Source organism: Phasianus colchicus, chromosome 2 (assembly GCF_987193195.1).
Source record: "Phasianus colchicus chromosome 2, bPhaCol1.hap1.1, whole genome shotgun sequence".
Lineage (NCBI taxonomy): Eukaryota > Metazoa > Chordata > Aves > Galliformes > Phasianidae > Phasianus > Phasianus colchicus.
The window spans coordinates 68,493,395-68,546,032 of record NC_143437.1 but is presented as its reverse complement, the minus strand read 5'-3'; the positions used below and the strand labels follow the sequence as shown (position 1 = coordinate 68,546,032).

The following is a 52,638-nucleotide window of genomic DNA, read 5'->3' as shown; positions in this document are numbered from 1 at the left end:
CTCAAGGGGCTGAGGTGGGAGGCACGACCTGCACAGCGCTCCTCAAGTTCTGCTCAGGAGCTCCATTTTCTCCTGGCACTGATTAACGTAGAGCAAGACAAAAGAAACGAGCGTGGCACAGAGGGAAGAAGAGGAAGGAAAACCATTATTTGTACATTGGGCACTCCAGGCTTCCCAGTTATTTGCTTGTTAATCTATGAGGTCTATTCCAGTAGCGTAAAGCGGGCAGAACTTAGATAAAATTACATCAGGATGAGGACTCCCTGTATCTCCCTGCTGAGTAAAACCATTCCCAATTTCTCTCCTGCCCTCCCAGCTGACAAGAGACGCAGCCAGAGAGGCAGCCACCCTTGCTGGCATTCAGCACAGAAGCACTTGTTCCCTGCCTGTGACAGGTCCTCAGGTTTCAATCCAGGAACAGGCAGGACTTTGTGATATTTTCACCAGGGTCAAAACATTTATGTGATGTTTTTTACTCTGCCACTAAAAATCACAGCAGCATCCTTCTTCAAACTGGTGTGTTTTATCCTCTGGAATGGGATATTTATCTGGAGTGGGAACATCCCTCCTAATGCTGAGCTCAGAACCGTCCCCTGGAGCAAAGCACATCCCTACCAACCCATGCATCTCTCACCATTTTGTAACTGCCTCAGATTTTTGATCAATTTTGTGATCAACAGCTTTTGTAAAACCTGCAAGTAAATACAGAATTGTTTTATTTATTAAGCCTGGTTGTGCTGTAATCTAAAAGGAACGTGTTTTAGACATATGATCCAGGTTCCTGTAACAGCACTTGTTGTTTAGTCCCCATCACTTACAGTTCCCTCTCATTTGGAAGCTGACCATGCTTTGGGCAGCATGGACCATCCAGGATGCTGGATCAGAGGACCTACAGCCTGATTACAATCACGGAGTCATTAAGGTTGGAAAAGACCTTTAAGATCACCTAGTCCAACCACCAGCCCACCCCCCACCATGCCCACTAATCACATCCCTCAGTGCCACATCTACGTGGCTCCTGAACACCTCCAAGGACAGTGACTCCACCACCTCCCTGGGCAGCCAGAACGAGGATACATATTTCTCCCTTAGCATGCATTTTATTGCATCGAGAATATTTGATGTTCCTTTCTACTATATTCAGTTGTCTACAGTATCATAGTCATAGTATTTAAGAGTAGTCAGAGTATTTAAGACATAACATTTTCACATAGAGTTACGTTCTAGTCACTGACCTTGTTTTACCCCAGCAGGCTCCCTGCTGACTCCATCTATCACCCTGGTTTTTCAGTGCAGTGGCTTTGGAAGCTATTTCAGCTCTCACTTACCTACAAATGATGCGTAATGGCTGCAAGAGGACTTTGTGCTTCCTAAACAGGGACTTCCATAGCATAGGTTTCGATGACAAGCAACAACTTCCAGCTGAAGCCAAGGTGCTCTCTTTCACACACAACATGTGGTGTAAAGATATCCCACACCTATCAACACAAAGTTGTAACCATGGCTCTCCTCAAAGAGACATTTAATAATCAAAACTGAGCAAGCCAAAGATATACCAGTGTATTATTAACCACAGGATTGAAATTCACAGAAACAGGAACACTACCAATGCAGGTCACACTTCTGATAACTTAGGTGCACATTTTGGTATTTTTTGAGCTTTTGAATAGGGAACAAATGGTTCACATACCTCACGTGCAGGGTGGTTCAAGGCTTTGCCAGGACACAATTTAGAACTAAAATGAATGACAGAGCAGAAACAGCCTCTAATGCCTTATATTTATGCTTGAGAACTCACGCTGAGTTTCTGTGACTGTACCTAGTAGAGTTTTGTGCAATGCAATAAATGGAATCCTATCTACGTTCTGTTTAGTTAAAACACACTGTTTGAAATTTCAGGAATTGGCAAAGCACAGACTGATAGCTACTATCTATGCATCTCCACAACCCAGACAGAGCTGCTACAAGTGCCCAAAAAATCCCAATGCCTCTCATTATAGGATTCATTTTAACAGTTTGACCTGAATTTCCTGCATCAGCTCCACGTCACATATTGCTGTGTGCAAAGATTAAGCCAGAATAAATCAATCATCCCATGGACAAGCCTAAGTAAAAGTGTATTGTTTTGCTCATCTTAAGAAAGTAAATCAAGAGACGATAGTGGGCATCCTTCCCTCAAGAGGCACTGGAAACACCACAGCCTTGTAAAGAGATGTATATTTGGCACCAATGTGTTGCACAGCTTGGATGCAATTTCATTAGACTTTGACCTTCTCTTGTGAAGAAAACAAAACAAAACAAAACAAAACAACAACCAAGGCCTCAGTATTAATATACTTACTTACTTACTACTAGAAGTAGTTAAGGTTTGAGGCAACATTACATTTTCAGAAAACACATCCATGATTCAGTGAGCACTGTGGTGATGGGTTGACAGTAGGACCAGATGATCTTAGTGGTCTTCTCCAAACTTAATGATTCTATACATTCAAATATTTTGACAAAATAATAAAAAAGTCATTATTACAACTGTGGAGTCAAGCTGTCAGGTTAGGAAGTGCTAGAAGCAAATACCTGCCAATGTACACAAAATAGTAGGTACTGTTTCACAGGAGACTTACAACAACAGCAGTACCTAAAAGAAACCACAACACCATAACTTTAGAAACATAGTTTAAAAATCTCCCGCTGAAAAACATTAAGGTGCTAAAAACCTAGGGAAATGAAACTTGAGATACTTCATCTCTACACTCATCAGGCCAGTGAGCCACTGGACTCTAAATGTACGACATCAAGAGCTGGAATAAAAACAAAACAAATATCCACATCCAGAGAATAGAAACAAAACCCACACAGGTATGTTTATTTCTTTATTTAGAAGTAAAAGCGTGACATTTCTGTCTAGGAGCCACTGACATATGGTGTGGTAAATTCAAAGACAGAAAGATGTTCTTAGCTTCCAGATTCCTTCCTCTTGCCCTGGAGCTTTGTACAAGCTCTTACACACGAGATGACAGATTCGTTCAAGGCAGCCGCTGCAGCTCCAGCTTTTCAGCTGACGGTGCTTCAAAGACATCATCTTCAACACTTTCTTCTATTGGCTTCATCTTTGCTGAAGTTCTCAGGTAGGGTGATGTCCGGCCTGGGCCTGCCACAGCACCAGAGAAATCAGCAATTAATTTAACAATACATACTTGCTATTCATACCAACACAGAGTACAGACTCTGATGATCCTTTTCTAGTTCTCTCATAAGAAGATTTTATGACTGAAGGTTTCTTTTTTTTTTTTTTTTTTACTTGGCCACAGGCATGAAAAAATCCTAGGTGCAGGACAGCCAAGTTGACATGCACCAGGAACACCTTCAGGGTTCAAACCCTACAGCCACTGCAGGCTTCAGTGCAAATCCTGACTGCATGAGACACACACCTTGCTGTTCTTGAGAACCACTGTTAGACTTGATACAGGCTAGTTTGTTTAGCAATAGGGATCAGTGTATCAGTTTAAGAACCAATATACTTGTTTAGCAAAAGGAATCAATGAGTGCTAGTTCTAAATCTTTCCATTTCAACTTTGCTTGGTGTGTGAACAGCCTTGTTTATCTCAACTTGCACGAATAGCCTTGTTTCTCTCAATGATTCTGCTTCACAAGAAGCACTGGAGCCATAATAGACTAATTTTATCTCTGCATCTACCAGATGCAAGGTCCTCTTCCTCCGATTTCTCATATATTGTTTTGGATTAGAGTGCACTAAGATAGAAAGTTGCTCATTATAGCTTAGCAAGCAAAAAAGGTTTGCCAAATTGGGGAAAAACAGCTACAGGTCAGCCAGAAATCTCTGTGAAGAAGCTGATGATGTAAAAACAGAGAGAAAGTAAGTGGTTGAAGACCACAAGCAGCTGCTACTGCACACTCCCAGAGGGACACAAGCATATATTATTGAGTTCTTGAAAAATCATGAATATGTATGCAAATGTATTGCATATGTATGTTTTAGCTGTTTAAATGTAGAACCTGAGTCTGAGACAGCGAGCTTGTTTTGTCAAGTTGCTCAGTAGATATCATGAGGAATAAAGAAATGCCACTTTCTAACACCACAATGGAGAGAGAGTTTTCTTCCTAGACTTCACATTTTTCTCCTAAAGGACACTAGGACTGGTTGCCTACATATAGAAGTTCCATACATCTGCATACTTGCTCTCGCCATGAAACAACTCTTACATTTGCTGGCTAACCTCAGGTGGGTACATGATACAACCCTAACTGCCCTAAGGTTGTAGGCAGCTGAACAGCTACTAACAACCAAAAATAGGGAAATCTCTGAAACACCATTTCAGAAGAAAAGAGCAAGAGGCAGTGGTCCTGTCTGACTGATCACCTGCATACAATTTACAAATGCAAATTTTCTGGAAAAAAGTACTAATAGCTATCACACAATCATTCAGGGTTGCTCTCACTACATAAAAAAGGGCACATAGCAAAGTGCTCTGCTGAGGAGGCCGAGGAGGAAGGACTTCTTTCTGCAGCGTATTTCACACAAAGAACAAAAAACATTTGGCACAGGCAAGACCAGTGAGTGTTATGGTATCGCATTTTTAAGTCACATTCACACAAATGCTGTTTAGCTTTCTAGAATTTTTATGTTAAACATGTATTAGTAATTTATTCTAGCAATCAAAATGCTATTTTACTGGCATGATAAAGGGTTACTCACACGTTTTTAAGAACTGGAACTGCTGAGCACTGCTTTTTACACAGATGGGCTTTTACAGCCTAAACATGTGACGACCACATCAGTTAGCTGTCTGAATCCGAGGTTTAGCTGTAGCACTGACTTTCCTAGGAGACTAACATTACACTCAAAGGTGAAAGGGTGCCTGAAAATGCTGGATTATAGTTTCAACTTTCTTTTTTCTATTGCTTAGATTAATTGATTGCAATTTTCAAAATGGTTTTGTTTTTAAGTGCTTGCTTCTCCTCAGAAATCAAAAGAAAGAAGCTGTAACTGCCAAGCAGGACTCCAATATCAGATCCAATGCTGTTGTTTGGTTCAATGTCATGCACTTATTTTCCACAACCACAAAACCTTGCCTGTTCACGCCTCCACCCAGTGCTGAACAGAAGTTTGAACCAGACCTCAAATGCAGGCCTTCCATACGCTGCTCCTGCACTTTCCTGAGGCATTAAACTCAAACACATATTAAAATGGTATTTCCTAGGAAACCCTATTTTGCTATAACCCACAACTGGGTCAACATGGCAAGCGCCAGTGAGAAAAGGCCAATAAACATACTATCTAACAACATGCTCCTGCTTAGCTCAGAAATTTACAAATTCAGATTCGTAGATCAGCAACTTTGAGTTGCTGTAAGTGCTACAGGGCTGGAGCACCTCTCCTACGAAGAAAGGTTGAGGGAACTGGGCTTGTTTAGTTTGGAGAAGGCTCTGGGGAGATCTCATTGTGGCTTTCCAGTACTTGAAGGGAACATATAAACAGGAGGGGGAACAGCTGTTTACAAGGGTGAATAGTGACAGGACCAGGGGGAATGGTTTTAAACTGAGACAGGGGAGGTTTACGTTAGATATTAGGAGGAAGTTTTTCACACAGAGGGTGGTGAAGCACTGGAACAGGCTGCCCAAGGAAGCTGTAGATGCCCCGTCCCCAGAGGCATTCAAGACCAGGCTGGATGTGGCTCTGGGCAGCCTGGTCTGGTGGTTGGCAACCCTGCACACAGCAGGGGGTTGAAACGAGATGATCTTTGTGGTCCTTTTCAACCCAGGCCATTCTGTGATTCTATGAAATGATGCTAACTATATCATTAGTAGGTACGACTATCAAGCAGTAGATTTACTGAACAGAACCCAGTACTAAAGTGTTTTTATAGGACAGAAAGCCAGCTGAATCTGTCCTTCTGATTGAGTTTAACTACTTCTGCTCATCTCGTACTTTGGAAAAAGAGATAAATCAATTTCATTTACTAACAAGTTACATACAGATGGATCGTGTATGTCAAGCACATGTACCATAATTCACAAATCTCACATTAATACCTTTTGGAGGACGCTTGCTGAATTAATGTGATGTTATCAACAGAAAGCATCATGCTGCAAACGACTCACTCCGTAAGCATTACAGAACTCGTGCTGGTTATTTCCTTAATATAAAAGCAAACAGTTAGTTGAGTTTCTTAATTAATTACATTTAAAACACAGTTTTGTTAGTAACTGCAGTATGTGGCCAATTACTTAGAATTTTTCAATCTTTCACTGCTAAGCACTTTGAAAATAGCCTTACATCATTTTCTTTATGAAATGAGTCAGTTGGTAATTTTCAGAACAGCTAAAATATAATTGTTTGGATAATACAAAATAATAAGTGTTCACGTTTTCAAGAACATGGAAATTAAGAGAATAAGATCTCTTTTAGTTGTAGTAGTCAAATATCATATCTGGAAAGGGAAGCTTCTGTCCACACACTTGATCATCCAGCAATGACAAGACAGAAACTGTGGAGAACTTCTGTATGCTGCATTTCTCTCATTTGTTGCTTCTTCTTCTAAAAGACAGCCAGCTGTCATTTCCATATGCTCCTCACTGAATATTCTTTTTTGTTGTTGTTGTTTGTTCTTAAGAAGTTAGTGCATGATTGCAGGAGAATTCAGGGGAACACAGCACTGGGGCCTCTGTATGTACCTCATACTGAAAATTAAAAAACACACATGAAAAAAGACTGACTATGTTGTGTGACAGCACTGAAGGTTTTTGAAAACAGAACAGTGGGAAGGTAAATGGCAGCTTTCTTCTTTAGCTTTCCCTGCAATCTGAGAAGAAGTACGTACATGGCCACAGCACGAAGTCAGTACAGATCTTCAGACAGAGCTCACCTTGGTAGCAAACCCATCATTGGGCAGCAGCATTTCACAAGAAAAACAAACTAACAAGTTATTTTGGCAAAAAGAAAAAACAAAGCGTTATGATTTAGTCAGGCAAAACATCTTTTATCAACTGCAGGAGTCAAAATTCCACATTAATCAAAACGCACAAAGAACGAACTGATAGCATTTCCTGAAGTGTACTTTTACACTGCACTATGAGTAACCCCCCCTGCCTCCCCAGACATAAGAGAAACATTGCACTACATAGGTTGCTATCACATCTATTGTTGCCCATGATGTGGTGGCAGTGGCACAGCCAACTGTTGTTTTCAGGACATCTAAGAAATTTCCATCTCTCTCTTGAGGAAAGCACACACCACACACCAGAAAAAATACGATACACAAACCAGGAGACATACAACAGAAAAGTGTTTTTAACAAGTACTTGCTAAGAATGGGTGCATCTCAGGAATTAATGTAATTACAGGTGGAAATGTCAAGCATTTAGATTACTTTTTCCCAAAGCTGAAATACTGGTGTAAGGGTTCTGCTTCTAGGCCTGAAAGAGAATTTTAAATCCAGCTAATTGTACAAATACACATTTACAATTTCTTTCAGGCTTCTGAGAGTTCCAATTTGACTAAGTGCCTTCTAAGCAAAGAACTGGCTTCAGTGCATGGAGCTTTGCCTTGAAACAGGTGAAAAGCCAGCTGAGAGCTTATGGGTAAAGATCAGAGAACAGACCAACACAGGAGACGTCACAGCAGGTATCTGCTTCCTGAACAAGAAGAGCAAGTAGATGGAAGCCTTCTTCAGATAGCTGGATGATGTCTCACAGTTGAAGGCCTGGATACTTGGGAGCTCTGACTACCCATGTCTGGTGGCAGCAGCGCCAGGCACAAGTAGGCCAGGAGGTTTCTGGAGACTGTAGTAGGCAATTTTCTTGCAGGAGCGATCGATGAGCCGACTAGGGGAGGTGCTCTGCTGGACCTGTCACTGGCGAACAAGGAAGAACTCATCAGGGAGGCGAAGGCTGACAGTAACCTTGGTTGCATCTTCCAGAAGCTCGTGGATTTTAAGATACTGAGAGGTGTGCAGACAAATAGGAGAGTTACAGCCCTAGACTTGAGGGCAGGGGACTGCAGCTTAGTCGGGGATCTACTCGGCAGAAACAATGGGGCCACGGTCTGCAAGGGCAAAGGGACCCAACACTGGCTGGCTGATCTTCAAGGACACCTTTCTCAGAACACAAGGACAGTTCATTCCCAAGTGCAGAAAGTCGAGCAAGCGTGGCAGAAGGCTGTCACAGAGGAACAGGAAAGTTGTGACAGAGCTCAGACACACATACAAAGTGAGAGCAAGGACGAGCTCAGGAAGAATACAGAAACATGGCCCACACATGCAGGGATGGAACTGGGAAAGCCAAAGCTCAGCTGGACTTGGATCTAGTGAAAGACAACAAGAGCTTCTCCAAACATATTGGCAACAAAAGGAAGACCAGGGAAACTATGGGCTTGGCTCTGATCAGGCTCAGAGGGGCACAGGATCTAGAGAGAAAGCAGATGGAAAAGGCTGAGACAATCCACATCTTTTTTGGCTCAGTTTTTAACTGGTAAAGTTTGTCCTGAGGCTTCCCAGGTCTGCAAGCGTAGTGGCAGAGGCTGGAAGACTGACAGTTTACTTATACGACTTGGACTGAGTTAGGGACCACTAAAGCCAACAAGCCACACAAGAGACTTTGGAAGTTCCTGTTCTGCATCCATGAGCGCTAAGGGGGCTGAAGGAATTGCGAGACCCCCTCTATCACCTTTGAAAGGTCACAGCAATCAGATAAGAGAAAAAAGGCAAATGTCATGTCCATTTTCAAAAAGGACAAGGAGAAAGATCCATGGAACCACTGTTCTATCAGCCTAGTCTGAGGTTCCCAGAAAGATTCTGGAGCCTATATTCCTGAAAGTTGTATCCAAACATATGAAGGGCAGGAACATTGCTGGGAACAGCCACCATGGATTTACCATGCTCAGATTTTACCCCATCAACCTGACCACCTTCTGTGGTGAAATGACTGGCCCTGTGGATGGAATGTAGTGAATACTGGATCATAGCAAGGCCCCAAGCAGCTTGCCATCAAATCAATCCAGTGAAATTGTTGAGAAACAGACTGGACTACAGCATGGGTGTAAACTGGTAGGATTGCTGGAATCACAGGATAGTGAACAGCAGTACAAAATCCAGCTGGCAGCTGGTTACCAGCAGTGCCCCTCACAAGTCAGTACCAAGGCACATAAACTTCAGCATATCTTTATTAATGACCAGGATGATGAAACAGAGAGTACTCTTGCCAATTCATTCACGACAGCCACATGAAGAGGGAAACCATATCACAGAGGATAGAGCTGCCAGTCAGATGGGGCATTCAGAAGCTGGACAAATGACATGAGCTTCGACAGAGTCAAATTCCTGCACCTGAGACACTACAAGCTAAAACAGCATTACAGGTTGGGCACTAACTGTTTGTAAAGCAACATTTCAGAAACAGACCTGGGGGTCCTGGTGGACACCAAATCAAATACAAGCCAGCAGTGAAGAAGGTCATTCATAAGTTGTGCTGTATAGCAAAAGCACAGCCAACACATCAAAGAAAATAGTTATTCGCCTGGATCTGGAGTGCTTTGTCCAGTTTTGAGCTCTCCTGTACAAGAAAGACATGGACATACTAGAAAGAATATGGTGAAAATAACCAAAGTGGTCAGGCTGGAGCATGTGGCATACATGGAGAAGCTGTGAGAACTGGATGTGCTCAGCCTTACAGAGGATTCACAGAGAATCTTACTGTTGTGTCCATCTACCTATCAGAATAGCAAAAAACATGACAGATTCTTCTCAGAGGCATGCATTAAAGAACAAGGGACAACAACCATAAGCTGCAGTAAGGGAAATTTTTTCACCATGAGAGTGGGAAGGTACTGGAATGGGTTGCTCAGAGAAGGTGTTGGATGTTCAACCTTGAAAATATTTTAAGCTTGACCAAATATGGCCATAGGCAACCTGCTATAGCTGACCTCACTTTGAGCACGGTGCTGGACTTGATTCAAAGGTCCCTTCCAACTCAACTCTACTGTGATTCTAAATGTTCCTTTAGGAAGCTGAGGAGAAATGGAGAAAATAACACTGGAGTTTTCACCAGCCCTTAACAACTATATATAGCACCCTAGACATTCTAGCAGGGTGAAACACTAGCAGAGCTTTTGCTTTCAGACTAAATGTAAGGAGTGAAAACAGGTAGGCCACCCAAGTCTGCAGGAGCTTTTGGGTAAGAGCTGTGAAGAACACAATGGAATGATTACATGGTAAAATACTTCTTTTTTTCCTTAACTTCAGCAGAATTTAGCCACAATAAATAGCTGCCAGTGATTCTTTTCCTCATACATCTAAATTCCAACTACCCAAGAAAAAAATATTCCCTGAATCAAAGTAAATAATACTATGTGACCCTTTATAATTGCTAAACAGCTTATGGCAAAAGAGACAATTGAGCATCTCCTGTTATGCTGTTGTTGCTATTTTTAAAAGCTGCTTTCCGAGTTCAAACTATTGTTCAAGTTTAGATTTGGGAAAATTAAAAGTAAACAAGATCAAAAGCCTAGAAAGAATTGTTTAAAAGGATTCTTTAAAGGAATAAATTCCAAGACTGGAAGCTAAAGGTCAGACACAGCTTCCCTCGCTTGGTCTGTTCTGTACTGATCCCATCATACAAAGCACAAGGAAGCAGAGCTTGGCAGCACATTTGGAGATTTTCCAGGTGGACTCAAAATTAGTTGTGCACCATCCTTCTCCAGATACTGCCAACACAAACTGCCTCAGAGGAAATGCAGAGCACCCCGTTGATGAGGGTAAGCATTTTTTTAATTTCTACAAGCACCAGTCACAGACCAAAGGAGATACTACTGTGACAGGCACTGTGCATTCACACTGTTTTGCTCCACTGCTATAAACATTCCATATGATATCTATACATCCACATTATACTCAAAGAATTACAATACATGTTGCTTTTTCCACTGTCTACATGAAGTAGCTTCAGTTAGCATACTAAGCCTTACGCATTTACAGATTCCCTATTGTCAATTCCCTACACTTGGTTGGTTTACAGCAGCATCTCATAAGCTACATTCAGCTTTCCACTGAAGGCAACAAAAGTTCTACAACCATCTTCAGTGATCAACCAAGCTGTGTTCAAAACTGGCACGAGCTATTTTTGAGCACTCACGAAGAGAAGATGAAGAGGAAGTCCCACGAAGAAACATCTGCAAGCCATCCTCACTGTCACTGGTACTGGCCATACTGTTCCTCATCTGCATCACAGAGAGCTGCGAGCAAAGACTTGGTTGCCGATCAATCTTTTTTGAGGCCTAAAAATAAAAAATTAGAAAAGGGATCAAGTAAATTAAAAATTAAAACAGAAAATAGCTATTTCTTCTGTAGTTGACAATCTGGTCTCAGCTGTGACTTTGAATCAAGAAACAGCGAAAGATTCTATGCAGTGTAAATTGATTTAATGCAGATACAAAATGCCAGTAATACACTGGAATTAGAACATCAACAGCCATGAATTATTCACTTTTAATTCGTTTTTGTACTGACTTCTCAGGTATTTTCCTACAGACAAATTTCTTTTTATTATCTGGCAATTCATCACTAAGGTACGTTCCACAATCATGTAGAGTTTTCATGACATTTTGTTTTATGAACTGGTTCTTGATTCTGATGCACTGTGTGACCATTACTCTCTATGCAAAGGCCTTGGGATTTTCCATTTACTTGGAGTATTCTGAGATACCTTATATCACATTTATATGAAACAGTACATTGTATCTCATTAGGTATTATTAAGAATCAGAAAGGTACAATGTGCATGACAAACACATAATGTATAATTCTACTGAATTTTAACAGTCAAGAGTTACCACTTCATTTCATGTAGAATGATTGTTTTCTGAAGCCTTTGTGATGCATCAGTTAGAATAGTCTTTCATGCAACTACTTTATCCAAAATTAAGGAGTTGCTGCAAACTAAAGTGAAAATATCATTTAATGAAGAAATATACATAAGACTGTGAAGCCAAATATCTGTATATTTGTGTGAGCTCTTCTAAATGACTTGTGAATGAAATATATGCTTAGTATATAAATAACTCAAAGCTGCTGTTAGCCGGAATAAAGTTAAAAGGAACTTCTCTGTTCAGTATGAAGACCTGCATGTTATGAAGCCGTATTTGAACCTATAGGGATAAACATAGACAGGGTACATGAAGAACCTAAAAGTCACTTTCAGCCCTGATCTCACCTAGCTTGATGGGCTGGGGAACTATTTGACTTTCCAGGCTCTGCAGATATAACTGAACATTTTGAATAGTGAGGACTGCCATGAGATGACAGCAATACCTGTGCTTGCAGGTATTTAGTATTAGGATTTAGTATTTGGAAGGTATGATAAGGACCTTTCACTTAAAATCAACCAATTAAAATCTTACAGGTATTCCATGTGGTATTACCAAGAAATACTACTGCTGCAGTTCTGTTGTGCCAGATGTCAGCAACACAAGTGTGTTGTGGATAACTTTGTACATCAGGCACAGTAAAAACATCCTAGTGTACCTGGAGTCATCCACACAATAAAAAGAATAGAAGAGAATGAAAGAAATGGAGCAGATACGTAGAGAGAAAGGCAGAGAGAAAAGAAGAAAATAAATAGGAAATAGAAAAAAGAAAAAAAGATGAGGAAAAAAAATAGAAATAGGAAAAAAAAGAAAATTGATAAGGAATGTGGGAAACAGCAGTCACCTAGGAGATGCTGGCTGAATGCAACCCATAGTGCACAAAGGAAGCATGTTGCTACATGTTTGTTCCAGCTGTCACACTCCAGAAATGACTTATTATCTACACAAGTGTTTTTGTTTTTTAATAGAGTACATCTCTCTCTTTTTCTTGCCATCCTTTCACCATCCCCCTCCAAAAAAAAAGTTAATGTAAATAAGATGTACATTACAGATGGTATATTCCTGCTACATGACTTATCTTATATTGCATTAGTAAGACTTACAACTTCAGATGATCAGTGAAAACAAGGACCTGAAATAGTTTTGTTGATCTAATTGCAAAACAGGGTAACCCTCTGTTTCAGTGACCAGTATAATTCTGTATGTCCTTAACCAGAAGGCAGAACAAGCAGTGCTTTAACAACACTCCTTTATTTTTCTCTTTCTATAGCCTACTGAAACTTCAGAAAACTTTCAGTGTCTAATTAATCACAAATACATTACAAAATATATCAGTAGGCTTCACGTGTAAAGAAGCAGTGGCAGCCACTCCTTTTGGATCTTTTTCCAGTAAATTCATAACTTTGCAGAAATAACTATTTAACATATATTTATATATGGGCAATCTGATAAGGATTTTTGCTTTGAGTTAGTGCAAGTTAATAAATACAGAATATGAAAACACTATATTAACATTTTCCAAGCTTTTCATAAATGATGGTGAAAGTTCTTCAAATAAATTATATATGAGAATCCTACAGCCAGTACATAAATAATAAAAAAACCCACTAGCAGCAGCCGAATGGCAACCCTTGCAAATGTTGAAAAGCCCTGCAACTAAGGAAGGAGACAAAATGAAAGTAAAGTAACATAATCAATATATCCACGACTACAAATAGGCCACTTACCATGACACCTAAAACACACTTCCTCTACGTTCAAAGAAGAATGAGTTACAGTCAGAGTCCTTAGCAAAGGTATTTATACAGATTTCATGTCTTTTCCCAGTGACTATCAACCTGACATTTCCTTTTTTTTCCCCCTTCATATTTACAACCTGCAAACACACTTTAATGTTATTCCTCTTGGCAAGGTGTATTAATGCAGCTGTTTGATTCCAGCAGGGGAGTTCTTTTAAAAATATCCTGAAGCCTCTTTGTACAAAAGGTACCCATTTATTACTAAAAGAAGATATCCAGGAAGAAGCACCTTTTATCTGCTGGGCACCATGTCCACCAGCTGACTAGCCAATCCATTCAGAATCTGTTATTCACCTTTCTTGCACATTACAGTACTAACAATAACCAGTATTAATGGCTGACAAAAACACTGCACTGACACACACTTTGGCACTAAAAGGCAACAAATATGAATTCAGCAGAATAGTGGCAGATTAAAAAAAAAAAAAAAAAAAAAGGTACTTTAAAGTTGAAGCAATGATACATTTACTTGTGTGTAAATTCCAAAACAAAACTGCAGTTGCTTACCTTGTCATTTAAGGTTGGGTCATTCAATGAATAGAGTTTATTTGTAATATCTTTGCCAATAAGATACTTAAAGATCTCATAAAGAAATGGCTCAGTTTCCAGAAAGTATGTCAGTCTTTCCCTGGACCAGCAAAGGAACTTACAATTATCATCTGCAATAATGGTGACCTGAAAAAACACAAACAGAATTAGCCCTTCTCTTTTGCTTGCAAATAAGTGCTATCATTCCCTTTGTGCCTCTAGTTAAAATAAATTTAAAGCCATATAACTCTTTGATATCCCTTAGAAAATTGTATTTACAAATGTAAATCTTCTCAGATGGTTATCATTATCAGATTTTATCTGATAAACAGAGCAGTTTGTTTTTCAAGAAATCCAGCGGGAGGTAACGTGAAGGGGAAATCTCTCAGAAGTCTTCTCTCAGAAGAACAGCAAACATTTATGTTAGAATAGATTTATATACAGAGTCAGTCCTGTATTGATGACACATCCCAACAGGCCTGAATGCTACTTGGTTTTAGTTCATGTGACTGTGCCCAAGCAGCAAGAACTGGTGCAAGCCAAAGGTTTACATGAAAGAGTTTAAAAAAGGATATGGTAAAAAACAAAATGTAATGCCTTTTTCTCTACCACCTCATACCTCTGGATCTCACAAGCACTACCTCCTCGCACTTGGACCAGGAACCCTTTGGCTTGGTACTGACAATTCTGCTGTGGATGGCTGCAGCCAATGAGGAAGTCTATAGCACCTACAAATTCCTGGTCAGACTTGTCCAGCTATGCCAGAGGAGGGCAGTGGCAGACAGAAATCAGTTCTGGGATGTTGTAACAGCATGCTTTGCAAAAGGAATTCAGAAGAATTTATGAAGTGTCCTATCACAAACTACCTTTATCTAAAATATTTATATACACACACATACATACACATATAATATAAATACACACACACACACACACACACACACATATATATATATATATACAAAGCCTAAGATAAAATGGAAAACTGCCACATACACTTGGGTTTTAACCTCTGTCTGTGACAAACTTAGGAAGAACTTGGCAGCATTGCCAGCAGATGGAGTCCCTAGGACGAAATTTTCATCCTGTGTTGATGGTGCTGCCAAGAACATTTGTGTCATAGCAAACTGCAAGCAAACCTCACAAGTGAAGGATGCACAAAGCACCAAGACTGCAATAATTTTCCAGGCAGGCACAATGAGAGGTGCGAGTCTTTTCCCCTTCAGCAGAACTGATTCACATCGAGCAATTTATGGGAAAAATTGATGGTATCAAGAGGGGTACAGCACTGCCGGATGCCTTGCTGCCATGAAATGAATATGTCCTGACAACTATCTCCCTTTGGCACTAAGCCTACTGCTTGACTGGAACATGTTACATCAATCACTGATTTTAGATTCTGCCCTACTCTTCCTCCCTCCTCCTCTGCCACAGTATCAGCAGGGATGTATCCAGTCCAGCCATGGGCAGTCAGTATTACACATGCAGTAGAAGAATAGCAACAGTGATTTCAGTACTATGTGGGAAAAAAAAACCTTCACTAATAGTAGTAATACAAGCTACTGTATGATATATTCATTAACATTCTGGTATAATTACATCACTAGAGATACATACTCCTATTGCTCTACCTCTAAAGATACATACTTTTTGTTGTTCCCCTAGGAATATTTTAATTCTAAACAGTGCAATCTCACACTGTTTTAACAACTTTCAGATGATTAGTTCCTTCATTTTTTAAATCTTTCATTTTAGTAATAAATTTAGTAATTACATTATACCATAATTAATTTTCCTATTCTGTTTTTGAACTAGCGATGAGACTGCTCACATCATCACTTACCTCAGCAAAACTCTCACCTATAAATTAGTTGTCTCAAATAATCTTCCAGCACAAAATAAGCTTGCAAACAGTAAAATGAAAGGAAATAACAGGAAAAGACAGACAGTAAACACCATCATAATACTGTTTTGCAGCGTTTCATTTTAAAAGTTACTCCTGACATGGTCCAGCATCAGACACCAGTATTAGAAAGTCAGCAAAATTACACAAGTCAAATAGTTCAGTGTTTCTTAAAATTATGTTTTCTCTGAGTTTTTGTGTTGTGTTTGGGTTTTGCTTTGTCTTGGTTATTATTATTATTATTTTTTTTTACTTGTCTCATTAGTTCACATCCAATGACATTTAAGCCAAAGCATACCTGGAATTTTTCACCCCGGTTCATCTGAGTTGATCGAAATTCAGGTGAATCTATAAAGGCACAGGGGTAAATATTATGCAGAAAATGCCCTCGATAAGAAACCTTCATTCTGGAAATAAAAAAAGTGTGAAACATCATTTCAGAACCATGGAGGTTGACTTATTTTATTAAAATTGAATGTGATTACTGACAGCGGTAATGCAGAAGGCAACAGACTAAAGTATGCACATCTTCTGGAGTTGGAGTCAACCTACTTTCTGCATGAACCTCCACCAAATCCAGATGTAAGGTTAGCAGCCAATTCTGGTTGCCTGATGTGGCATGCAGCCCCTAAACACAACTGTTAAAAAGGAAGAAAGGTCTTAAGCGTGATGCTCTAGATCCAAATCAGAATCAGGCTTCCTTTAGATAACTAGTTTCAGGAATGAGCTGCTAATGACTTTGAAGAAAAGTAATGAAACCTGATGTCTGCACAGAGGCTGCTTAAAATTTTGGGCATAACTTGCAAGAACCTCAAGATCACAACCTGGACATGGTAATTTATGTTACCCTTTCTCATTTGGGTCTGCCAGCTAGGTCTGAGCAATGCACCTTCCCCTTTCTGTCTGCATGTACAAAGTGCAACGAACCAATTTCAACATGCCTCTTGGTTTAAAGCTTAATGGATGGTTATTTTCTCCTTCCCTCATGCACAGTACTTTTTAACCTTAAAACCTGAGAATGCACTGAGTCGTAGACACCTAAAACTAGAACAAACTTCTTGTTTGCTCTGGAAGACTCTTCGGTGTTATAAGAATGTAATCCCCATTAAAATCAATACAGCTGCATACACACATGGAGGCACAATGTATTTGCATTAAGAGACATCACAGTCATTTGAAAAGAGTACCAGAAATAGCATATGGATGTATACTATGTGGCAATAGACCACAATACGCAACAGTAACATTTAAAAAATTAACACAAATATCCACCAATTTTCTCATGAATTCAACCACCACACAACTCGTAAGAAGCTTTATAGCACCTACTTCCCCTTCAGCAGGATGCTTAGCCTGTCATCAACTGATGTTTTATCCTCTGCAGCATAAGCCTGACCTGCCTTCAAAGTCTGAATGTTGCAGAATTGCCCAGTTAATCTCTGGAATAGTTCTGGAGGCACATGGAGTGGTTCAAACATTCTCTTGTACAGGCTGCTGAGCTCCTTCTCTATCTTGATCTAGAATGCAAACACAAAAGACATCAATACAAAGAGACAATCAAGCCAAGAAAGGGTAATACTGCATGTATGCTTTAGCTGCTAACTCTGAGTAACATCTTTGTATTCCTTATGTTTAGTCAAGAAAATAACTGGTAAATGTGCCATCTATCCACAATCCTGCCTATGACAGGATTTCGTGACCAAAACCTTAGCTGAAACTAGCAACTCCAGTAAACTGGTGCTCTAGGAACAAACATTTCATATGAAAAGTATGGTAAAATAGGCACATGGAATCTTTTGAGACGACTTCTGATCTAGCAGTGCATAGAACTTGCAGCAGAATTACACAGGAAAAAAAAACTGAGATAAAACTGAGATTGCCTGTACTTCCCACACCATGCCCACAACTCGTTTTGGCAATCTCTTGGGCTTTCTGGGAATCTTTCATCCCTTACTTCTGCAGCAGAAAAGCAGGATTATGAGTCCTATAAAACAAACCCATCATTACAACACACATGTGTTGAGGCAGAAAAATACTACTACCAGCTGAACAACCCACATCTAGGAACCCACCTCTGGGCAAACTGAGAAATTTATGAGTATTCTGTGCTTGGAGTAGGATGCAGTCCAAAATGACCAAGAGAGTCCCTCGACTAACTAAGGCTCACAATGAATTCAAACTCTGAAGTACATACAATTTCTTCCCCAGAAAACTATTTTAGGGCAAAAAAATATTAATCTTCAGCCCTAAGAGATTTATATTTCACATCAAAAACTCTCCCTGTTCTGGTAGAATTACCAGAGTGATTATTATCTGAGTGCTGAACAGTGAATCAAGCATAATGAAAGTTTTTGGAAAATTCATGACATTTAACCTTTATTTACATCTAGAACAAACTGAGCTGAAGCAGAAGCTTTACAGATTTGTGGAACTATATTTGAAAGATACCACCCATAGCCTCAGCTACTGGATTCCACCCATCCCACATGCAGGCAAGTGAACCCCATGGCAATTGCTTTGGAACTGACAAACACGTAGGCAGACATGGTGGGTGCATCCCACAGAAACAGTATACAGCTACTTGTTAAATTTCTACACAGGAAGAGATAAAGCTGCTTAGGTGACCTTGACATTACCACTTCATAACATCACAAAACAGTCTTTGCAGCCCTTGTTTTCCATAAATGCTTAACAAAATAGTATCCCAAATCTGCAGACTTTACCTTCTACCCAAAAAATGATGCATAGTGAAATAATGGTTATAACCCACTGAAATTTTTATGCAGCCTTACTGCAAAACAGACACCAATACCTGTTTTTAAAGGCTTAAATTAAAAAAAAAAAAAACTCCTGCAAGAACTTCTGAGAACTTTCTTTTCATTATATAGAGCAAAACTTACTATTAACTTCATGAACACTCACAAATATATTAAAATGTTCAGGTTTTGTTCATTTACTTTTTTGATCTGTTCATACATATGCTTCAATCAAATGTGACTTACTGTCTCCTCAAAACATCCCATTAGATTTATTTCATTACTTTATATTTTGTTACATGGATTCCCTTTTCCTATACTACCAAAGAATATACATGTCACAGAAATGCTGCCAGGACAGTGAAAAGGATGACTGGAATACAACTGTTCACGCAGTATTAGCAATAAAGTCAAAGAATCATAGAATGTCTCAGGTTGGAAGAGACTTCTTGAGATCACCCTGTCTAAGTCTCTGCTCAAGCACTGCCACCTAGAGCAACACCACCCAGTACCTTGTGCAAACAGCTTTTCAATACTGTCAAGGACGGAGATTCAACCACCTCTCTGGGCAACCTGGACAAATGCTCTGCCACTTGCACAGTAAAAACTGGTTCCTGGTGTTCAGATATTACCTCCCGTGTTTCATTTTGTGCCCATTGGCTCTTGCCCTCATACCAGGCACCACTGAAAAGTGTCTGGCTCTGTCCCTGCTGCACCTTCTTCTTCGGTATATGTTCACATTGATGAGATCTCTGAGCTTTCTCTTCTCCAGGCTGAGCAGTTCCAGCTCTCCCAGCCTCTCCTCATAGGATGCAGTCTCTTCTTCATCATGGCCCTCTGCTGGACTCCTTTCATTATGCCCATGTCTCTCATGCTGGTGACTGTCTTCAACTGTATGATTTCAAGGTATGTTCCATATACACATGACATCAGGCAATTTGTTTTCCCCACTTCTTGTTTCCCCAGTTCTTGAGGAACTCCCTCATTCTTAATAGAGGTATCAATTTAATTTGTATCTCTGTTTATCCATCACCACTGCAACTCAAAAAGAGACAAATTCTTTCCACAGATGAATACTAGCAGCTCCCAAGACTCCTGAATCCAAAACAATGCATGAGGAGAGGATTTGGCCCCGGAATGCTGATCATTCCCTTAAATGAGTACACAATTCCAAACTCATGATCTTCCTCTAACATTTAACACTTATAAGAGGAAGAAGGCACACCTACTTTCCTAAAGGTTGATCAGGTTAGGCAGCATAGATGAACTTCAGATAGTCTTGCTTGTAACAGACTATTCACCCTTCACATGCATAGCTGACTGCTTCTCCAGTCATGCTCATGGGTCATATTCCAAATGAGCCATACGGGAGGTGTAATGTTTTGTTCAGCAGTGGTTGAAATATTCTGGGATCCTGCCAAAGCTCCAAGTCAGAGCTCTGTACAGACACTGACTACAGAGCTCTGTACAGACACTGACAAGAATCCTTCAGCTTCCACTCAGACTAAAAAAGCCAAATCTGTAAAGCTCCAAGGAATCAAACCCACAGAAATAATCTTCTAGTCAGAAAAGAAACTCACTGCATTTTGCATGCTCCATTTAATAAAATAAATATTTAACAACTGGAAATATTAATTATTCATTTTGTAATATCGCTAACTTGTAATTATTCTTCCATTCTTTTCTTTCCTTAAAAATGTAATTTGTGAGGATGACTAAATAAAATTGATTTTAAGATGGGCAATAAAACAGACGCAGAAAGGAAAAGCTCATTCAAAATCAGTTCCTAATAATTTCTTTTCTTCCTTTTTAGGCATTTTCCAACTTTCTGTAGAAAAACACTTAAACTGCCTTAGAGTTCACAGTAAATAGAATATGTCAAACAGCTAAAAAGATGTGTGACTGTAACACATCACTTCCAGTAACCCTGTTGCTCATAGCCTGTAACAAAGTGATTCATACATTGTTTGGGATGCTACCCTGTCTCCATGTAATTTCCACCATTGTTTAAATTCATGTGATTTATTAAGAATGAAGAGTTCCGTTTCCAGAGACACTGACAAACCATAGCACCATACCTGCAGTGGTGGAAAGAATACAGAATTCCTGAGAACCAGACCACAGATCCCAGTACAGTTTAGATAAGCATTAAGTTATTTGAGTTCTTCCTTATACTGCTACAAAACAGCAAGGAAATACAATCAAACTATTACATAAACACAGGTTAGTAGTTAGCAATAGCTGTACAGACTTATTCTCAAGCCAAAGGAGAGGAATGGCAATATCACACCTCCCAACAGCTGTTAGGTAGGTAGGTTGAATTACACTGGACAACTAGCTTAAGCTGAATGTGTAACTTGTAGATAGAGAGAAACAAGGTGACTCCGACTCCTCATTTCTCTTTTGTAAATAAACCTACTGCCTCAGAAGTAGAAACCACAAGTAATTACTTGTACTCTTTGAAAGTGCTCTTAATTGTTAGACTTGAGTATTACATGATTCATTTAAGAGGCCTTTCATTTCTGGAATGAACTGTGCAGTACTTCAGTATCAGTATGTAAGACAGAAAACAGCTGATGTCTACATAGAGCACCTTCCCATTACAGGTATTTGATATTCCTCCTACATTTTAACATTTCTGTTTCCTGCACACTTCTGTCTTTAGAAAGCAGTTCAATACTGAGTAAGATTGAAGGAACTAAAGATTTACTAAAGGCACAGGTGGTAATGGTTTCAAGACTTTAACTTGATCTTTATCTGAGATTATAGAGAATGTCAAGAGGTTGTCATTCATTCTTAAAGTCAACTGTACTGACATTTGTTTGAAGACGACTCTTCCGGCACTAATGTCACTCAGCAGAAGTGTTTACGAAGGTTTCATACAGAATATGATTCCAGCAAGATCCATCGTTTCATTCCCTAGGTCTGGTCAAGACCTGGAGTATGGAACTGTGGGTAACAATGTCAACTGACTGCTTAAGATTCACCACTACAACAACTATTTTGGAAGATGAGTGTGCACATCTACAAAGTTCACTGTTAAACAACCTTGGACCCTCCAGAAGTTCTATGCCTTCCCCTCTTCCCCCCAAGCTGAGGAACCCAGAACTCCAGATGTACCTCATGTCACATCTATGGGAAGGGAAGAGGTGACCCCTCACCAGGGCAAAGTAGAGGGAGAGAAGAACTTTCCTCAACCTGCTGGCTACCTTCTTTTAATGCATCCTGGGATATCACTGGCCCTCTTGGCCACACTGCTAGTTCATGGTCAACCTGTTGTCCATCAGGACATCAGGTCCTCCTCTGCAGAGCTGCTTTCCAGCAGTTCCTGTCTTTTCTAGCCCCTAACCAGTACTGATACACGCAGTTATTCCTCTCCAGGTATGGGACTCTGGGCTTGCACTTGCTGAATCTAAGTTTCCTTTCCAACTCTCCACAACACCTTGATGTAGTGAAGAGATTATTTCCAGCAGTTCTCTTGTATCAAATGTTAAACACTTCTGGAAAGCATTCAACTTTAAGTAAAAGCAAGGTTATTCTGCTCAAAACCTGACAATATGACACCACATATTCCTGTAATCTTCACGTTACAAATCCATATAACTTAGACTCTGCAGACCACAGAATGTAATACTAACACTTGGAACACTTAGCAGTTCATTAAAATTTGAGTGGTATGTAATAGCAAATATTGTATTACATGTTACCTAGTTTTGACATGCATATACCAGCAGAAGGTTGGGTTGCTTATCATTCTGCAGAGACAGAATGCAACTATGGATGAATAATAAAAACAAAATACTTTTCTATTGGATATACATTTAGCTGAAGGCAGGGCAAAGTATCCTCTGGTTTTGGTATGTATTTCAAATATATAACTATGGTGCATTTGAAGGGAGGTATTTTAATGCACCCTTTTGAAGGCAACAAAGGGAGCTGCAAAATTGTCAGCCATGACTCTCAAAACTCAATGAATACAATAATGAGCAAAAAGAATGCATAAGATGAGGAAAGTGCAAGAAGATTCTTTGTTGTTTTCTTTTAAAAACAATAGTAGAATCTCATTTATCTTTTATTTGCATTTTAAAAGAACATGACAGTAAAAACATATGGATTAGTACACTTGTGTGCAAAGTGATAAGTATGAAGGTCATTCATAAATATAGAAGTAAGAGTCTATTTGGATGCTTCTAATTTACCACTCTCCTTTCTCATCACAGAGGCTGTTTATGACTTAAAAATCAGATAGGAAAGTTTTGTCTCTCCCAAACTCCTCAGTTTAAGCCATTACTGTTCTGGAATGCTCATTTTTAAGTATCTTACTAAGACTTTTATTTCAGGAGATCGATGTGCATATACAAGTAGAAAGATGGGTAAAATTACAAAAGACAGAAACAAGGGGAACCCAAAAGTGTTCCTGTCTCTTGGCTAAGAAGCTAAGTAACTTTTTCCTTACTATCAGAAGGAAAAACAGCCAATAGTAACCTCTGAAGTCAAACCACTTTAAGAATATGGATTTCAAGAAAATATGTACTGAATGAGACCAAGTAACAGCATTCTAATGGGCTAGATCCTTACTGAAGTTATTGGCTGACTTAATTCAAAACAACTCTTGCAGAATTCAGTGATAGATTTGTCCAGCAAATATGGTCAAAACTTTCTTTTTCTTGCATCTTACTAGACTGCTGGCGTAATGTAGCTGGTGTACATACCGGTCTTCTTTTATACACTAGGTATATGAAGTGTAAAAGATTGACCACCAAAAACACAGAATTCCAGATCATTATGTCCAAGGCACAACGGTAGAGTGTAGCCCAAATGATGAACAATGCACATCCTGTAAAAAATTATAAAAGGAAATTAACTTTCACTGGCTAATAAACACATTCACTTATAAAAATCATCAAGAGCTTGTCCACTGAGTGCAAATACACCCAAAAGTTTTACTATACTTAGGCTCTGTGAATCAGCACATGCGATGGTAGCATGAGTAACGACTACAATGCCAGCAGGAGGCAGTGGGACTGCAATCCCACTGTACAAGGCTACAATACTGAAGCAACAAGAATTCAGGAAGGGAACGGGGACAGCAGAGAGGTGCAGCCCATGATGGCCTGTTACTAAAAAAATCACATTAAAAAAGCAGCTTACAAAACTTGATTAGTGCACTAATTAGACAAACAATGGCCTAGAAACAAATGTTCATTATCCGCATCAGAGACATTTATGTCTAACTAGGGAGCTGTACTTGCACAAAAATCTCCTGAAGTCGTGCACAGATATTTTTGAAAATGAAAGGGAAGCATTATCACTGTATTCTGACAAAGTCACAGCAGAAACTAGAATCCTCTGGTGTGACATCAAAGGGAAGTTTTCAAATGCTTATTATTTTTCAGTTACTTTGTTTTGAATAATGACAATTGTTTTACGAGATAAGGCATGCTTAATGATCAGGGATGTTATTTTTAGCTACAAAGACAGTACTTAACAGATGATTGGTTATGCATCAGTGAGCCCCCTGCAGATAAATGTGAAACAACTGGCAAAATTCAGCCATGTCCAATAGAGATGGATGTAGACAGATATATTTTCCCTTAGTATTCATGCAGAAGAAAAGGGATCAGATATGCAATTAAATTTCCTTTTCCTGTCTTTCCCTGAAGGTAACGCTGAACATGAACTCAATATTCTGTATGGGTGTCTGGCCAGGCAGCATGTATATATGGATCAGAAAAATCAACATGTGATTAATTAAACTAGGAAGAAATGAGGACACTAAGCCTGGAGGAGTGACACTGTGGAGCAGCACAGGACAAATATCCATAGGAACCAGATCTTCCACTGCCCACAGAGTAAATTTGCTTCCAGTTGCCACCTCATCTTCACACATTTTTATTCTGTATCTGTTCAAAACACAAGAAAACCTATGGTTCAAAGCTCTCCAAAGAAAACCTTACTTATTATAAATGATTTACTAAGCCAGAGCATCAGCCAATGCATAGTCCCAGCATTTAGGCTTGCTTCAAGTAAAAGGTAAGATCTTTAAGATTTAAGAATTTCACTGCAATTTGGAATTTGATTAATTTTAAGCAGCTAGAGAAGTTTAAAGTAAATGCAGCACACTTGTTTTTAAGTCAACATCTATGCAGTTTTGAAGTTGTAAACTGCGTCTCTGTGAAACTTTAAGATAAATAACCATTCTGAAAAATACCTGTCCGGGTCAGAATGGTCCTTGCCTTCAGCAAAAACAACTTCAGCAGAACACAGAGTACATGGATACATGCTGGAATTTCACTGTGACCTGGAGATGCCCCTGTAATACTCCCCTGTTTCTGCCACAGGCAGGGTGCAAACTTCTCCATAAGCAGTCACCTACCTATGGAGAGCAAACCTCGCAGAAAAATCATATGAAGGTTCAGAGTCGTCGGAATAACCAGGCCAGCTGCAAAACAAATATTTGCCACGTGGAAAACAAGATGATGGATCTCCTTCCAGTTTTCACAGGCAGTCTCATTGAAAGGCACAGAAGTGGCATTTTTTAAGTCTGGAATAATGCCTAGTGGAGTGAGTGGGCTGATTGCTGTAGTGTCCATCTTGAAGAATCCTGCAAAGAGAAGAAAAAAAAAAAAACAAAACCAACAAACACACATTAAACTGAAGCATTCATGGAAAAATGCTTTTGAAGGGCAATCTAGACCTAGATAGTGTCTTTCACCTAAGTGTTAAGCTTCAAGAATGGCCTACTTCAAGTTTTGGAAGCCATGCATAAACAACATTGTTTGAACACTAGCTACTATAACTCACATTGCTCAGTGAAACATGCAGGGTATTCCTCCATGTCCTGCACAAATAAGAATCACCTTTTTAGTCTCCAATTTACTGAATGGCTCCAAGATCACAAAGTCAATAGATCTCAAGGAGAAATTAACCTGCATAAAACTTCAAAGCAAAAAAAAAGGGTGCTTTAGTGTAAGGTTTCCTTAAAACACACTGAGTCCTTCTTCTAAATAAGGACTGGTGGTTCCTAAGGGAGGAACAATGCTGTTTCCTTGATTTAAAAAACATAAAAAAAAAAACAAAAAAACAACACACCACAAAGTGAAAAACAAAACAAAAAAAAAAAAAAGGAAGAGCCTTAACATCTGGCTCTCCTGCAGCATCATTTGGGGTCTCCTAAACAACATATTATTTAGCATTAATTAACCAGAGAATGCAAAAAACAACGAACCAAAGACAAAAGCACCATCTACCCAACAAATTACTTCTGAAAACAATAAATAAATGTTATGGTTTCTCAGCCCATTGATGAGCTATCAGACCAAAAGGGGAGACACCCAGGCTGGTGAGTTATGATGAAGTCCTTCAGGCAAACCACTTGGTCTGCCTATAAGCAACCTTGCAGGACTCTGCAGACCTCCAGAAGAAAATAAAAGGATTAAAAAAAAACATGATTCCTAAATTAAAAATATATAGGCTTTTTTTGTTTGTTTGCTTTTGCACTGAGCACCTCTTCAACACTTAACGTTGCTTCAGTGCCATCCATTCTCCTACTTCCTCCAGTCAACTTGTGTTCAAGACTTAAGGAAGTCAGGCAATGTCTCAAAATAAAGAGTCTCTTCACCCCCTTTTTAAAGCAGTGGGGAGAAAGACACCAGGAAGGAAAATTCAACTATCTCGTCGCTGTTACAGCTGTCAGTTGCCCAGAGTGCCACAGATAAGGCATGCTACAGAACACAGAGACATTTAGCAGGATCAAACACTGCAAGGACATGGTGTACACCGTCCCCACGTTGAAATGGTTCTCAAAGAAGAAAAAAGTATCTAATTCTTACAAAATAAAGCCAACAACCAAAGAAACACCATAGTTCTCTTATTTCTGTTCTTAAGAGCTCATTTTCCCCCCCGATTCCTGCATCAGTCACTCACAAAGGCATGAGCATGCATTATGCTGAGTTGCTACCAATCATCAGGATGTAACATTTTGCAGTGCATACGAGAGAACAGAGGATGCCCTGCTCTCCTAAGGCTTGGTTGGAACACCTCACAATTTGAAGACTTATGGCCCATGGCAGTCACTCTGCTCTTGCAAACCACGATTCCAGTGTCATGATCCAGCCTGGGTTATCAGGAAAAGGTTCTTCTCCAGAGGGTGGTCAGATACTGGCACAGGCTGCTCATGGCAGTGGTCGTGGCCTCAATCTGCCAGAGCTCAAGGAGCATCTGGACAATGCTCTCAGTCACACAGTCTGATTTTTGGATGGTCCTGCAGTTGGACTCAAGGGCTTCTTCAGGGTCCCTTCCTACTTAGGATATTCTATGATTCCATGGTCATAAAGCAGGACAACAGAAGGGTTTCTCTAGCATCTGACCAAGCTAATGGACATCTTTGCCAGTAGAGCATCCACAGCTGTAACAAGGGGATGTTCAGTGCTTTTGAGCATCTGCACCACCTATTTAGCTGCCTAAATTACAACCTGGGAAGCTAAATCTAGACAGGTCTATCTTTTATAAGCTAACACCTTTAAGTCTTCATATGATTACATTTGATACTGCCAAACTGGAAAGAACTGGAAATTTGATTGGCCTAAAAGTGCTACCCACAGTTAATGCCAGGAGGTCAAAAGTGAGAACTTTGATTTTTAGATCCAGTTCTTCAGTCTTCACCTCCAATGCTGTCATGTTGCAGCATGAGCTAAAAATCTGCTGTTCAACAGATGAACCTCAGTGCACCAAAGTTTTCATTTTAGAAGTGCAGAATCAGCCCTTTACAGCTGTGATGTAGGGTTATTTCCCCTGAGAAACTGTTCTGGTACAGCACAGGACTTCGTGTTAATATCAAAGATGAAAGTACAAACAATGCCAAACCACGCTGGAGAAAAGGGTGGAAGTAGTATCAACTGAAACATATGTGTTATAGCACAAAGTTTTGTAGTACAAGACAAAAGAATACTTCTTAATTACCAAATAATTTTTCTTTCATATAGGTTGAGATACACCATAGCAAGAGTTTATCCAGATGACGGAAGGCTCAAGCCAGCTGGCTGACCTGAGAAAAAGGAACACCTTAACACTGAACAAACTCAGTGGCACAGCAATACTAAATCGATCAGAAATTAGCATAGCTAGCAGGAAAGCCTAACCATTTTTTCTTACTTGCACGACGCTTGTAAAGAGTTACAGTAATACACTCTCAGAACGCAACTGAATACTCCAGCTGAGTTTGCCGTCGTATTTTTCCTGTGCTCAAAACATCTTTATACATGGCCAGACTTTCAAAATCCCAAAGGTCCCCCAAACCTCAGATGCCTTCCAAAAGGGATTTGGAGAAGCTGTGCAGGGGGTTTGCCGAGCTGATACGGGACACACGGAGCAGCCAGCTCTCACAGCGCACTTCCTAGAGGCACCTAGAGGCACTTCGTTCGAGGCACCATTTTCCTTCTCATAACGAAGTAGGCGCGAATGGAAAAGCGCTGTAAGAAACGCTTCCTTTCCATATGCTCTTTAGGGCAATTTCACTTCAGTTAAACCTCGGCAACTACACCTTAACCCCGCCAAACTTCGCCGCATTTTCACTCTGCGCAGCGAACAAGAAGGCACACCTGCGAGGAGCACCTCCCGCGGGCTCACAGCCACGGCAGCCCGATGCCAGCACCGCACCGCACCGCAGCCTCGCCGCCCGCCCCGGACAGACACCGCCCGCACAGGCACGGCACGGCACGGCCCCGCCGGATGCGGCCGCAGCTGCCGCCTGTAGTCCCGCTTTCTACCAACGCCTCCAAGCTTTGTTTTAGCCCAAAGCGCGCGTGCACCAAAACGAATAGCGAAGCAAGGAACCGGTTCCTTGGGCCGCTTTTAAGATTAACGAGCAGAGCAGCCCGCCCTGCCCGCCCCGGGGCAGGCGCCGCACCTCACCCCGCTGCCACCGCGAGCCGCGGCACCGCGCCGTCCCGAGCCCGGTTCCACCGCCCCCGGCCCCTCACCTGTCCCCGTGCCCCCTGCTGGGCGCCCTCGGCAAAGTTTCCCGGACGAATGGACGGCACGGATCCCCGCTCCTCGCGACTCCCGGTGCCGGCAGCCCCCGCCCGGCCCCGCGTCCCGCCGCGGCCCCCCGCCGCCGCTGTGACTAAAATAGGCAGCAGCCGCCGGCGGGCTGCGGGAGGCGCCAGCCCGGGGCCGGCAGCGAGCGGCCGTAGCGCGCAGGCGCCTCCCGCCCGCCCCGGGGGGCTGCGGGGCTGCCCGGCCCGGCCGCGGGGTTGGGGTTCCCCTCGGGAGAGGCGGCTGTGAGGACCTGCGGCGCGAAGCGGTGTTTTGACGCCTGATGCCCGCGAGACGACGAGGAGAGGGGTGCCCGTGTTCCTTGTGGGGCGAGCCCTGAGCTCAGGCAGCGTGCCTGGCTTTTGGGTGGTTAAAATTAGAAGCACTGAATTCCCCCCTAAAGAAGCGGCAAGCAACGTTTCCCCTACATGGTGAACCAAGGAGTCAACAATGGCCTTTGTAAAACCTCGCCTCGACTTGGCACCTGCCTAGGCTGCTGTGTCACCCGCAGGGCGTTCCAGAAACGCCAGCAGCACGAGCCCTGCAAGCCCCCACAGGCTGCAGGTACCATGCTTACCCCCAGGGTGCTGAGAGACCCCGCACGCTCCCACACGGTGCTCCCAAACTGCTGGCATGCACCTCCTGCCACGGGGACATGCTTGCAGTCTGTGGCAGCCTGGAAGCAGAGCATTGTCCAAAATGCGTTATGAATTGTGAAGGACTTCACCGGGGCTATGCTTCCTTTTGTGAAGACGTGAGGAGCTGGGTTCACCTCCTGTCGATGCGGATGCAGCACAACTTCACTGAATCCCGCAAACATAAATTAACCTGACAGGAGCCAGACATGAAAACTGTTTGCTCTACGTTTATTTATGAAGGGGCTGACTCCACACAGCCAGATCAATGTTAGAGAACCGTGGTGATGCATGTTGTTCGCAGAGCTGTCAGTGTAGATTTACCCTCCATTGTGTTTCTCTTTTCGCTATCGAAGCCTTGGCAGTTCCTGTACTTTCATCAGTTAGTTATTTCCCAGAGTCACGGCCCACCAAAGAAAATGTCACCAAGGCTGCAGGTCACCTCATTTTGCCCCTTAGAAACACAGAATCACTATGGTTGGAAAAGACCACTAAGATCATTTAGTCCAGCCATCAACCCATCTCCACCATGCCCACTGACCATCTGTCTCAGTGCTGCATCTATGCTTTTCTTGAACACACCCAGAGACAGTGACTCCACTACCCCCATGGGCAGCCTGTGCCACTGCCTCACCACTCTTTCTGAGAAGAAATTTTTCCAAATGTCTCCACTGCTGTGCTCTGTGTTACTCACAGCCTAACTCTTGGTGCTGGGCCCTGCTTAGCACTGTGGGGCAGCAAGAGGCTGTGCTGAGCAGCTGCCACATAGCTCCTCGTCACTTTGCAAGCGCTCTTCCTCTTCCCAGTGGGCGCCACTGATTCCATGGCCTTTTTTAGGCAAAGTTTTCACTGAAGAGGGAACAACAGCTTTGTGTACCTCGCTGCTGTACCCTGGGTCCCAGATGTGCCAGGCTGATGTTATTTTGAGACAATGGCAAGTTCTATGAAATGCTTCCATTTATAGCTTCAGGAAGTTTCCTCAGCATCTGCAAGCCAAAAGATGCCTTCTCTCTACCAGTCTTTTAAATCACAGCATCACAGACTGGCTGAGGCTGCCCATCTGACCCAGCCCCTGCTCCAGCAGGGACACCCACAGCAGGGTGCCTAAGCCCACATTCAGGCAGCTTCTGAAGATCTCAGGGAGGAGACCCACTGTTTCTGGGCAGCCTTTGCCAGTGCTCCATCACCTGCACGGCACAGCAGTGCTGACTGGTGCTCAGAGGGATTTCTGTAGATACACATAGAACTCACAGACATGATTTCTGTGCCTGTGAGTTACCCACAGGGCCTGCTGTGCTGGCTAAATCATGTGATGACAAAAAAAAAAATAGGGACCTGCTATAAATTCCCCCCCCCCCCCACATGTCACAAGGCTGGGTCACTGCACACCTGTTGCCACAGCCTGTTAAGGGCAGTGTGGGGAGCTCAGCCCAAAGGAGTCTGCTTGTTTCTGAAGATCAACGGATGGAGTGGGGGGAGTGCTGGTATATTTTTTATTACTATTGGTAAGTATCTACAATTTTATTTCCATACAAAAAAACAAAAACAAACAAAAACAAAAACAAAAAACCCCAGAACTAGATAAGAAATGTTTAACATGTCCAGAAAGGCAGGCAGAACTCTAATAATAATAATAATAATAAATATTAAATAGTCATGGAAGGAGGAAAAAAGAGGAATTAGGGGAGAGGCAGGAGATAAGCCCACAGCATAACTTAAACAAGTGGCAGGAAAAGCACGTAGGATTTGAGAGTGAAAACACTGCACGCTCTGCGGGGGAAGAAAAGGTAAACAGATGAGCTCAGAAGAACTGGGGGTGGGCACGAGGCAGCTTTCTTTAAGTTAGATTTCTCTTTGCAAAACAAAAACCAACACAAAGAGAGGAGGATAAAGGTAGGAACAAAATCAATAATCCACTGAGGGAAAAGATCACTCATACCTGGGAAGAAAGTAAGCTGAAAAAAATGCTAGGAATGACATATCAAGAGCGAAAAACAAAGCAGGAACGCACAAGTTCAGTCCAGATGCACAGAACAGGTTGCTGTAGCCCAAATGTCATGCAGGAATTTTTGATGGATTTGCTCAGAGTAATCCTAAACCTGGAGATTGTAAACACCCAATTTTTCGACTGCATTAGCTGCTTCCTCAGCCATGACAGTACAGTCAGCGTGGAGCAGCTGCAAAGGAGGGGCTGCCCCACATCAACTGAGCTCCTCTGCTGCACTGGTGTGTGGATCCAGAAGCTGGATTTCAGTCCTGCAGCTTATAAACAGCTGCAGAAACATGTCCCTATCTGACACCACTGCGGCTTGCTGCTGTCTGAGCAATCTTTGAAAGCAAAGGCAAACACAGAGTTACATACAGTCCTCTGGTTTCAATGAATAGATAAGACCACTCTTCTGAGTAATGTTTATTGTACTTCCTTGTTCTGTAAAGAAAAAAGCAACAAACCAACATCTATTGTATAGGGTTAAAAGCAGGGATACATACTGCAGTAGACAGATATTTATGTGATTATTACTTTTGCATGTAATATTGGCTTAAGTACACATGCTGCTGTATAAGGCAGTTTCAGAACTAAAACTAAAAAGCAGTATAAAAATATTGCAGATCTGATTTCAAAACATCTGTATGTAGTTTCTTCACACTAGTAACTACTCATTAATTCTTTAAGTATGGACATACGTACTGAAAGAACACAGTGTGCTTTGCAAAGACTGTGGAGACTCAGTAAACATCAGAACACGGAGCTGTACGGCTGTCAAGAAGTGCTCCTATTCCCTTCACATGGAAGAGCTGCTTACAGAAGTCATCTGGGAGAGCCCTAACTTTCTGCCAACAAAAATGGGACACTTTTGCCTCATATTCAAAATATATTTTTTTCCTAAGCTAAATCTCGTAGTAAAACAGAGCATCTGCCACAACTACAAATTTTAAAGCTTTTAACATTAATTTACGTGAACCAATCAGAGCACAGACTTCAAGCTGAGCAGCTATTTCATACCAATTGCTGACACCCATACTCGTATATCCTACCAGACATGGACTGGATTACTTCCCCTTTTTTTAGGAGATAAGTCGTTCTGCATTTACCTCAGTGTACAAAAATGCACATGGGCAGACATAATGGGCTTTAAGGCCACACCACAGCTCACCGCCCACATCCTGCTCATGGAGCTCCAATAGCCCATACTCAGTACTAGGCATCTGGATTCTCCTCTATGCTTCTTATTGTTTACCAACAACTACAGAACCCTGGAACCAGACAGCCCTTCACCTGCCCGGCGTCACAGGTGGGCACTTCTCAATGGTGGGCACTCAGATGTGTCTTTTCAGAGCACTGACTTGCTGTACTGCTTACAGCAGGAAGGTGGAGGATGCGATGGTACTGCTCACTTCCATACAGTCATGCACGTGGCACTTAGAGCACTTAGCCATGAAATGGGATTTCTGGCTTCAGCATCTTGCTCAGCCTAAGGGACCTTTACACATTTCTCTTGAAAAACCACCACATCCCCCAGGCGTTTGGGTGAGAACTAAGAACAGTGAAAACTAAGAGATTCATGGCTAAAGTAGTTATTTACCACCATTATTTTACGGTGCTTGTTTATTTATATAACATCAGTGTCTGTGTTCTCAATCATCTGCAATACACTTATCTGCAAAACCCTGCTGATATGGGGAAATATTGATATCCCCACAATACATCAAGGATCCCTTTAATTAGGAGCTCTGGTGGATGAGACAATGTCTGGGAATCCACAGCAGAACAGCTGCTATAAGGTTTTTCTGCTCCCAGGAGGTTTTGGGAACACCCCACCTTCTCCCCAGTTGATGGCAATGTCTAACAGCACTTTTGGCTTGCAGAATGATGACTTGGGTGAAAACTCTTTGCTGCAGAGCCACCTGCAAAGCTGCTCCCTCAGTGGATGGTTTGCCAGCTGTCATGGTAGATGTGGCCCTGAACCCTGCAGACCTGTCCCAGTGCGGTGCTCCCTGCAGTTCCATCTGGTTCCCAGGCTGACAGGAGCAGCTGGCTGCTCATAGGATGTGCTGCTGCTGCCTCACTCTTAAATAGCAGTGAAGACATACAGAGCTCCACCTGCACACCTTGATGCACTGGGAGGTATTTCCATGCTGAGCTCTCTCAACGCTTTTGACTCACACAGAACACAAAATGCAGACTGTAAACAGTGAAATATGAAGTGAGATAGCAAACCTCAGCACCTCTATGTTCTGATTGGTGGTATTAATAATCTGGATTATTAAGAGCTACTTGCTTACTCACTTCACTGTTCTAACACACAATATGCTCAAAACTGTAATCCAGGTCATTAATACCATTCAAGAGCATTCAAGCACTGCTCACCACCTTTCTCATTTTTCAGCCATTTACTTCTGACAACTTCAACACCACATCTGCTGACCCACAGAAATTTACCGGAAAGGTAATGTGATTTGGACAAATGGAAAAAAAAATAAATGGATGTGTTTCCTTAGGAAACCTGAACTTCCAATACTTGAAGGGAGCACATAAATAGGAGGGGGAAAGGCTGTTTACAAGAGTGAATAGTGATAGGACAAGGGGAAATGGTCTTAAACTGAGACAGAGGAGGTTTAGCTTAGATATTAGGAGGAAGTTTTTCACACAGAGGGTGGTGACACACTGGAACAGGTTGCTCAAGGAGGTTGTGGATGCCCCATCCCTGGAGGCATTCAAGGCCAGGCTGGTTGTGGCTCTAGGCAGCCTGGTCTAGAGGGTGGCAACCCTGCACATAGAAGGGGGATTGAAACTTGATGATCATTATGCTCCTTTTCAACCCTGGCCATTCTATTCTATGATTAATGTAAGATCAGTATGTATTTTCAAGAGAGATTAACAAACAAGCTTAATAAGGTATTTACCTTTTTGTATTGTAAAAAATGTCAGTAATGCAGTAACGCTTTGGGGCAGACAAATATGCACTCTGTTATTAGAGAGAAAGAGAGAAAGAAAAATATTTAATTTGTTAATGTGGATTCAGCAAATAGATGTTCATTTCCTTTTGTCTATTCAAACAGTTCACTTCTATCTAATTAGCTTATGGATTCTTTTAATTTTTAACAGATGGTTTGCAAGACCTGTTTATGTGAGTACTGAGTTGTATTTTAATTTTCCATGTATATGGAGTAAAATATGTATTATATTTATCATTTGCAATCATTGAATACTCAGCACTTTTTTATTTTTTTGCTGGAAATGTTTCATCAACATATTATTTAATTATTGCAAGCTTATGCCTTTTTAGAGGTCTGATGAAACGACTTCACCCAAGCTTGTATCCAGCTTTCCTACCTCTATCCTAGCAGAGGTCATACAAAGGTGTATAGTTTGAAACAATTATTTGCATTACTGAGTTTCCTTTGATCACTCTACCACCACTAATTGTCTGCAAGGCAATTAATTCTTGAAAATTTAGGACTGGGCTGGCCCTCCTCAGCCTTCAGTCCAGCTTCTGCTATCACAGGCAATCACATCAAATAGTATTTTTCACTAAGCACATTCAATTTACCTTGCATAGTATATTAGTTATAAAGGTACTCAGAGGTACATTCTTTTCTGGCATTGTGTTGTTTCGAGTATTGCATGCTAGAGTAAAAAACATCCCTCAGAATATATTCCCTGCGCTTACACTACTGCTCGTTAAGCATGCAGTACCCAGTGAACTGCAGGGTCAATCTCAGGGTCAGTATGGTTCTTAAAGGCATTTATCAGATGTGTATTGCTCTGCCAAAGGACTGTGGCCAACCAGCCACCGAGGCCACTAGATAGGGAAGACCTGCTTTGAAGATCTCATACTAACAATCAACAAGCTCTTTCCTGAATAAGACCTCTATAAAGCTGAGTGGAACACTATTTTATTTTATTTTTGGCTCTTTGGACTATCCTCAGCTATGTAGTTTTTTGGCATGTGCAATAATAAGAAATTTGAACCCTTCTGCAGGCTGGAAGGGTGATTCCAGCGTGACGTTTAATATCCTAAAAATTCTGGACTGTGAACAGATGCAGATGAATGAGCAAACAACCACGTGCACCAGATTCGGCTGGCCTTATCTGTAAACACATAGAAATGTAGACATTTCTAGGTCCCACAGAAGATTATGGAACTGTTCAAAACATAAAACATGAGTATAGGAAAGTCTGCTGAGCAAGAAGAGGATTCATGATAGCGTACTCAGTTCACAAAGTAGCATTAAGGCCATTATCTTTTCACTTAAACCAATTATTAAGGAGCTCAATCCCCTCCCTGAAGCTATTCCTGAGTAATAACATAGGCACAACCAGGTAACGCTCAAGGCAGAGCTTCATCATGCTCTAAATGTTCACTAACCTATAAATTAGTACTGGGCACATACAACATCACAAAAGATTGTATTATTTCACTGACATCAGTATGAGTACTTCTTTACTTAGGGTAAATTATGCAATTCTCCAAAAATACAATCTTATGAATCACATAGCAGAGAGTATTGTACAGTATATTTTAGAAGCACTGTCAAGATGCAAAAAACAGGGGTGGAGAAAGCTTGGTGTCTCACTTCCAGTCCTTTTGTGTGTATGTATTTTATTGTAGATATATGCCCTGAATTCTACAGTCACAATGTTCTGCTAGTCGTGACTCAAACAGATGCTAAAAAATGGGAAATGATTTTTAGAAGGTGACTCAAAGCCCCCAAAGCACCCTACCAAAAGCCAAACAAGAACATTTATTCAGATATTCAGATATTGACTCAGCCATATCCTAGTAGAGACTACTGACAACAACCAATTCAACCAAAGCATCACAAATGGCTGTGGCTGGAAAGATGACTGACACTAGGGCAAACGCTAGTCACAAAGAAGAAGAAAATAGTCAAGTAATGGAGCACCCCCCGTCACTGCAGAACAGGTCTCTCTCTAAGCAGTATGCTATAGCTTAAACAGAATGTGTACACTTGAAACAGAAATGGCTGGACATGACTCTTTGGTCTTATTTTAAAGATGATCATGCTGGCCCTATTTAAGGCAAGTTTTCTATTACATATGTATGGGACAATTCCATATATTTAAGAATACTGAGAAGAGCAATAAGCTTTGTATTATGCCTTAGCCTAGAACCCCATCTTTCTATGTTTCTAGACTATAATCTTTTTATGTTTGTGGACTGTTACATATAAAAATGTGAGTATAAACTTCATTTTGGTCCAACACATTTTATACCAAAAGAAATTGATAAATCTGGGGCCCTTCACCAGAAAGGGAGGTCAGGGGGCTACTTCAAATCATTAAAAAAAAAAGAACGTGAAAGCCCCTCAGCACACAGAGTGGCAACCAACAAGATCCTGGTAAGTCTACTGAGTTATGACTGCACGGTATGACATGAGAACACCTGCTGCTACAGGAAGAGCCATGATGCTGAGCACAGCGTTGGAGAGATCATTGCAAGTCACACCACACAGCCTGCTGCCTCATCCCTTCACTGTCACCTAATGAGCAGCGTCCAACCAGGGAGTGCAGCCATGCCCCTAAAGTGTTCCCAGGCTCTGGTACTTGGTGCCTCCGTTATTTCCTGAGCCAGCCCTCAACAGCTGTTGGTGAATTCTCCTCTCATATTTTAACAATTCTCTTTTCACCAAGGAAATGACAGCAGTTTTAAAGTAACAAACACAGAATATATAATGTGCAGGGTTATTAGCAAGATTTAGGGATTATTGCATTACATGCTCTGCTATTTATGCCTCGCAGATTTCTCTCTCTGAGGAAGGGGCCTAAAGCTAAAAGGAGAACGTGGACAGCATTCTTATACACTGAAGGCCATGCAAACAGATGCTGTTTCAGACCCCTTCTAACAGATTTGTTGTATACACACTGCCCGATTACTTTTCAAGCACAAGATTGCAGTGTTGTTCTAAGCCCTCCAGCCTCAGGAACATAATCTGAACTTGAACACATACCTGCACACACAAATACACAGTAGTTGTCCTACCAAACAGCACAGCAATTTTTGATTTTAAATATTAAAAAAGTGATCTACCTCGAGATCTATCAAGCAGCAATACAGTCTCATAAAATAGTAATGCTTCTTATTTTTGGATTACTGGCATGCATCAAGCATAGCAGCAGGAAGGTGAGCTAGAAAAGACATTCAAACTCTTCTCTCCAAAGGCAGAGTGACCTCAAGGTTCAGAACCCACTTTCTCCCACTTAAGCTTGATCTCATGCTCCCTTATTTTACTAAAACACCATAGATTTAGAAAGAATATATTTTAAATCAAGAATTTCACAGGCACAGAGATGCGACTCTGGAAGCTAAGCGAGAATGCTTCAGCTCAAAATTGTTCTTGTTGCTGCAGCTGTTTCTTAATTTCTTCCTGACAAGTCTGGCTAAAAAGGATACTGTAAAACAAACTCCCATGGTTTGACAGCTGATTGATAAACAACATTTATTGTACATGTCATGAATGGCACTTACACCCCGGAAGTCCAGGTCTTGTAGGATTACATTCTATTAGAAACACTGCACAATCATTTTCCTAGTACGTATTTGCAGCAATTAACTGCTTTACTTTTCCAATGCCAGCAATTACATTGATGCTTGTTTTCACATAATGCCCTTTTAGGATAGCCTGAGAGAAAGCAATTACCCATGGGACAAGACTGGTTGTTTTATTTTGTTTGTTTGTTAGAAGAATTTGAGCACTTCAAACTCTTTCAGTTCTTCAAAAAGAAGAACAATACAACTAGTTGCTTTTTCTATAACATTCTTCACATTAATTGGAACAAGGCTCACATGGCAACAATTCAGTGTTATAAACAGGTCACTGTGTTTTGAAGACAGCTTGGTTGTTTGCATTAATGTAGAACTGTGTATTTTATTACGGCAAGTAATTTAGAGAAAGTATAATCACAAATACTGTGGTTAGAGTTGGTTGGTTTTGTGTTGTTGTTTTTTGGTTTCTTTTTTTAATAAACACTACACAGAGGCTGCCACAATTACAATAAAATTCCAGCCTATTATCATTTGTTTTCCTCCTGAAGTAAAAAGATCAACAGAAGAATCAACAGAAACAAAACATATTGCACGAGTAGTCAAAATGCACAAGCCAACCAGTTGGCTCTACAGGAAGAATTCAAGCAACTCCAGCTAAAGTAAGTGGCACTTCAGTCAAATTTGGTGTTACTGAGCCTCCTTCCACTTCATCTCTACACTCAGATGCTTCCCCTGTCAGCTCTGGGAACCATCAGGGAGAACATCCCCATGCTACTGCTTCCTGGGAGAGCTGCAATTGGGGACACCTGGCCGTGGACGCCCCGAGGACCTCCTCTGCAGGCGGCGCGGGGGTGGCACTGGGGGTGTCTCAGGAAGCGAAGTGTGGTAGAAGTTGGGCAAGCGGATATCGTACCTAAAGCCCTTCCCCACGTGCACCCTGTCATTCAGGGCATACAGTTTTTCGGCGATGTCGCTCCCGATTAAAATTGAGAACAGGCGTGAGATGAAACGATGCTTAGCAAACAGCAAGTACAGCTTCTTTCTCCTCCAGGCCACATACCGACAATCTGTCTCTGCTGTAAGCGTTACCTAGAGAACAGAAAATTAAAATCAGCTAATTATTATGTCTTTGTATCTGCTGCAGCTAAAGCCACTTAATCCATGTGTGTGAAGCTGCAAAAGGCAAAGAGAGGGTTGACAGGGAGGGGACACCCGAGGCTGTACCTGCTGGCAACAGTGAGCAGGGTGAGCACACCCCTGCTGTACATGGCAGCTGAAGCAGCCCTGCTTTGCCCTCAGCAGCCCACACTGGCAAAACAGGTCTGAAAATCTCTCTACAAAGGCCACTTGCCCTCATGAAGTGAGACCAGCTTATCACCCTGCTGCCAGCCAACTGACAGCAGTGCAGAGGCTCACAAGTGACAGGCTGGGAGGACACCATGTCCCTCACTGTCCCCCCATGTCACACAGTACTGCAGCCAGCTCTGAATTTCACCGCCAGTGGGCAAAGCATCTTCTCCCCACCTCCAGTGGATGTGGTATCTCAGCTATTCTAGCACAGCCAGCAAATGCAAACAAGAGTTCACCTCTTGGATCAGCTTTTAGGAAACACTTGTTTGTGCTAACAGGATGCAAACAGAAAAAAAGATACAAACAGCATGACCAGTCCAATTGACATCCCTCCCCAAGACAACAGAATGCCAGATGTTTGATTTCACAAACATCACCCACAAGTAAATGAAGTTATTTCTAAACCACTTAGTGCTTCAACAGTTTTCTCTGCTCAAAAAAAAACCCTCCACTTTTACCTGGAAAATTCCCTCTTCTGTGGGTCTCAGTGAATCCCATTCAGGAGAATCCAGAAATTGAAGAGGAAAAATATAATGCAGAAACTCCCCATCAACTGTCACTCTGATCCTACCAAGACAAGATATGTTAATTTGTTAGTATTATGTGTACAGCAGCAACAACTGCAACAAGATGTTCCTTCTATTAGGTGAAGAGTTTAACTATAGCTTTGATAGCACGAAAAAACAACCATTTCCTGACTCTGTATTAACTGCACTACACTTTTTGAACCCAATTGGATCAGACTAGTTGAAGGAGAACACTAGACAATTGTGTAGCCATAATTCCAGGCCATACTCAGCTCACACACTATTCTGAGACACCTCTGTGCAGCAACTTACAAGCTTGCTCATGAAATGCTAGTGTCTGCTGGCAAGGTGAAAGACCAATGCACACACCACCAGCTGTCTCTTTCCCTTGGAAGCCATAAGTATATGCTTTAGGTATAGCAAACATACAGTTTACAGGGAATCATATGGAAAAGACTGAGTGCAAGGCAGAAGGTCCCCATGCCATGCATTGCGCAGGGCTCTTCTCCTTATCCTGGACACAAATTCCAATGCCACAAGACTGCCTCTGGAGGCAGAAGACAGAATGGAGGCAGGGTGTCTGTCTGAATGCTGTGGCCTTCTGTAGGTGCTGAAGAAAATCTTTCTTTGAACATTTTTCTTTTAAAAAATTCTATGTAAATTTGAAGGCCATGGGCAGGAAATGTTTGCTTGAACCTCAAAGCAAGTTGTGAGAATCCCCATTTCACATCTGTTTTGTACTTGCAAAAGCACAAACAGCAGCCCTACACCACCTGAAGGAGCACAGCAGGACCTCCCTGCATGGCTGTGCATAAAAAAGGATGGGCATCTCTCTCTCAGTATGACTGTCCAAAAGCAACCTCCACATGGTACTTTCTTGACAGCTACAAAGAATGCTCCAAACTTGGGTTTCTGTAAGGCTAATTACTTAAGATCCAAATTGTTCATTGTCAATAGTACTGAATGAGCTCCAAGCAGCTCACAGATTCCATCTACCCATGGAGCACAATGCCAAAGTGTCCCCTCAAACTCAGACCACGGCCATCATCTCTGTGTATCACATATACCATTCTGGTGGCCCAGGACCACTCTGCATGCAGTACATAAGCAAGTATTTCCTTTTAGGAAAGCATCAGCAAGATTGTTAAAAAGGGCATCCAGTGAGCAGGGAGTTCAAGCAGCTGGGATTTATTGTCTCAGAGTCTAACAAAAGGCCACAGCATGCAGTAACTGTAGGGTCAGTTATGTGAGTTCTGGATAGGGCTTAACTACATCTCATTGCAATGGAAGCATGCTGTGAGACCTTATTCTCTTCCTTATTACCTCCCTTCTTCCAAATACAGTCTATAGCAGAGTCAGCATACTCTATTAGACCATTTACCTCTATCTTCAGTTTCTTAACTACATTTTAGACCTGCTTCAGATTATACTGAACAGTATAAGAAAATAAGAAAGATGCTGTGTTCATCAGCTAAGCAACAGATAGCAAGATACAGCCTAAGACTGTATGTTCTTGCTTGTTCCCTCTATGTACCTAACCTGTTAAGTGCTATGATACATTGCTCTGGAAAAGGATGATTTTAAATCCTTTTCTTCAGGCTATTACAGATTTTGTGCTTAGTGTTTCTACATTAGCGTTGTCCTAGACAAGTGTATTTAGCCTATTAATATTACCCACATTAATATTTAATCTACTGTACTGGAAAATGAACAAACAATACACAAATGAGGCAATTTTTTGCTTTCATTTTCAAGAAAGGGATGGGAAGACACTTGCAGCGAGCAAGTCTGAGCAAACTGATACAAACCTGCCTGATACAAGCAAAGACAGTTTGTCAATAGGTGTTTTGCCCTGCATAGCATAACAGTGCTCCTTCTCCAGGGTAACCACTTCTGCATCACAGCACAAAACAATCTTCCTGTAGACAGTTAAGGAAATTCCTAGAGGCTGGAAGAGAGCACTGTAGAGCTCCTGGAATTCTTTGTCAAAGGAAACACTCCGAACTTGGTAGGTAACATAAATGAATTGTACAAAGCATATAACAAACAGTATAAAATTCCAGGAGAATATATCAGCAGCACAGACATCCAGCCAAGCCCAAACAGAAGAGCAGAGGAAGCCTAATCCAAGCAAACTGAAGACATAGAGAAGCCCAAAGAATCCACTTCCACCCATGAAGCCAACAACAAAGAGAATACTAGCTAGGTGGTAGATAGATCCCTCTGCCTCTTGCTTCCAGGTGACACACGTAGGATGTGCATATATCAAGCTTTCCCAAAAACTTGCATTTTCGCCCATGGCTGGACTAATTTTTTGATTCAGCTGAATTTTTGAAATTGTTATTGATGTGATACAGCCAGTGGAGTCCTTTGCTTTTCCATTCTTGCAAACTGTTCAATGATCACATAATAGCAGGGTCTCTTTTGGTAGTAAAGTTGCACTTAGGATTTCCAGAAAATAGGAAGCTAATGTTCTCAGAAGGCAATGCTGTTTCTCATCAGTTCATGCGTTGTCTTGACTTTGGCCATGTCATCTGTAGTTTTATCTGATCTGGACAAGTGAAGAAAAGATGAATTACTTATAAAGTGATTTGCATCAATTAAACACGATCAAAGCTTTTATTGTCTAAAACCACAGACTGCATTACAATCATCCGATTTCCCTTACATCCCTATGATTCCAGGATCAAACCTCAACACTCATCCTGTTGAAGATTGTGGTTTTGTACACACAAAGCATGCAGGAGCTATCAAATTGCCACTGAATCCACATAACGTGTACATAACATTCACAACATCCCGTGAGAAGTCTTTCCACAGCCTAACTGCTGAGAAAGTGGTTGTGTTTGCTGGTCCTGAGCCTGTCACCCGAGAGTCTCATCTAATGCTTTTCCTTGTTTGGGAACAAAAAAAAAAGATTACAAACTTTTGTCCCTTGCTCACTTCCTCCATGTCATTCTAGATTTCTGTCAAACCACTTTCCTTTCTCCTCTTTGCCTCTCTGTTATCATTCATGAGTTCAGCAAAGCTGCTTCATCCCTGGAGACAACAAACTACATCCCCAAACATCACAGTATGGGAAACCTGAGCATTGCAGGGGATGTACTTTTCTCCTACAAGGACAAAATTTAAAAGTAGCTTTAAACAGACCGGGATATCTGAATGTGAAGCGAGTCATCATTCAAAATACTTCTCAAAAGGCATTTATAGAACAGTCTAATAACAGTCAAATGTTTTACGTTATATCATTTCATGCCATGGGTCACATAATTTTATTGGTTAGCACTGTAAAATGTTAAAAATGCTATTTTTTTCCACACTACAAGGTATCCCTGATAGTTCACTAAAAAGTAAAATACACAAATGAAAAGCATTAAAAAAGCAAAAGAAATAAAATTAAAGTCTGCTTTCTTTGTATCTCTTTTAAAGTAAAAAATACATGTTCCAGTGACAGATTAGAAGCACTAGAAAGTGCAAAACCAGAGCATTAGCCTATCAGTAGTGTAAATACAAGTGAAGGTCTTTAGATGCCAGTTTCTTTTCCTGGTAGAGCACCAAGGAAGCTAACAAGATCTTGCTATTCAAATTATTATTCTCTAGAATATCAAAGGTAGCTACTTTTTTTTCCAAGAGCCACAGAAGTCAGCACTTAAAAGAAGTAGCGCTGGTGCAATGAAGCATTCAAGTATCATTCAGCAAGGCTTTCAGTGCCTTCTTTTTCAAAACAAAGAAACAAAAAGAACAAAAAACAAAACAACACAATGTCAGATCTAAGAAATTCACAGAGCAAAGTCACATCACATTTCCTAACTGCAACATCTTTGCTTCTTTAAAACTTACTCAAAATCTGACATTAAACTCATAATTAAAAAAATACTAATACATAAATCCTGGACAATCATTTGTCTGTTTAGAAGAACAGTTTAGGAGGGGACCTCTCCCTGTTTGGAAGTAGGGCTGAGAAATCACTGGCCTATCAAAATGTCACAGCTGAAAAAGAGGAACCTTTCCAAAGTCAAGGTGATCCTTATCCTAGTTTGGTAGAAGGATCTGCATTACAGGAAAGAGGCACATTATAGCTGTAAGTTTTGGTGTTTGCCTCTTTACCCAAAGACTATTCTCTGCCAACAGAATTGTTACTGGTTTTTCATCTAAGTATAGGATTTAGCACCAGAGAATGGGAGTTCAGAATTGTATTGGCCTCAAAGCAGTTATCTAGGCACGAAAGAGCACTCAGAATTTTAGGCAGCACTTCCGTGATCAACTGGTGAGATTTTTGAACCACTAGAAAGTAAAATAGGTGCAGGATAAAACAGACATGTTCCTGAACTTTTGTTCTGAATCCTTTCAGCATTTTCACTGAACTGTCAAAGTCACAGCTGAGGGTTTTGTTATTTATTTATTTTTTTTTAAATACAATCACTGGTAACATAGATTATTGTTAATACTTCTGTATCGCCAACATTTTGTACCAACCAATTCTTGTCAAAATACCAATTTCTACACAACATCCAGTGTTTTGAATGGGATTGTGACTGAGACGTTACATGGGAACTGTATACATGACACAAATAAAATGCTGTGGATCTGTACTGTAACCTCCTTCCTCCTTTCCATTTCCAACATCTTTGTTCATGTAAAGTTGCATGACATTGCAATAATTTCACAAAATTTATGTACAATTTCCAAACCACTTACAGCATTCATAGGCTACCCGCACTATATCACGGAGCACTGCTGTAAAACATCTGTTCATGACAAGATGGGTCAAAGCAAATTTGAAAGAACAGCATACTGGTAGAGCACAGACAGATGGCCATCACACACAAAGCCGAAAATCCCACTCCAAAAATGCCCTGTACTTCTAAGTATTTTTTGAATGGAACATATCTTTCAAAACCACCATATGTAAAATTCCCATTTATTTAAATTTTGCACAATGATAACATCTGCTGCTGTAGAGGATCTCCTTTCCTTCAGAGAGGAGGAAATGAGTGTGACATGGGGCAAGCATTCACACAGAAGACAGCCTCACCAGCATGGCACCCTCCTGAACTGTTATACAGAATCACATAATGGTTTGGGTTGCGTTGGGAAAGACCTTAAAGGCCATCTAGTTCTATACCCCTGTCATGGGCAGGGCTGCCACCCCCCAGTTCAGCTGCCCAGGGCCTCATCCAACCCAGCCTTGAGTGCCTCCAGGGATGCGGCACCCACAGCTTCTCTGGGCAACTGTGCCAGTGCTTCACCACCCTCTGAGTAAAGAATTTCCTCCTAATATCTTCCCTCTTTATGTCTAAAGCCATTACCCTTTGTCCTATCACTACACTCCCCAGTACAGAGTCCCTTTCCAGCTTTCCTGAAGCCCCCCTTTAAGTAGTGGAAGGCCACTGTAAGGCCTCCCCAGAGCCGTCTCCTCTCCATGAACCACCTCAACTTTTTCTTCATAAGAAAGCCTGTCTTCATAAGAGAGGTGATTTGATCATCTTTGTGGCCTCCTCTGGACCTGCTCCAATAGCTCCACATCTTGTTGTGCTGTGTCCCCTGGCCTGGACATAGGTGGAGCCTCATGAAAGCAGAGCAGTGCACCTCCCTCTCCCTGCTGACAACACCACTTGTGATGCTGCCCAGGATACAGCTGGCTTTCTGGGCTGCAAAGCACACATTGCTGGTGAACGCTGAGATTCTCTTCAACCAACACTCCCTGCTTGAGTTGGACAGCCAAAACAAACCCTCCAAAAGCACTGAAGAACACTGCTTGATGTAGGTGGTTTCTCAGGGCTGTGGCCATGCTTGCAGCGGCTGAACTACAGACAAAAAGAGAGGGTTCACTTGTTTTAATCAAGAAAGTATTCTAACATTTGCAAGCCACATTTTTGTCAGTTTTTCTTAAGAAGCTTTAACTTGAACAGAGAGGATAGCATGGGTGGATTGGAGCAGAAACAGTTTTAAATTTTGATTGGTATTTAATGCTAGATAAGGCCATTCACATTTTTCTTTCTAGTTCCTCTAACTCCAGAATTTACAATTTTGAGGGCTTCAGGCCAGTCATTATAATTAAACCATTAATCTACTGCAAACCTAGGGGGAGAACTTGGAGAAGTGCACCTTCCCCAAGTACTTGTCCAATCCTATCTACTCTTTCCCCTGCTAAAGAAAAGAAATTGCACCTCACACACACACGTCCCCAAGTCTTGCTACAGCCCCCACCACATGTCTACCAGGTTCAAAACAACACAGACTTGATGGCTGCTGGAGACATAGATGCCCCAGCAAGATCTCCCAGTCCAGAAAGAAGATGTACCACATGATCACAGGTACCAAACCATTTTGGGGAATTTCACTCACTGCAAGTCCTTCTTTCTGAGGCATGGAGAAAAATCAGCCCAGATTGGAAATGCAAGAGACATTCAGCAGCATGGACTTAGAACAACCCATAGCTTTTCTGAAAGAGCTAAGCTGTCATCAGACAGTGATAAAATTAATAGGTTTGCTGCAGCTTCAGGCATTGAAGGGGATATCTCAAGTATATTCTCTGATATAAATGCTAGCCAGCAACTGAAAACTTCAGATGAGCAGAATATTAAAATAGACAAAACAGAATGAATTTGTGTTGTTATTTGCATGCACACTGTATGACCTCCCCAAATGGGCCTTTTCCCCACTCACTGCAGCACTCCCACAGAGAATCACCAGTTACGTAAATTGTAATTTGCTTAAGAATGGTGTACTTCACCCCATTTTTGCCATTGATGACTCAAAGTCAATTATGAGAAATATTAATTACTCTGTTTGAACCACAATAATTTCTGAACACCCACTCCCCTCTCCTCAAAAATAAAACCAGCCTTGAGGCCACAAGCATTACTCTCTTTGGTCTTTTTAATTAAGTCAAAAGTGAAGCTATCCAGATGAAATACTCTATTCCTTAGCTGCTTTACTGTTCATATTCAGGCAGGTAGCCCTCAGGACATCACACTACAGAATTTGACAAGAGGCAATCGCCCATGCTGAGCTTGTAGTCAGCCTGCTCAACATTGCTACAGCTTTGCCACCATGGGGAAGATGTTCCAGTACCCATGCTTGAATACTCACAGTGAGATTATGCTGCATTTAGCAACTCTATCCCACTGGTTTGGACATCTGTGTGCAGGCTAGCCTGGCACTCACTGCTTCAGGCATGCAGAGGGGAGCCTGGGATCCCACGGCTGGGGTCCCAAAGCCTCTGCATCCAATAGGTGAATACCAAGAACCCCATCTGGGCTAGGATGTCTCATCCTGTCTGGCCATCCTTTAGCCATATGAAGAGAAGCTGCTCTTTAATTTTATTAAGTACTTTCTGTAGCATAATGCAATAGTGTTTTGTTCAGCATGTCTATTAATGAATTCCTTTCTTCCAATTCCATTAGGTTTCTGGAAACTACTCTTACTACCAATAAGCATTTCTCTTAATGGCTGTTTAAGTAGTACACTTTCCCCAAGCTCCCTTACTTCAGCAGTTGCTCCCTTAGGGTTAGGCACCCAAAGGGACTGAGATAGCCAAACCCTGGATGACAGTGCGTTGTCTAACTCATATAGAACACAGGAACTATGCACCTACAGATAGGTAAGGCCAGGCGCCTGAAGGCAAGCATGGGTGAATGCCCTATTTCTAAACAGCCCCTGAAACCACTCCAGGCTCAAAGCATGCATGCAGCAATTAAGACAGCAGCTAACGCCACAAGCTCAGGTCGTAGCTTACTTCACACTTTGTGGAGCTCTATTCTAGAGAAAGCAGTGTCACTATAGTGCAGGAAAACTGTTTTCCCAAGAAAATGCAGCCTGCACAATGCAGAGAGAACAACAGTGACTTCATCGCAACCCGTAGCATCCATCTAGGAAGCTGAAAGAGGAGAAAGGAGAATGAGGAAGAAAAGGACTAACTGATCCAAAAGACAAAAGTACCATGATAATCAGTCACTATAAAATTAGATATATTCAGATTACAAAGACATGCAAGCATAGATAGCAAAGGTAACTAATGTAATTACTTCAAAAATTCCCTTTGCTGGGAATTAAGTCAGGATTCTGTCTGATGTGTAAAAGAAAACTGGGTATGCTGTTAGTAAAAAATAAATTGATATTTGCTATGATTCCATTTTTCCATTCTTTACAAAGTCAGACTGGATGACCGCAACGGTGTCCTTTGGACTTTTGTTTTAAGTTACTTATTATAAGAAAGTTATATGGCAAGTTTTAAAAAGCTGCACAGCTGCATATGATTTTGTTTCTTAATGAAATCACAGAAGCATGGCACGGTTTGGGCTGGAAGGGACCTTAAAGATCATCACATTCTCTCTTATGCCACAGGTAGACAGGGACACCACCCCCTAGCTCAGCTGCCCAGGGCCCTATCCAACCTGGCTTTGAAAACCTCCAGGGATGAGGCACCACAGCTTCTCTGGGCAGCTGAGCCTGGAATAAAGAATTTCCTCCTAACATCTTAACATGAATTTGTTCTTCTTTAGTTTAAAACCATTCCCTCTTGTCCTATTACTATCAAACAATGTAAAATGTTGGTCTTCCTCCTGTTTATAATCTCCCTTTAAATACTGGAAGACCGCAATGAGGTCTCCCCAGAGCCTTCTCTTCTCCTGGCTGAACAAGCCCAGCTCCCTCAGCCTGCCTTTATAGGAGATGTGCTCCAGCCTTTTGAGCATTGCTGCTTCAGGCAAAAGAAAATACTCAACGCAGATAGGTCTCTAAAATTATTCCCCATGCAGATCTTACAGCAGAAACTTTCATCCATGTGAAGACAGAATTCCTTCCTGCCAATGCTTTCCAAAGAACAGGGCCTCCTTCCAGTGAAATACTTCAAGGTGATACACACATGTGTGGCATCCACACCTGAGGAACCTGCTTCCAGGCAAGCACCTTCATTGCAGCACAGAGCCACTGCAGCACGGCTCTCCCCGCACTACATCACAGCTCCAACAGGCAGGACACCCTCATGAGTTGCTGTGATGCATTTTGGCCTCCCCATGGGAGCATGAAGCTGGATCTGCATTCCCTTGGGCTCTGTGTCTCACCGATGTTTCAGCACTGCCACATCTTCCAGATCAAAACAAGTAGCTGGGGTGCCTTCAAGCACTTGTGGCATTTCATAGAATCATAGAATGGCCTGGGTTGAAAAGGACCACATCTAGTTTCAACCCTCCTGCTATGTGCAGGGTCACCAACCACTAGACCAGGCTGCCCAGAGCCACATCCAGCCTGGCCTTGAATGCCTCCAGGGATGGATCACCCACAGTCTCCTTGGGCAACTTGTTCCAGTGCATCACCACCCTCTGTGTGAAAAATTTCAGTGCCTTCTGGATTACTCTGAGGAATAAGCACCAGCCAGGCATTGGACTCTGCTCTGGTTATGCTCCCATGGTCAAAACTGTCACTAGAGGTGACCTTCAGTCACCTTTCCCACACGCGGGGCTGTGGATGCCCCAGTCTCACCTCAGGGGCTGGCATGGCTCAGGCCAACACCCCACCAGTAGCCTGGGCCTGGCCTTGCCCTCCCACTGCAGCCAGAGCAGGGCAGGAGCCTCTCAGCAGGACTTCATTTCATTCAGCTGCAGCTGGGAAGTCTGGGTTCTGCTTACAATCTGCTCAAATCCCTCCTAATCTTTTTAAGAAGTGGAAAAAAGCTGGGAATGGGGGGAGGGGAGGGAGGACAGTGAACGAGAAGGAAAGGCCACAACATCATAGAATAGTTTAAGGTTCATTAGCAGCACTGCATACAGCAAAGCTGCTATTATTTAGTCTTTAAATATTTAAAGACCAGCCTACTATACACAGATTACAGTACTTGGACGACTGCTCATTTATCACTATAAAGCACACAACACAATCCTCCGTGGCTGCAGAGCCAGTGCTGGAGATGTTATCTACCGTTCCTCTAGGCGGTGGCTGACATGAAAAAAATGACAGATTTTTCTCCAATTTGAATCAGAACTGAGGAAAAATGAGCACGTGGTATTTGTGCCAAATATTCCCCACAGCCCCCACTTTTTTCTTTAAGGTCTTCTGCTCCTAGGAAATACAAATATGGAAGGACAGTTTGGAAAGACAGTTGTAATTTTTTTTTAATTGTTAACTATGGATCATGCAGTTGCATCAGATTTATATGCTGAGCAGGACTAGGCAAGTGGTAATTTAGTTCTGTTGTGTTTTACAGTAAGTCATAGAATCACAGACTCGGTAAGGCTGGAAAAGATCACCAAGATCACCTAATCCAACCACCAGCACACCTCCACCATGCCCAGTAACCACATCCCTCAGTGCCAATCTTCACCTTTCCTGAACACCTCCAGGGACAGTGACTCACCCACCTCCCCGTACAGTCTGTGCCACTGCCTCACCACACTCCAGGAAAATATTTTTCCTAATATCCAACCTGCACCTCTCCTGGAGCAACTTACAGCAAAGTGAAGCACAAATTTAAGCTTTTCCACAGTTCAACTTTTAAGTTAATAGCAGAAAAAAACAGCCACAGTGCCTGTTTCACAGATGCTGTAGAACTGTGTCAATGAGCTACGGACTCGGTGTGAGTGGCTGCGTGCAGCTGTGCCTTTGGACTGAATGCCTCTCCTGTATCTGGCCACACCACAGGACAACAGGACACAAACCTCACCTCCCAACAGACATAAGCACTGGGTTTGGTGCTACACCTGGACGTGGAACTAGATGGGGAGGGGCAGTGCCATCAGCTATGAATCTAGATATGCAGCATGCTGAGTCACAGAGTGCTGCAAGTAAAGCAGAGGGAGCACGAGGCAGTGAGGCTGCCCCAGCGGGGCTGCTGATGTTATTCATTTAGCCTTAATGGAGGGCTTGGGGTTAGAAGTACCTCTCTGTTGAGACAGTATCACACGGCCCTACCTGCCCAGCAGCACAGCACAGCGGCAGGCACTGAGCTCAGGTTCAGCACTGGTCTCCCTTCCACCTGCCAGAGGCAGTGCTCTGAGTGTCATAAAATCATAGAATGGCCTGGGTTGAAAAGGACCACAATGATCATCTAGTTTCAACTCCCCTGCCACAGGCAGGGTTGCCAACCACCAGACCAGGCTGCCCAGAGCCACATCCAGCCTGGCCTTGAATGCCTCCAGGGACGGGGCATCACAGAGTAACAGAGCAGCAGCAGAGGCACAGACCCCTTACAGACACCAGGACACTGACCACAGCTCAATTCTGAAGGGCAGCGTGAAAGGTTAAAAGAAAATCTCGTCTCTGAAGAGGCTGCATGCTGTATGCAATGATGAAATGCAGTTCAGCCAACAAGCCTATTCTTGAATCCTTCATGAACTTTGTTCTCAACTTTCATTATAAACCATTTTCTTGCCACAAAATTCACCTGCTCCGCATTTCCTCCTGTTTTAACACCTATCCTCCCTATTTCTCGCCATTTTGCAGGCAAGGCATTTTCTTAAAAGCACCCACGTGAAATTTTCAGCTCCTTCACTGACAAGCACCGTGCTAACCTTTGCGTGAAACCTGAACAGCGTCAGCCCCACAGATGCTGGAACCGTTCCTAATTTCGCTGCGGGCAGCGAGGGCGTGTTTACCTGCAGTCACGCACTGTCAGTGCCCTTATCGAGAGACGGGCAGGGAGCCCGTCTGCTGGGGGACAGATTTCATCACCACATCGCCGTACCACCACCCCGTGCTCTGCGATTCAGTGCTGCGAGCAACTCGCTACGCAAAGTGCTTGCCCGGCAAGCGACTGAACGCCACACTTTGGAAATATGTTTGGAAAAATATATGAGCCTCGGGAAAAGAAATGTTTTCTATCACTTGTAGCTGTTTCTTCGCAAAGAAACAACCGCGCGGACAGAAACAGACCTTAATTTCAGGGCTCATTTGTTCTTCCATTTGCCGTGGGAAAGAGGCAGCGCAGGGGCAGCTCAGGGCGCAGCCGGCGGGGCACGAAGCGCACTTCCGCGGAAGCGCGGCCGCAGCCCGAAGCGCGCACAGGGAGCGTACTTCGGAGAGAAGCGCACTTCCCCACCGCTCCGCGAGCCCTGCTGCCGCGGCCGCCCCGAGCTCGCGTTCCTCTCCGCGACACCTCGCCCGGTTCCCTCCCACCGCCCCCCGGCACGGCACCACACCGCGGCCGCTTACCTGTCCCCGTGCCCCCTGCCGGGCGCCTTCGGCAAAGTTTCCCGGCTGGATGGACGGTGCGGGACGGGCGGGACGGCGCGGTCGCGGGCGCTCCGCTCCTCGCGGCTCCCGGTGCCGGCAGCCCCCGCCCGGCCCCGCGTCCCGCCGCGGCCCCCCGCCGCCGCTGTGACTAAAATAGGCAGCAGCCGCCGGCGGGCTGCGGGAGGCGCCAGCCCGGGGCCGGCAGCGAGCGGCCGTAGCGCGCAGGCGCCTCCCGCCCGCCCCGGGGGGCTGCGGGGCTGCCCGGCCCGGCCGCGGGGTTCCCCTCGGGGCTCTCGGCGCTGCTCGCGGGCGCTGGGGGCTGCGTGGGGCGGGTGGCGGGAGGAGGAGGCGGGACGCGCTGCGGTACCGCCGTGCTGGGGGCCGAGGCGTCCCCGCGGGCTGTGGGGTGGGCAGAGCTGGCGGCTGTGCGGCCTCCCAAACTTTTATGCCTTGGAACGCTCGCGGCTTTATTTCTGCCGGCTCGGTGCCTGCACGAAAGGAAAAAAAAATCCAGCATCGACCAACAAACCCCCTCGGCTTTTACAGCAC

The 52,638-nt window shown here is 42.4% G+C and overlaps 1 protein-coding gene across 7 annotated transcripts; it reads right to left on the bottom strand.

Moving 5' to 3' along the window:
- Positions 1–2,837: 2,837 nt before the first annotated feature.
- Positions 2,838–52,307, bottom strand: POPDC3 (popeye domain cAMP effector 3). 7 transcript variants are annotated; one of them, XM_090135939.1, is made up of 10 exons: positions 52,069–52,303; positions 42,118–42,469; positions 41,727–41,837; positions 25,238–25,465; positions 23,574–23,698; positions 17,435–17,622; positions 16,404–16,512; positions 14,182–14,349; positions 11,146–11,287; positions 2,838–3,148 (listed from the first exon to the last, which is right to left on the bottom strand). In XM_090135939.1, exons 2-10 carry the CDS (start codon positions 42,215–42,217, stop codon positions 3,024–3,026), a joined length of 1,296 nt encoding a protein of 431 aa, XP_089992065.1. In that variant the 5' UTR covers positions 42,218–42,469; positions 52,069–52,303; the 3' UTR covers positions 2,838–3,023. The 7 variants fall into 7 exon arrangements, with proteins under 7 accessions (XP_089992065.1, XP_089992060.1, XP_089992062.1 ...); XM_090135934.1 differs by lacking the exons at positions 41,727–41,837; positions 42,118–42,469; positions 52,069–52,303 and adding exons at positions 27,823–27,907; positions 28,769–28,785 and having other exon boundaries at positions 2,840–3,148; XM_090135937.1 differs by lacking the exons at positions 2,838–3,148; positions 41,727–41,837; positions 42,118–42,469; positions 52,069–52,303 and adding exons at positions 7,570–7,871; positions 27,823–27,907; positions 28,769–28,788.
- Between the last annotated feature and the right edge of the window lie 331 nt (positions 52,308–52,638).

Bases quoted from the DNA above. Each gene is read 5' to 3' on its own strand.
- POPDC3 (XM_090135939.1), bottom strand. From the start codon at position 42,217: ATGGGCGAAAATGCAAGTTTTTGGGAAAGCTTGATATATGCACATCCT. The intron at 25,466-41,726 runs GTTTGTATCAGT...TTCTCTTTGCAG, and splicing joins TCTTTGCTTGTATCAGGCAG to GATTCTTCAAGATGGACACT. The intron at 16,513-17,434 runs GTAGGTGCTATA...TTTTATTTCCAG, and splicing joins AGCATCCTGCTGAAGGGGAA to AATGAAGGTTTCTTATCGAG.